General features: G+C 46.1%; 2 protein-coding genes across 2 annotated transcripts; both read left to right on the forward strand.

The window, feature by feature from the left end:
- The first annotated feature begins 21,527 nt into the window (after positions 1-21,527).
- Positions 21,528-23,034, forward strand: LOC140272848 (sodium channel protein type 4 subunit alpha B-like). Its single transcript, XM_072368334.1, has 3 exons — positions 21,528-21,706; positions 21,797-21,934; positions 22,423-23,034. The coding sequence occupies exons 1-3, from the start codon at positions 21,575-21,577 to the stop codon at positions 22,552-22,554; spliced, it is 402 nt and encodes a 133-aa protein (XP_072224435.1). The 5' UTR covers positions 21,528-21,574; the 3' UTR covers positions 22,555-23,034.
- A 6,528-nt stretch (positions 23,035-29,562) lies between these two features.
- LOC140272846 (sodium channel protein type 4 subunit alpha B-like) lies at positions 29,563-52,530 on the forward strand. Its single transcript, XM_072368333.1, has 27 exons — positions 29,563-29,934; positions 30,096-30,224; positions 30,455-30,546; positions 30,668-30,922; positions 31,009-31,072; positions 31,141-31,282; positions 32,036-32,236; positions 32,310-32,406; positions 37,925-38,163; positions 41,620-41,691; positions 41,777-41,878; positions 41,969-42,325; positions 42,944-43,142; positions 43,220-43,479; positions 43,657-43,753; positions 44,928-45,082; positions 46,917-47,090; positions 47,577-47,699; positions 47,802-48,086; positions 48,172-48,225; positions 48,338-48,475; positions 48,579-48,683; positions 48,775-49,045; positions 49,861-50,482; positions 50,565-50,709; positions 50,977-51,054; positions 51,289-52,530. Exons 1-27 carry the CDS (start codon positions 29,864-29,866, stop codon positions 51,634-51,636), a joined length of 4,875 nt encoding a protein of 1,624 aa, XP_072224434.1. The 5' UTR covers positions 29,563-29,863; the 3' UTR covers positions 51,637-52,530.
- The last annotated feature ends 19,024 nt before the right edge of the window (positions 52,531-71,554 follow it).

Genomic DNA, 71,554 nt, shown 5'->3' on the forward strand with positions numbered 1-71,554 from the left:
TATTAAATATAAACATAATTCACATTTATATCTTCTTATAACACAACATATACACAAATTTTTGTTTACATACTTACCATTACACTTACCTTTTTCTTCTGCGGAAGATGAGTGGCTCCGGCTGGACCACAGTACGCTACGGGAGGGGCTCCTCCCGTAGCTCATTTAGGGGGCGGGGACCGCGGTCCTATGGCGGGATGGACGGTGCCTATCCTGTCTCCGGCCGGAGACAGGCTCCCTTTCCACACCCTAACCATCTAACCCTAACCCTAACCCTAACCCCTACCCCTAAAGGACTCTGGACTAATGCCTAACCCTAAACCCCTAACCCTAACCCTGGACGATTTGGAACCCTAATGGCTCTTTTGCTCTCTTTTTTCTCTCTCTCACATACACCGATTGGCTATGGGACACACCCCGGGACCTGATCAATCTCGGCGGGGCCTTCCTTGGGTGAGGGTGTCTAGTGATAATGGCCGAAACGCCCTGTGATCCCAAGGTCCACTACTGACGATGTGTACCCCCAAAATCACAGTTCCCATTTCACTCACCTCTGTTACAGGTCCACATAATATCACTTTTAGATTTCACACATTCACTCTATCTCCTCTCCTCCTTTTCACTTCCCTCCTGTCTTGGAGGGAGTGGAGGTGGCAGAGTGTACAGCCTGGTAAGGCGGGGGAGTGGGATACAGTCCGGTCCGACACCCTCTCCCTGACTCTGTCTCCTCCGGTTCCTGTTTCACATGTGGATTGATGTGCATGTATGACATGGGCATTAATGCATATGTTCTTTCACCTTATTGGAGATGTCATGGTACTGGTCATTATAAGGCGACGAGGGCTGCGGATGACGTGCGACGGCCAGTGCCTTACCTTTGGCTCCCCATTTCAACTGGCTTGTCGTTGGATGAGTCAGGGGGGGTCATCGTGATAGAGTCTCTCACCTAACCCTAGCCAGGTACAGGACCGACTCGTACAACCCGAGCGACTATCCGTCTCGCCGAAGCAGCTATCCGTCCCGCTGGAGCGGCTACCCGAACCGGAGCGGACGCCGCTCTTACGCGTCCGCGACCAGGGGGAACAGACTCCCAGACGGGGTGACTTATCGACGAGAACCGCAGGATGATGGATACAGATATCCACATAGATATAACCAACGGGACACTCATTATGGAGATAGACCACGGGCGAACAGAAGAGATGGTCGAAGGCCAAACCAACGGTACGTAGACCACATTCATGGAGATGAGAACAGACCCCAATCACATCAAGTGCAAACAGATGATCCGGACTTTTTAATGAAAGTGAGAACTATTCACAGACTGATTAAAGCTGTGCACCACCTTAGAAATGTTTCACAAGATGAATGTCCTCCCTCCATTGAAAAAATGACTCGCAATTTGACCAGGGTTATCAAACCAGCACTTCCAAATGCCAAAACACAGACTTTTATCCAAGGAAATGCTAGAAATTGGGCCCATACAACCATGCTCATCCTTCAAGACCATTACAACACTAGCATTGAAAATGATGTTAAAAAACTATCCCAGTTCCACACACAGGAATGGCGTCCTCCATTCCTGATTGCTTCATCCTGGGCTAAAAGGAACCTTGGAAGCAGACTCAGGAGTGAGACATTAGACCAGGCACAGGCGGTGATCGTGGCCAAGTTGGCCGACCTGACACCACTAGCCGGAGTCGCTGAGCAAGAGGACTCCACCATTGAGCCGGAACCGCAACCTGAGAGATCTAGGCGAAGGACATACTCTAGTGAGGAGGACGCTTTCATTATTCCAGCTCCACCGACACCACCACCGCCCCCTCTCTCCAGGCCACCGGAACTTGACCTCCAGAGAAGGGTGACGGCTCAGATCCATGCCCCACCTGCAACGGACACCACGCCCAGGACCACAGCCGCCACGATGACGGATCCCATCGCTGGGGACTGGTCGGCCTTCCTGGATGGGAGTGAGGGGAGTGACAGCCCTCGTGGGGCCGCCCCTCCCGCCCAGCTACGGGAGGCACCGCCAGCTCCAGCAGCTCCAAGAGGTCAAAGAGAGAGGCGACCACCCATCGGCGAGCTTCAACCCCCTCCTGCCGAGGGGGATCTTCTCGGTTCTTCAGCAATGGAGCTGACGGACGATGAACCACAACCCTCTGAGACGGGGGAGCAAACAAAGACAACTGTTAAGGCAGGCTCTGCAATCTGTTACAGCCTGATTCCCTCCAACCTGCACAGATTGAAGTCCAGCGTCCAGACCCGCCTGCAGGTCAAAAGGCCAGAGAACCCCCCATCTTCACCTCCTGCACCAGAACCACAGGTATGTGCACCCACGAGGCACCCCAACACACCTAGGAAACTGCAGGATTGGAACCTCCACATCAGAGAGAAATGGGTCATCATGGGGGACTCCAACGTGGCCAGGATGCCGTTCTTCGCAGCACGTGACGTCCAGATAGACAGCTTTCCGGGGGCCAAATGGTTCCACGCAGAGGTCCTGCTGGGGAAAGCCACCTGTGACACCACACTTGAGAAACTCATTCTGTCGTTTGGTTTGAACAATAGGTCGCAGAAGGACAAGAAAATGCCCGTGTTCGAAATGAAAAGAGCATTAACGGCGGCTCGAGAACGATTTCCGGAGGCCGAGATCTACATCCCGGCCATCAACTTCTCCCAGGCTCTCCCTCAGAGGGAGCAGGCCACTCTCCAACACATGAACGAGGTGATCACAGGTTTGGAGGAACATATTCCATTGTTAACTGCTAATTTTGAGACTGAAGATGATAATGTTCACTGGTCCAAAAAAACAGCTATGACTATGTTGCAGCATTGGAACGATTATATTAACTGAGTCATAAAAAACTTCTATATGATTATTGTTTTGTGAAGGATATTTGGGATATATGGGCACATTCTGAACGGGATTTTGAAAGGTTTTTTAGAACTCTGAACAACTGTAATTCTTCCATCAGACACACTGGTCATTATAGCTTTCCTTAAATTGACAGACACACATGCCCCCCTGCTTTACAAATATTCAGTATTTACAGGATTTGCAGCCATCAACCTGATTTTAAGGCAGCCACAAGATGCCATTCTCAACATCGGCCACAAGGGGGTACTGTCACTCCATTATAAGACAGTGTTTTAAATCAATGTGGCAGACTAAACCTATAAAGGTGTCCCTTAGTTAACCTTTTTAACTATGTTTTCTCCATCCATCCTTTAAATGGTGAGAGTAATTGAGAACAATTTTCATATCCTGATTCAGAATACTCAGATGCTCACAGATCACACGGTTATTGCAGCTTTTAGAAGGAATAAGAATCTTCGGGACTATCTGGTAAAGGCAAAACTCACACCGCTCGTTAAACCTAGATCTAAAGGTCAGGGGCAATTTTTTCAGCACCTTAAGTGGTTGCGCAGCTCTTCCAATAATCATGTGTTTCTCTCACAATGTAAGGGCAATCCACGCTCGAAGAATTGTGTGTATTTAATAACTTGTAAAAAATGTGGAATGCAATATGTTGGTGAAACTGGGAATACCCTATTGGTCAGATTTACCCAGCACAGGTATAACATCCTCCAGAAGAAGAGAACAAACTCTCACTTGGTATCACATTTTTTAGCCCACAGTTGGGATTCAGTCACTGCTACGGTTATTGAGGCCAACCCCAGGTGGACCACTCCTCAAAGGAGGAGGGTGGAGAAGGTTTGGATAGCCAAATTTAGACACCACTCATCCGAGAGGACTCAATGAAAAAAGCTTCAGATAAGCCCAATTTTCATCCAGTGGTCGAATAATCTCGACTAGGTTTGTTCTCCTCCTTACCTTTCAACTTTCTTCTTTTCTCCCCCTTATTTCTTTTTTTTCTTTTTCTTTTTTCTCTCTTTCTGATTCCTCTAGCTCACTCCTTCTCCTTCTCTCACTCGCCTTTTCTCCCCCTCTTTCCTTCACCCATTCATTCTCTCTCTCGCCCTCCCCCCACCCTGTTCTCCACACATTCTTCTTCTCCCTCTTTTTTTCTCTCTCCCCCCGTCTTCCACACACTCATTCTCTCTCTCTCTCCCCCCGTTCTCCACCCTCTCTCTCTCTCCCCCCCCCCCACCCTGTTGTTTTCCCCCCACACACACTCTCTCTTTATTTCTCCCTCCCCATCCTGTTTTCCACACATTCCCTCTCTCCCCTTTCTCTCTCTCCCTCTCCCATTCTCTGAGGCCCTTACCAGGCATATTTCCTAACCCTAACCACTCTCAGCCCTTTAATAGAGCCCCCCTCTTCATTGCACGAGCTCTTTTATGCCCTAACCCAGACCCAATTTCTAACCCTAACCATTTGGAACCCTATATAAGTCCAATTTTCACAATACGGGCCCCCTATGCCCTTGCCCAGACCTATTGCCTAACCCTAACCATTTGCCCCCTAAAAAAGTCCCCTTTGGGCAGCAAGGGTTTGGTAGGTAATTGGGGGGAGGGAGGGGCCCAAAAACAGGAACAGTGATGGCCAGTGCCTCAAACTCTGTCGCCTATGGTGGCAGGGTTATAATTTCAATTTCCCCTAACCCTAAGGCAGGGGTGAGAGTGCACCTACCGTCTCCTCTTCGGGGGAGCGGTCCAACCTTGTGCCCCTACCCTAATCCTAACCCTAACCCCTGTGTTACAACACACTGGCACAAGACAAGGGAGATACAGACTATTTGAGCACACGAGGAGCCATGGGGAACAGGTGGAAACACTGTGGGAATCAGGGAAGACAATCAGACGCTTGACACAAGAGGAAGGGCAAGGTACCTGACATGAGAAGAGCAGTCAGTGTTTCAAAATAAAACAGGAAATGACGAGACAAGACATGAATCGAAACCTAAAACGTGACATAAACAATATATACAAAGAGCAAAAGGGTGGAATGCTCTCTCTGGGTCGGGACTGAGATCTTTCCCCAAGTGGAGGAGTTCAAGTATCTCGGGGTCTTGTTCACAGTGAGGGACGAATGGAGCATGAGATTGACGGCGGATCGGTGCAGCGTCCGCAGTATTGCGGGCTCTGCACCGACCCGTCGCTGTGAAGAAGGAGCTGAGCCAGAAGGCGAAGCTCTCTATTTACTCGTCAATCTATATTCCCACCCTCACCTATGGTCACAAGTTGTGGGTAACGATCGAAAGAACGAGATCGCGAATACAAGCGGCCGAAATGGGTTTCCTCCGCAGCGTGTCTGGGTCTCCCTTAGAGATAGGGTGAGAAGCTCGGTCATCCGGGAGGGGCTCGGCGTAGAACTGCTGCTCCTCCGCATTGAGAGGAGTCAGATGAGGTGGCATCTGGTTAGGATGCCTCCCGAACACGTCCCACTGGGAGGAGACCCGGGGAAGACCCAGGACACGTTGGAGAGACTATGTCTCTCGGCTAGCCTGGGAATGCCCGGGACGTCTGGGTTTCTTTGCTCAAGCTGCTGCCCCCGCGACCCGACCCCCGGAGAAGCGGCAGATAACAGATGGATGTATGGATGTACATATATAAAGGGATATTGGTATAATTAAGACAAACAGAGGTATTTATTTATTCATTATTATTGCATATATTATATATAGGTCTTTATGTGTGTGTGGTGGGGGCGGCCTGGGTTAAGGTAGGGGCTGGATGGAGTGTGCATTGACCCCGCCTCCGTCATGGATAGTGGGGTCCAAACATTTTGACGTTCTAACCCACAGCCTCTGCTGCTCATGAACAAAACTTTCTACTGCTTTAGAGCTTATGAACGACTCAAAATCATCAGCAGAGCTTGTTCCTGTTTTCCATCACAACCCGGTAGCCCTCCAACAACCCCTTGGTGTCTGCTTATATCCTCATTTGGACCTGTACAGCTGAGAGTCATCCCACTTCACCATCTGTTAATGTGAGTGAGTGGTGGCTCAGATAGCAAAATTTAACAGTAAAAGAAAATAAAGACTGTTCTGCATTCTGTACAGCAGTGGCAAAACAACTTGTCTGGATTCAGATTCAGTGTGAACCTGAAGCAGTTTTCACCTGTGAAATATCAGCAGATAATAGTGAGTCTTCTTTGGTTCCTTTGATCAATTAACTGAATCTAGCATACAGTAAAACTGCCTATACATTGACATTTGATGTCAGCAGAATTGTCCTGTAAACCTGTTCCTGTTCTCTTTAGTACCCTGGGTACTGTTTTTAAAGCTGCCCGGACACTCTTTTGTAAATGTATGGTATCTTGGTATAAAAGTGTTTTCTGTCCACTCGAGCCTAACTGTTTGATGCTTCCATCAGGTTGCTGGGATAGAGACTTTATTTTCTTCATTCTTCAGTTTTTGATAGGTCAATGCACTTTAAAGTTTCTATATTTGATTCGGAACAGAATCATTGAGATGGGGTGTTGCTGTATTTCCGTTATTTTTATGTTTGAATTTTACTACCTATGTTACATGTTCTTTCAAATAAAACATGTTTACCAATAAATCTGTTTATTTCAAAGATTTGATTAAATCTAATGTATTTCACATGTTTCATGAAGCTGTTTTATGGGAGCTGATGAACATGTGGCTTCACGTGTGCGCGCGTGTATGTGTGTGATGACACACTACCTGACCTCTCAGGTTTCAGACAGAGACGCGAAGCTAAGCAAGCTATAAGACAGCAGATCAACTGAGAACAGGCAGACAGGAAGTCAGGGTGCTGACACTCGGATGTTTACCGGAATTATTATGAAATAAACAACAGAAGCAGGTAAGACTTGTTTACCGTCTTGGATTTCAGATGGCACTGGGATGTGAAATGAAGCCCATATTTGTGAGGAGGGCTGTGCTGGGATTACACTCAGAGGTCACTCTTTGTTCCGCTGGAACTGTTTTATTTGATTCTGGTTTCTGAAGCAGCTTCAAAACAACGCAACCTTGTTTTCATTTGCAGAGGGTTCCTCTGAAAGACGCCGTGTTCACTCCCAAGTTTAATGTGTCAGATTCAGTTTCAGAGTCTGGGATTCGGGTTTAAACTCAAAACAGCTCCAACCTTTAAAGTGGCTTTTCTGTTTGTGCTTCATGTCAAATTTCAACCTTAGCGCTCTGCACCAGGGTGCACCTTTATGTATATGAGCACCTGTGTGTGTGCACACCTGCGTGCACCTGTGTGTGTGGCACTGTTTTATCTGGACAGAGAATTTCAGTTCTGATCAGAAAAACATCCAGTTCATGGCAGCTGAACTGGGTGCAGTGGAGGGAAACTGGACCCACAGAGTTTACAGGGTTTCTGGACCAAATCAGGAAATTACTTAACTGTGAACAACACAATGGCTGAAGTTGATTTGAAGAAATTGAATTGCTTTATATTTCAGCTTTTTTGTTTTTCTTCTTTAATCGTAAAAACAGTTGATGGGTTGTAGAAACAGAAACACTTTCTTTTAATTCCAGCCTGAAATGTTTTTGTCCTCCTTCAGCAGTTCATAACCTGACCGCAGTTTTCAGTCATGTATCACAGTGGTAACCACAGTGACAAGGTTGATGCTGATGATGCTTCGATTGTCTGAGTGATGGACTTAATAGAGGGTTATGGAAATTATCTGAGTCTTTGTGCAGCATATGGAAATTCAGCAGCAGTTTCAGTTACAGGGAGACGTTCCACTCAGGGTGCAGTAGCATTTCGTGGTCATGGCATTAATGTGCTACATTATCCATTGCTAAATGTGACTCATACTTTTTATAGTTTTAAAGAGGAGCTCCATGATGAGTTTCATGCTGTGTTTTATAAAACATAGTGCTTACTGAGGTTAGAGTTTAACATAAGCCAGCAGACAGTATTTATAGGCCAGCTGAGTGCGTTAAACTAGCTGATCAGGGATCAGATATTAACAACTGCTGCCACCAACAACTGCTACAGTTTAAATTAGCTCAGTGAGGCTGTGGCCAGGCTAACTGCTAACTGAACCGGGTCACACTGAAAGGTCAACAATCTGCCACAGGAAACAGCATTAAGCTGTTCACATTAGCACTCCCAACCTAAGTTCAGGATGGTATATTAGCTATAAGATGAGATGGCAGCTTTTCAATCAGAGGAGCTGTAATACAGAAGGATTATCTGGTTGCTGAAGCGATCTCTGCTGCTTCTCTGTTGACAGACGCCTCACAGAGAAGCAGCACATGGCTGAAACAAGTGTGCTACCGGCAGTAAACATACAGGTGTTCAATAAGCTAGGTTTAGGGTGAAAAAGCTTAATACTGATCATGATATCAAGATAAAGATATATTTTACTGTCCCCTTGGGGGAAAAAAAGACAGTAAACAGCATATACTGCACACACCCTATGTTTTTTTTTAAATAAACGAATCAATGAATAAAACCATTACACATTGTCCCACCACCAACATACAAAATTAGACAGTCCCATGATCTTAAATGGCACTATTTAAAAGCCTGAAAGAAGAATGCACAAATGAGTTCTTGAAGCATTTCAGTTTGGAGGGCGGGGTAAAGAAACTGTGTGTCCACATTACTCCTATCCACTTCCAAAAAAGTGCATCTTACCATTAGTATTTGTGCAATTAGTGGACACCTGGGACACACAGGTATGGTCTATGGTAATATAAGCACTATTATAAGGGTGCATATGTAGAATAGAATAGAAAAATACTTTATTCATCCCCCAGTGGAGAAATTCAAATTAGTCAAGTAGCTCAAAATGATTAAAATATTTATTGATGATTGTATATTAGAACAATAAAAAGTAGGACAACAATAATAAGAACAATAATTAATTTGATTAAATGTGTGAAGAACATGTCAGCAGTCAATGTTAAAAAAACTTATGGCTTATGGACAAAGGACCTCCTGCACCTTTCAGTCCTGCAGCTCAGAGAGATGAGCCTCTCACTGCAGCTGCTCCTCTGTCCTGCCAGGATGCTGTGGAGAGGATTATTTTTCTCCAAAACACAACATAATTTCCTCCTCATCCGTTGCTCCACCACAGCATTGAGAGGGTCCAGCTCCTTGCCGATCACAGAACTGGCCTTTTTCACCAATTTGTCCAGTTACCTACACTTTTTGTCTGTAGTGCAACTCCCCCAGCAGACAACAGCATAGAACAGAACACTCTCAGTGACAGTTTGATAAAACATGCTAATCATGTCACTGCAGACATTGAAGAACCTGAGCCGGCTCTGGCCCCTCCTATACACTGTTTCCACGTTGGCAGACCACTACAGTTTATTATCCAGCACTACCCCCAGGTATTTGCAGGTCCGAACAGTCCCACCAGCTCTTTGGTCTTGGTAGTGTTCAGGAGCAGACAGTTCTTCTTGGTCCAGACATTGAAGGACTCCACAAGGTTCTTCTACTCCTTCTCCTGTCTACAACAGCCGTATCATCAGATTTTGTTCTTTTGGTCACTACCCACACCTCGTGACCATAGGTGAGGGTAGGAACATAGATTATCTGGTAAATCGAGAGCTTCACCTTATGGCTCAGCTCCTTCTTTACCACGACGGGTCGGTGCAGAGACCGAATAGGTTTTCACATGTTGAGGGTGAAAAGAAAAGGAGCCAAAACAGTACCACAAATGAGTCAAGCATGTTGTCGTTCAGCCAAATTTAAGTTTCAGCTCAGTTCAAATTTAGCTCCATTTTCTATCTCTAGTGCCCAGAGTTTCTGTTTTCAGAAATAAAATTACAGCAGTTTTACATTTCTGGGTTTTTTGCTGTTTATGGAGTGGAGCTGAATGCACACAAATACAGACAGGGAGAAGTCTGATCAGTTGTTTTCATGGTTTGTGTACATGTTGTTTACTAATGGACCAGTTTCAATGTGTTTGGACTCAACTGTGTATCAGATTACATTAAAATACCATAGATATCATACATTTTTTTAAATAATGGTGAACGTCACATAGACACACTGCATAGTTCATTCAGTCATGAACGGCCAAGCAGAAAGATCTCTGTCACTAACAGATCTGACGCCATCGATAAATGTGTGCATTACACCCCGCAGAGAGCGGAGAAAGACGTAATGAACTGCTGGCTTCATTAACTCTAACTCTGAACTTGTTAAAGAAACATAAACCTCACCGACGCCATCGTCCCTTGCAGACGTCCACATGACTTTCAGAGGTTTTAAAGTTACAAGTTTCTTGGCATCTGAATCGCAATGTGATCCGTGTGTGTGTGTGTGTGTGTGTGTGTGTGTGTGTGTGTGTGTCTGTGTGTGTGTGTGTGTGTGTGTGTGTGTGTGTGTGTGATCCGTGTGTGTGTGTGTCTGTGTGTGTCTGTGTGTGTGTGTGTGTGTGTGTGTGTGTGTGTGTGTGTGGGTGTGTGTGTGTGATCCATGTGTCTGTGTCTGTGTGTCTGTGTGTGTGTGTGTGTGTGTCTCTGTGTGTGTGTGTCTCTGTGTGTGATCCATGTGTCTGTGTCTGTGTGTCTGTGTGTGTGTGTGTGTGTGTGTGGGTGGGTGTGTGTGATCCGTGTGTGTGTGTCTCTGTGTGTGTGTGTCTCTGTGTGTGTGTGTGTGTGTGTGTGTGTGTCTCTGTGTGTGTGTGTGTGTGTGTGTGTGTGTGTGTGTGTGTGTGTGTGTGTGATCCATGTGTCTGTGTCTGTGTGTCTGTGTGTGTGTGTGTGTCTGTGTGTGTGTGTGTGTGTGTGTGTGTGTCTGTGTGTCTGTGTGTGTGTGTGTGTGTGTCTGTGTGTCTGTGTGTGTGTGTGGTGTGTGTGTGTGTGTGTGTCTGTGTGTGTGTGTGTGTGTGTGTGTGTGTGTGTGTGTGTGTGTGTGTGTGTGTGTGTGTGTGTCTGTGTGTGTGTGTGTGTGTGTCTGTGTGTCTGTGTGTGTGTGTGGTGTGTGTGTGTGTGTGTGTCTGTGTGTGTGTGTGTGTGTCTGTGTGTGTGTGTGTGTGTGTCTGTGTGTGTGTGTGTGTGTGTGTGTGTGTGTGTGTGTGTGTGTGTGTGTGTGTGTGTGTGTGTGTGTGTGTGTGTGTGTCTGGCAGCGGCTCTGCTTTGCTGTTTGTTTCTGTCCACAGAGATTTCAGAGGGAAACTGGAGAAACTGAAGTCAACTGTCAGGGAGTTTGTGGCTCAGTACAACTCAATCAGACACACACACAGCAAAATTCAACACCATCAATCCTCCTGAGAACACAAACCAACACTCACACCTGTTATCAGTAAATATGAATGCAGGTTGTTCAGAATTAATCCAACTACTGGACTGTATCTAATATAACTATGAATTGAACTTGTTTACTTTGCCTGTGAAGTGTGTTGAGGTGACTTTTCCCTTGACCTGGCACCTTAAAAAAAAAGGAATTTATGTTAATTAGTCAATATGGGTTAAACGGAGTCAAGACGGGTTAAACCAGAAAAGTGTTATAAAATGTATATATAAACACATTTCATTAGTTTTATTACAGGAATCAACCAAAGGAGAAATGATCAGATTCTCTTCATGAATTTAAACCTGCATTTCAACATCTTCAGAGAGAACTGAGCAAGTAAACAGCTCAGAATGAGAAAGCTGATCATTTATTACTGTCTCACAGCAAATATGAAGCTAACTCTGCATCTGTCATCATTCTGTTGTTTCTCTGCAGCTGTAAAATCCAAACTAGTCTTTATTCTTGTCCCGGGTCTTTCTTGTACACTTTATCTCTATTTCCTCATTTCCTCTGGGAGCCTCTGGGATGTCTTTTGGCTTTTTCCTGCATCTGACACAGTTTAAGGCGAAAGACTTCCTCTCATTTATAATTGGGAATACCACAAAGTTAGTTTTTTGATTCCTCAAAGCTTGTTGCAAAAATCGGGAACCATAATCTCCTCTAACTCAGTATATTAGAATAATGCAATATGAAGCCTGAATAACATGGATTTAAAGAGGATGTTTTTCCTCAGTCTGTACCGTTATGAAGAAATTACAGTTAATTGGAAGTTGTTTTGGAGTTCTTTTCCTTTGTTTTCATAACACACACGACTGAGAACAACTCAAGTAATGGCACGAATGACATGGACACCAACAAAGAAGAAGATGTTAGTGAACAAAGGTGGAAGACAAGAGGACACCGTACTCTGCTCCCTGCCATTTGCATGTCCAACATATGCTCTCTTTGCAGTAAAATGGTTGAAATCAGCATTCATTTACAGACTTGCCCACACCAAGAACAGACTGGAACGCATCATGCGAACAGCCAGTCGTCTAAGGGGCCTCTAACAGGAGGCCGGTTGTGTTCTGCACGATGGCAGATCCAGGCGGAGGGCTAGAAGGATAATGGGAGACCCATCACCCCCAGCTCACTCCCTGTTTACAACCCTTCCATCAGGCCACAGGTTCAGGTCTATCAAACAACCAGAGACCTGAAAGGTTTTTTTCCCCAAGCCATCACCCTCCTAAACAAACCATCCGAATCACCCTCCACCATTCCCAAAGACAGCTGAAATAGTGGTTAGGGGGAGCACAAACCCACACCTCTGTATCCACGTAAATATCCACGTCTTGTCTACAACATTTATTCCTGCAATCTTGTATATATTTCTGATCGTGTCATTGTGGTCATCTCATTCTCTACATATCCCACCTCAATTGTATATATTGTTTGGAAAGGCAGTCTTTTCTTTTTTTACTTTCTCACTTTTATTTAACGTTCCGTGGCGCTATCACACCAGGTCCTGTGTACATTGTACATTTGGTGAATAAAGACGTGAGATTCTGATTTGCATAAAAGACGATGACCTTTTTACAGTTTGCATCCATGTTGACTAACAGGCATTCTTCATCTCTGCCTTTGTTAGTGCATAACTTATTTCTTGGTGTGTTACCTGTTTGTGATGACGATGACGGAAATGGTGTGAATCTGTTGGAAGGACTGTTTCATCCCATTTAAAGGTTTCCTGATCTTTGAATTCAGCTGAGAAACTTTACATCCACTCCAAAAACAAATCCATTTCAGATATGATGGTTCCATCCTGACTCAATAATACAAACATGCCACATTAATCTAATCAAGCTTCAGTGGCTATTTCCCTGAAAGGATGTGGCACCTGAACAGTGCCCCCTGTCTGTGGGAGGACTCTGCCAGCTGTAGTCTGTCATTCACTTCCTGCTCAAACTCACCAGCTGAGTCAGAGTGGAGAGCTGCTGCGAGACAGGAAATACCGAGCGTTTCTGAGTGTGTCCAACAACATGCTGCAGTCTACAGTTACACACACACATGTGTCCATGCACGGTGTGTGAGAGGCTGCATTAAAAGCAGAACGACTTTTCTCTATCAGTGTGACCCAACATCACACTCTGCTGGGACAACAACACAGATAACAGAGAGAGTGTGAGTGTGTGTGGGGTTTTATTTATCTTGACCTGTTTTGTTCTGACCGACTGATGAATCTACCACATTACACATGCCACCGTTAGGGTGGGATAACCCTATCGATCAGAAACCATCTGTTCGATCCGGATAGATACGGTTTAGGTCAGATCGGTTCATGTTTAACCTCCCCATTAGTCAGCAGGTATCTCAGGCCTCCTGGGGCAGCTCCCATGACGCACCTCTCCTCCCTCTGCTCTCTTTACTCTGCATGTACATATGACACTATTGTTGTCATTAACTTGTGTTTCTCTTTCTCAGCAGGTATCCCTGGTCTGGTGTTATGGTGCTTGTTGTCCCCCAGCAGAAACTCAGTAGGAGTTTAGTTTCCAGTCAACTGCTCTGATTGTTAAAGCTTTTGGGTAAAAACAGACTATTCTCAGGGTTAGACTGAGATAATGTAATAATCATTGTCCCTGATCAGCACACACAAACCTGACAGCTCTGGTCAGGGTGGTTTATGTCTTAAACTGAAACCAGATAGTTCAGGTAGACAAACATTTGGACCATTAAAAATAATGATGATTATGATTCATGTATGAACAGAATTTTATGACTTTTTGTCCTCTTTAACCAAAGTGGCGGGGCTTTAAAACAGGAGAATTTTGTCTGCCACCATCTTGTTTTGCAGAAAGAGACAAATGAGCATTGATGCAGATTGTCTGTGTGTGGCGCCAGTTATCAGAAAGACAAGAGGGTGAACGACATGTTAGTGACGCACACTCACACTCACACACACACACACACCATACACCTTCAGTTAAAGTGTAGAAGTGGAGGAACAGCAGCAGCTGAAAAACAGTAAGACTTTACTTCTGCCTTCCCTCTTGTTTCTAATCATTTTTATATTCGGAGATGATGTCTGTGACGTTCCTGCTTGTGTCAGATTTACAGGCGCAAATCAACCGTTGCCAAGTTTGGTCTTATGTTGGTAGAAGATGTCATTGATATTCCTGCACATGTCATATTTACAGCAACCAATCAACCGTAGTAAAGTTCAGTTTTCTGTTGGTAGATGATGCTTGTGACTTTCCTGTGTGTGAGTGGCTTGCAGATATGAATAGATTGTGTGTGGATCTACAGGTAGTTGAAAAACAAAGTTTTGCCAACATTTGAACTGTTGATAGTGAAATACGGCCCCTTTAATCTACCAAGGATGTTCAGAACGGTGTGTCTGCTGTTTATTTACATTGCACTGTGGGCAGATCACACAGCTGTAGTTGGCATATACGGCACTATGTCATCAGCAGACATGACACCGTCTACTGTGCTGTCTTTGTTGTGACTAGTGATTTCCACCACTGCAACCTGAGAAAATGGAGGGCAGGGACACTTGTAAGAATGCTGTTTATTGAGTACAGCTCAGTATTCAATACAGTTGTCCCATAGAAGCTGTGTAATAGGCTTATCTCCCTCAGACTGACATCATCCCTCTGCAGTTGGGTGCTGAACTTCCTCACAGAGGAAACTAGACATTGGACACAAGAATCGTCAGCACCGGCTTCCCTCAACGCTGTGTGCTGAGTCCACTGGTCTACACCCTGTTTATCTATGACTGTTTGGCCACTGTGTGGTGGAGGCAGAGGTGGCAGGTCTCGTCGGCTGGTGTCAGGAAGACAATCTTTCCTCGAACACAGACGAAACCAAGGAAATTATTATTGAGGCAAGGAATAAAAAGATGCAGCAGATCCCCAGTGACATTGGAGAGCCTGTGGTGGAAAAAGTGAAAACCTTTAAATTTCTCAGAACCCACATAAAAAAGGATCTCACCTGGTCTCCCAGCACTCAATAACTGAGCACACAAAAGACTTTCTGTACTTTCTGAGAAGGCTGAGGCAAGTGAGTATGTCAACCAAAATCCTCACCAATATCTACAGGGGTACAGAGAATGTCATCACCTGCTCCATCAGAGTGTAGCACGGAGACAGCACCATGCAAGAGAGGAAGGCAGTCCAGCGTGTGATTAATTCAATTCAATTCAGTTGTATTCATATAGCGCCAAATCACAACAAATGTTATCCTAAGGCACTTCCATAAAAAAGTCCAATTAAAGCCAATTAGAGTCCAATTCATTATAATCATAATTCAATCAAATCCAATTCATTAAATTAAAAGTTAGTCCAATTCATGAAGAGCCAATTCAAAAACTATTTCCTAGCTAAGGAAACCAACAGATTGCACCGAAACTTCTCTTCATTCAAATCTCCCATCATGAAAGTGCAGGAGGCGACTGTGGAGAGAAACAACTCCCTTTTAACAGGAAGAAACCTCCATCAGAACCGGGAAGGATGGTCATCCGCCTCAACCAGCTGGGGTTTGAGAGGACAGAAAAGAGGGGACAACAAACACCATTACAACATTTAAAGGATACCTGTTGAGACAAGGAAACAATAATATCAAATGTACATAATGTCATATGAGAAATTAAACGGGGTAAAAAAGAGAGCAAAGTGAGGAAATGTGTGACATAACAGGACCCCCAGCAATCTAGGCCTATAGCAGTTAAACTATGGGAGGTTTCAGAGTCACCTGAGCTATCCCTAACTTTATCAAAAAGCTTTACCAAGCTTTATCAAAAAGGATAGTTTTAAGCCTAATCTCAAAGTTACAGAGGGTGTCTCCTTCCTGAACCTGGCAGTTGTATCCCCAAGAGAGGGGCCTGATAACTGAAGGCTCTGCTTCCCATTCTGCTTTTAGAAACTCTGGGAACCAAAGTAAGTTGGTCAATAAGAGCTTTAAATGTGAGGAGAAGAATTTTAAATTCTATTCTGAATTTAACAGGGAGCCAATGAAAAGAAGATAAAACTAAAGAAATATGATCTCTGCTGTTAGATCTCATCAGAACTCTGGCTGCAGCATTTTGGATCAGCTGGAGGCTTTTCAGAGAATCTGTGGGACAGAACAATAATAAGGAATTACAGTAGTCCAATCTTGAAGTAAAAAATGCATGGAGCAGTTTCTCTGCATCACTCTGAGACAGGATGTTCCTGATTTTAACAATATCACAAAGGTGAAAAAAGGCAGTCCTAGAAACTTGTTTTATATATGCGTCAAATTATAAATTCTAGGTTCCTCACTGTAGTACTACAAGCCAAGGAAATGTCATCTAGAAAAACTATATAGCTGGACCATTTCTCCCTGAAGCGCTCAGGTCCAAAGATAATAATAACACATTTTATTTATGGTCACCTTGCAAACACAGTGCATTACTTAAAAATAAGTACAAAATAAAAAAACAAGAACAAGATCTACATAAAATCAAACAAACAGCAGAAGTGAGGATGGTATGGTCAGACAGCGAAAGCTAGGTGAAAGAAATGGGTTTTGAGCTGTGATTTAAAGGAGGAGAGAGAGGTAGTATCACGGATGGATTGTGGGAGAGAGTTCCAGAGACAGGAGGCAGCACGGCTAAAGGCTCGGGACCCCATTGAGGATAAGCAAAAAGCAGGTGTAGTGAGGAGGAAGATCAGAGAGTCCTGGAGGGAGTGTAGATGTGAAGGAGATCAGAAAGGTACAGAGGTGCAAGGTTATGAAGAGCCTTGAAGGTGTGAAGGAGAATCTTGTAATCTATACAGTATTTGATGGGTAGTCAGTGCAGCTCTTGAAGAACAGGAGTGATGTGATTTCTGGAGGGGGTTCTGGTGATGAATTCTGAAAGCTGAATTCTGGACCAGTTGGAGTTTATCGAGAAGCTTGAGTGGTAGACCAGAAAGGAGGGAATTGCAGAAGTCGAGACGGGAGGTGAGGAGGGCATTGACTGAGATGGCGATACTGTGGGGTGTGAGAGAGGTGCGGAAATGGTGGATGTTACTCAGGTGAAAATATACTGACCAAGTGAGGTTGTTGATGTGAGCTTCAACGGATATAGTACTGTCAAGGATGGCACCCAGGCTCTTAATTCTGGGGGAGGGAGGAACTGTAGAGTTGTCGATTGTTATTGAGAAGCTGGGGTACTTGGCCAGAGTGTGCTTGGAGCCACCAACGAGAACCTCAGTTTTATTGCTGTTGAGTCTGACAAAGTTGTAAGTTGACCAGGAATTAACTTCAGTAAGGCAATCAGAGAGGGATGAAGGTGGAATCAGCTGCCATAAGAAGGTCATTTGTGATTTTTACCAGGGCTGTTTCAGTGCTATGAAGGGGACGAAAACCAGACTGGAACTCTTCAAACAGATTATTATTAGAGAGGTGAGAAAGGACCTGGGCTGCAACTACTCTTTCAAGAGTCTTGGACTTAATTTTTTTTGCTAATTTAGAAGCAGAAAGTTCTGAGTTGTCCAGGTCTTTATATCTTTAAGATACGCTTGTAGTCTGACTAACCTATTGGCTTAATCTGGTTTCATAGGTAAGTACAGCTGGGTATCACCACCTTATCAATGGAAATTTATGCCATGCTGTCTAATGATGTTACCTAATGCAGTGTTTCCCAACCCTGGTACTCAAGGCACACAACCCTGCATGTTTTCCATGTTTCCCTGCTCCAGAGGATGAGCCATTCATTTGAATCAGGTGTGTTGGAGCAGAAACATGCAGGGCGGTGTGCCTTGAGGACCAGGGTTTGGGATACACTGACCTAATAGAATCATGTATAACGTGAAAAGAATCAGTCCAAGCACATAACTCTGTGGAACTCCATGACTTACTATGGTGTGTGAGGAATATTCCTCATTTACAAGAACAAACTGGAATCTATCAGATAAATATGACTTAAACCAGCCTAATGCAGTTCCTTTAATCCCAATAACATGTTCAAGTCTCTGTAACAGAATGCTGTGATCGATCGTATCAAATGCAGCTCTGAGATTCCAACAGGACAAGAAACAAGTCCGCTATCAGAGGCTAAGAGGAGATCATTGGTAACTTTCACCAGTGCTGTTTCTGTGCTATGATGCACTCTGAATCCTGACTGAAACTCTTCAAACAGATTATTTCTGTGGAAATGATCACAAAGTTGAACTGCAACTATTTTTTCAAGAACTTTAGACATAAAAGGGAGATTGGATATAGGTCGATAATTAGCCAACACTTCTGAATCAAGAGTAGGTTTTTTAAGTAAAGGTTTAATTACAGCAACCTTAAAAGTCTGACATACATATCATGTTCTAAATACACTTCTAAAGCTGTTGCACTTGATGATACATCAGTGATAATAGTGGGAAGGATTCCATTAATCTTCTCTCTGCTAGAAACAATTTTATTGATAAAGAAGCTCAAGAAATCATCACTGAGAGTTAAAGGAATACATGGCTCAGCAGAGCTCGGACTGTTTGTCAGCCTGGCAACAGCGCTGAAGAGAAACCTGGGATTGTTCTTATTCTCTTAAATTCTCGTCAATTAATTATCAATAATAAGCAGATTAAAACTGCACAGTACATCACTGGAGCAACCTTACCTTCTCTACGGGACATTTGTACCAGCAGGGTCATCAGGAGGGCCCACGACATTATACAAGACCATAACCTACTCTCCTCACACTGCTTCCCTCAGGGAGACCCTACAGGAGTTTAAAATCACTTATCACAAGACTGAAACACAAGCCATTCCACTCCTGAATAATGTTAAGTTAACCTCAACCTTCAGCTACGTACTCATCGGGCACTGTGTTTTTTATTTCGGAATTGTCATTACTCTTTCATTTTTTATATTTATACTTCATTTTAGGCTATTCATTTATCCCACTGCTGTCTTTGTATAGGTGAAGGAAATGAAGCAAAGCAAGAACTCAGTTTCATGGTCTTTACTGTATGTGACAATAAACTTCTTGAATGATAATGTAATTCAGGGTGTGATGCCATCAAGTACAGCTTCTGATTAACAGAAATAAAAAACTTCCTCTTGAACTTATTCTCTGAAAAGGTAATTTAGTGAACTCTCAGAATTTGTGCTGTAGGAAAGAGTCCCGACCTGAACCTTAACCCTCTGTTGTTGAGATGGAAGCGGTTTCTGTCTTTCTTCCCACGGCGGTCAGATGGTGGTCAAATGTTCAGATTGTGGTCAAATGGTGGTTAGACAGCAGTCAGATGGTGGTCAGATGTTGGTCAAATTTGGGGAAGACGTTGGTCAGATGGTGGTCAAATTGTCGTCAGATGGTGGTCAAATTGGGGTAAGATGGTGGTGATTCCTGTTTAGTTTAATACTAAGACATTCACACTGCTGACTAACCCACACACCGTCTTTATCATTACAGCCTTCACCACGCCGCCATCCCTTAAAACTGTGGTGGCAGAGAAAACAGCTGTGTGTGATGCTTTATTTAGCTGTGTAGCCTAATATTTGTGGGAACCAGCGCTGATGGCGAGCAGACGGACACACAGAGCTTCTGTATCTGATTTCAATCAATAAATCTATCAAACAATGCAATTTTGGACAGCAGCTTTTTCATTTTAGTTACTCCAGCTCCCGAGTGTCAATAATGACAAACTTTAAATTCCCTCAATAATTCAATTATATCAAAGCTGAAACCAACCTGAGTAAAATAAAGTCTGTAAGCCACCAGGTTTCAGTGATCATATGAAGAGTCCAAAGTTTTGGTTGCCTCACACAGAAAAGTTAAAGCAAGGTTTCAGATCATCACCACGATGAGTTATTTGGGTTTCATCTGAACTCTTCACCCCTCTGAAGTTCAGAAAAAATATGAATAATTCACATGATTTCAACAAAGTCAGCAAGAATTAAGATTAATTTGTTTTTTTAAGTATATCATCACAAAATCAGCTGCAACATCTTTAATTATCTGACAGAAATAGACGAAAGGAGACGAGTACAAAAGATGAAAGGAACTTAGAGGAGGAGGAGGTCAGCGGCTGATCAGAGGGAGGTGAGGAGGGGCTGAAAGGAAGCCATGTAGGAACTCATGGAGGAATGAAGAGTGTGTGAGTGTGTGTGTGTGTGTTGGAATGAGCTGGGTCATCGTACTCACTGTAATTTTACACCAGAGGGTCAAACTGATGACTACCAACAGCTGTTGCTGCCATGGCAACGAGAGTGTGGGGCAAAGCCTGGCAACGGCATCGAGATACGAAGGAGGGGTTTACAGAATTCGAATCCAGGGTGTGTACTAGCAGCCTGTCACAAAGACACATTTGTTCCCATTTCTTTAGTTGCTGTTCTTTAGTTTGACAGACAGAAAATAGGATTTCTGCAGCAACAAGGTGATTCCCAAAGAGCTGTTAGCTGAAAACTTGGCATATCTCAGCATGGTGTGCAGTGTGTCCTTAAAACATTTGAGGAAACTGGACAAGTGGAGGACAAAAGAAGAAGTGTCAGGCCTAAAAAACTATCTACAGCAGATGAACAGGATCTGAAAGTGATGTCCTTAAGAAAGAGGAAAAAATCCAGCTGTGACCTGACAGGACCTGAGAGATGCATCTGGACCTTCAGCTGATCCATCTACTGTTGGCCCTGACAGCAGTTTGCCTTTGAGGTCTGAATACTTAGAAACAAAAGGTCACAAAGAATGATAGTGATCTTTTGTAAAATGCAGCGACCGTCTCCTTCTCATTAATCACAGCTGTGATCAATTAAAGTTCCTGTTTTCTGTTCACATAGAAAATGTTCTGAACAAACAGCAGCTGAGGAATACATCTGAACAACTGTTAGTTAGAGGGGTTAGAGTCATGCTCCTTGAAAATCAGTTAACTCTAGAACTAAACTACAACACCCAGGTACCTACACTTTGCTTTTAATCCACTGTATTTAATTTATTTGACAGATTTAGTTTTTACTTACATAAAGACTGTTCTGATTGATGGATTGTGGAAGTTGTAGAGGACTCAAATGCAGAACAGGAGGGAGATGGGTGCTTACTGAGGATTTTCATAGCTGTAAACAGTCCTGCTGTGTTTGTCTGTACCTCTCTGGATCAGACCAAAATGTCAGACATCAAAGAAGAAACTGAGAAAAAGAAGAAAATCACAGAAACTGATTTTTACTCTAATCTAATGTTCTCAGTGTGACTGATGAACCTTTTTGCTTCCTGACGTGAGTGAATCATTGATTGAATAACTCAGTATCAGGTGGTCACAACTGATTGGCTGGATGTTCGATCTGATTCATTGTATGTAACTGCCATGTTTATGGTGTTGTGTGAATTTGTTTTTGTTGTCTTGTTTTGCAACTTTCAACAGTTTTCATCACCACACTGACTTTTCTGGTGGATCTCCTCCTTGTGTTCTGCAGAATACTGTGGAGGCAGTTGCTAGGCAACACAAAAGCTTGGAAGGTGCTGCACAATGTCAGGATGGCACCTCTGCTGCCCCCTGTTGGTGCAGAGGTATTTAGACACTTCACACCAGCCTCACTGGAGGAAATCCAACGACAGTATGAAGCTGAGAAGAAAGAGCAACAGAGGAGGAAGGAGAAGAATATTGAGGTAGAAAACATACTTTCCAACTATCAGAGGTCAATAACATGATCAGTAAACTAAATTATGATAATCTAATACCCTGGTTCTGAGTGATAGATAGCAGAGGAAGACCTTCAAAAACCAGCCAGTGATCTGGAGGCCGGGAAGTCCCTCCCCTTCATCTATGGAGACCCACCCCCTGAGTTTGTCAACACCCCACTGGAAGAATTGGATCCATTCTACCAATCACAGAAGGTCTGTAATCCCAACCCACTTAGAAGAAAGATTCAGAGTACAACATGAATATATACATATATATCAAATAAGGATCAACTGAAATGAATGTAGTTTTATTTATAAACACAGCAAATGTAATCTGAAGGCACTGAAAGAATACACATTCATGAGAGCACCAGCTTTCCATCTATGGATCCAGATGCAATAAGATGCAGAGGCATCCGATTCTTTAATTTCCTCGCTGGCCAGGTGTCTATGAGCAGCTGGAGGAACCCAAATGAGTTCCACAAGAATAAATGATACTGAGCTAAAAGATTTCAAATGATTTCTTTTGAGTTGTTTTGGTTGAAGGAAGTTTTTATAGTTTGTTTGTGTGTCTTCAGAAGTTCTTTTACTTTAGCTCATTATCAAAGTAAATTTGAAATCAGACCAAAAACAGAAAGGTCAAGAGTCACTTGTCTTTCTCACCCATCTCTCTCACCTATCTGTCACTCATCTACCTGCAGACCTTCATCGTGCTCAGTAAAGGAAACGTCATCTACAGGTTTAATGCCGACCCCGCCTGTTACTGGCTGAGTCCGTTCAGTCGTCTGAGGATCTTCGCCATCAGGATCCTGATCCATTCATATCCTTCATGATGTCACTCTGCACATGTCTGACACGATCATGATGTCACAGCACATCTGAGCCTTCAACTATTTCCTTGTCTTATAGAAGACTTACACCTATCATTGAAACACTTTTTGGACCAAACTGGCTCCAGCACTAGTGTGAAAGAGAGTTCTAACTTGGTTGTGTAAAGAACCAGCAAAGAATTGGTTTGATATTCCATCTGATACATTGACAATGTAATCAATTTAAAAAGATTATTAGAACATGTTGAACCTCTGCTTGTGTATTCAGAGGACCACAGCGCTGGAGACACAGTTAATAAACCATCTATAACTCCACCTGGTCTAAATTAAAATATGTCTATCTATGTAGTTGCAGAAGGTTCTTTAAATACGGCTCAAAACAGTGAACCTGAAAGCAGATTCATGCAGCCCATAGGGCAGCATTCACAAACGGGATTGTTGATATTCAATCATTAAACAAGAGGAAAACAAGAGGAACTCTGGGCTCAGGTTCTTCTTCTGCTGCTTTGACTCCAAGTTCTTAACCTGTGAAGAGTTTCTGGTCTGGAGCCACAACTGATTGTGAAGAACTGAAAATGCAAAATTTTAAGAATTTTTTGCATTACGTCAGACATCTTTACTTTCTTAAAAAAGCAAATGCTATTTCAAACAAAAACCTTTTTATCAATGCTTTATTATTACCTAAAAAATTCTCTCATCCATTCAGCCTGTAAGTCCATGTATGGTTTCTGCTTCTATTTTATTTGAAGATGCCATATTTCCCCCCAGGGCTGCTGTTTGGATAAATACTGCTATCCTCATAAATCTTCCTTTTCAGGATGCCCCACAGGTTCTCAGGAGGGTTGAGGTCAGGTAATGATAGTGGCCACACCATGAGTTTTTCTCCTTTTCTGCCCATAGCTGCCAAAGAGGTATTTTTTGCAGCATAGGATGGTGCGTTGTCTTGCTTAAAAAGGATATTAATGCTGAAGGAACGGTTCATTTTATAGCACAACAGGAAATGGTAAGTCAGAAACTCCACATATTTTACAGAGGTCACCTACCATCTCACTCTCTTTTACTCCAGCTCAAACATTAGTCTACCACCTCCATGCTAACATCACTGCCTCATTGGGACATGGTGGCCTACCACCAACCATCCAAAACTCCATCCACCTGGACCATCCAGTGTAGCACAGCATTCATTAGAGAATAAAACAGTTTGAAAATTAGTTTTCATGTATTTAGTAGTGCAGATGTTTCTCTTGTGAGGATTGGTTAGGGGTGGCCAATATAGAGCTAATAGAGCCAGAGGCACCAGCAGTTCCAAATACTAGCTTGCTGCTCATCAGTGGCTTTTTAACAGCTGCTCGCTTAATACGATGCATTTACCTGGCAACTGAAACTTTACCTAAATTTAACTGAACTAATCCCTTTGTTCTCTGGATCTCTTTTTTTTAACAGTACGGCGATCTCACTGAAGTTTTCGTGAAATGCCCAATGTTTTCAGTCCTGTCATAACACATTGCACAATTTACGACTTGCATGTGCAGAATGATCCTTCTGTAAAGTGGAACAAATTCTTTAAGTCGTTTCCCTTCAATGAGACTGACCTGGGAAACTAGTTATCAAACCTGTCTGAGATTGATTTCAGTGATCTCAACATAGGAGAAACAAAATAACCAAAAACTCCCTAAAAAAAAAACTAAACCCAAAAGTTTATTTACCTAAGATTCTACATGTCTAATAAATTGGAAAACAGTGTAGATCAGACTATGGCTCTGAAGTACAACTGAAACCAGTTTGGTGGAAAAATCCTGATTTTAACTGGAGCCAGATTTCCATTGAAAGTCAATCCCAAATCTAGAAGTGTTTCTTTGTGTTTCAACAGCATTTCGAGTCCAACTCACATCAGGACCAACTCTTTGTTTGTTTAGGGTCTAAGAACCTCTTACATCAGGATGTGGGCCAGGATTATGAAGATCAGCCAAACCAACTAAACCTTTTGGACCTCCATGCTTTAGATCCAGAATGAGTATAGCATTCAGTGTCTTTGATCGAAGACAGAACACTAAGAGCTGAAGTTAGACACGGATATGAAATCGAGGCAGCAAAAGAACACGCGCTTGGAGTTATTTTATTTTTCTTTAAGTTATCAGTAACTATGTTTTGTGAAGTCAATCTGGTGATATTCAGATATGCAGGAAAACAACAGAAACTGTCTGTTGCTCTGTGGTCGTCTGCAGAGATTAAGAATACACCAGATGTGAGAAAGTAAATCCACCCTCTTTAAGATTTTACTCACCATTGTCTCAGTTTCATCCTCCCTGTCTCCCCTCCAATCCCTCTGGCTCAGAAACTTTCCCCTCTCCCAATCTCTGCTCCACTCTACCTACCCGCCATTCCTCCCTATCAGCCCATCTACACTCACCTGCAGCTCATTTTCAAACAGCCCTTAATGTAAGCCTCTCCAGCACTCTCACACTTGTAGATTATTCTACTGCATCCATGCAAGACTTTCCAGCATTCATTGCCTGCCTGACCTCTTGCTGCCGACCCTGCCTGCGTCCGACTCGCCCTCCTCGCCTGCCCAGTGAACTTACTTGCCTTCTGTCCCTGACCACGTGCTTTGCCTCAGCGTCTCTGGCGTCTGTCTGTTCTCCTGTCTTCGAGTCCTTCACCTGGCCCCAGCTCCTCTGCTGCTTGCTCCTGATTGGCACCTCTGCACCATCAGCTGGCTCTTCTGGCTCTGGACACCTCACCTCGTCTCCTGTAAGGTCCTTCCCTTTACTCCGGGCTGCTAAAGAACTGTTCAAGTTCGAGGGCTCGCATTCCCCCACTCGGCCCTGTGGCCGAGTTCAACAAAATGAACTACTTCCACAAGAATTAAGAGGGTAAGTAGCAACCAGGTGCTGCTGGTCAATGCTCTGATTAATTGATCATTAGTAAGTGTGAGCATCTATATAAAAGCAGAAGTCTTGTCAGTTTGCTGGTCTGGAGCATTCAGGTGTGTGTTAACACAAAGCCAAGGAGGAAAGACATCAGCAATGATCTTAGAAAAACAATTGTTGCTGTCCATCAATCTGGGAAGGGTTATAAGGCTATTTCCAAACTATTTGGACCCTAACTCCAACCCAAATCTTTCAGACCTAATTCCCTGCACACCAATATCACTGGAGGACTTGTGAGACTGCAGACTACCAACCCTCCGCCCCCCTGTGAGGGTCTCCAGCCACCCCCAACCATCGCAGAGCCCGCAACCAGGGGTTTGAATCCACACAGGTGGGACGCACTAGCCTGACGCCTGACGAGCGGAAGCAATGGTGCCGGGGAACCTCTGCCTGCGTCGACCAGGTTCCTCTACCACGTCCAGTACCAGCCAACGCCCTGGACCGTCATCCCATGGGGACCGTCACTCATCAGACCACCATCATCCACATGCTCCTGTCCGGCAACCATCACGAGACCAAACAGTTCTATGTCTTGAAATCACCTCACCTCCCACTGATCCTTGGCTACCCCTGGCTCAATGACAATAACTCCCACATTGACTGGGCGACAGGGTCCATCCTGGGGTAGAGTTCCTCCTGTCATCAGGTCTGCCTCAGACAAGCTACTGCACCTCTACTGCCATCCAGCACCAGTTCGGCCCCCAACCTGTCCAAGGTGCCCACCAAATATCAAGACTTTCGGGAGGTGTTCAACAAGGTGAAGGCTACCTCCCTGCCCCCTCATCGGCCCTATGACTGTGCCATAGACCTCTTGGCTGTCACCATGCCTCCGAAGGGTCGTCTCTACTCCCTGTCTGCACCTGAAAGAGAGGCCACTGAAGCCTACATTAACGACGCCCTCGCTACCGGGATCATAGTCCCTCCTCGTCATCCACTAGGGCATCCCGAGGCCCTGAATTGACTACAGGGACCTAAATGACATCACTGTCAAGAATCGTTACCCCCTCATTGCTTTGGCCTTCAAACTACTTCAGGGGACTATGAATTTCATCAAGCTGGATCTCCGCAATGCCTGATCCGGATCCGGGAGGGGAATGAGTGGAAGACGGCCTTCAACACGCCCACTGGAAACTATGAGTACCTGGTCATGCCCTTCGGCCTCACCAGTGCCCCGGCCATTTTCCAGGCTCTCATCAATCACATTCTGAGAGACTGCTGTACAAGTACATGTTCATGTACTTGGATGACATCTCAATCTTCTCCTGGTCCAAGGAGGAACATGTTCATCATATTCATACTATGCTCCAGCACCTGCTAGAGAACTCTCTAATCGTGAAGGCCGAGAAATGCGAGTTCCATGCCACCTCCGTCTCCTTCCTGGGGTACATTGTCGATTAAAGATCGTATGGAGATGGATCCCGCCAAAGTCTCTGCCATCACTTTCTGGCCCATCCCCAATTCCCGGAAACAGCTGCAACGGTTCCTGGGGTTTGCCAACTTATACCAAAGGTTCATCTGGGGGTACAGCACCATGGCTACCCCACTCACCGCTCTCACCTCCTCCAAGGGACCCTTCCTTTGGTCCCAGGCAGCTGAGGAGGCATTCCAGCCTCTTAAGGCCCGGGTTACGTCAGCTCCCATCCTCCTGGTTCCCGACCCCAAAAGGCAGTTCGTAGTGGAGGTGAATGCCTCCCATGTGGGGGTTGGAGCCATCCTCTCCCAACGCTCAGCTGAGGACCAGAAACTGCACCCCTGTGCCTTCTTCTCCCTAACTCTGTCGCCAGCGGAGAGAGAAACTATGACATTGGGAGTCGAGAACTGTTGTCAGTGAATCTGGCATTGGAAGAGTGGCGCCACTGGTTGGAGGGGACTAAATCCCCCATCCTGGTTTGGACCAACCACAAGAACCTGGAGTATATCCATTCGGCCATGAGACTGAACTCCTGCCAAGCACAGTGGTCGTTATTCTTCACCAGGTTCAACATCTCTCTCCCATTCGCTGGACTCCCGCAATGTCAAACCAGACACCTTGTCTCGCCAGTTCATGGCAGGGAAACACAGCCCCTAACTCTGACACCATCCTCCCTGCCTTGTGGTCGCTCTCACCTGGGAGGTGGAGGAATGGATAAAGGCCGTGCTGGAGGATCAGCTGGGTCCTAGTTCCTTTAACCATGACCGCCTGTTTGTTCCTCAGGACTTAAGGTCTGACATCCTGCAATGGGCCCACGGCTCTCGGCTCACCTGTCACCCAGGTATTCAGTGCAGCAAAGAGGTCCTGCAGCGACAGTTCTGGTGGCCCACCTTGGAGGAGGACACTAGAGGTTTCGTCACCACCTGCCCGATCTGCAGTTAGCATAAGGCTCCTCGCCATGTTCCTGCCAGTTACCAACCTATGCTTGTGCCACATCAGTCCCGGTCCCATGCTGTATATCACTGGATTCACCACTATCCTGACGGTGGAAGCAAGATGGCTCACTTTGTGCCTCTACCCAAGCTCCCATGAGCCATAGAAGTTGCTGAACTAGTTCTGCAGCACATATTTTGCTCTTCATGGCCTCCCATCTGATGTGGTCTCGGATCGAGGTCCCTAGTTTACCTCTGTATTCTAGCGGGACTTCTGCTGCCTCATCAAGGCCACCAGAAGCCTGTCCTCTGGTTTCCATCCCCAGTCCAACGGCCAGTCGAAGAGGAGGAAACAAGAAATGGAGACGCGCTCCGCTGCATGGCGTCTAAGCATCCCTCTACTTGGTTCAAGTAGCTGCTGTGAGTAGAATATGCCTACTACACCCTAACCAGCTCTGCCACAGGAGTCTCCCCCATCCAGTGTGTCCATGGCTTCCAGACACCGCTTCCAGCTCTGGAGAAGAAAGCCTCCTGCCTGTCTAACGAGGCTTTCATCTGCCGTTTCTGCCAGACCTTGACCAATACTCGATGGCAGCCAACTACCATCATTCCCGGGCCCCCACTTATCTGGTAAGTCAGAAGGTGTGGCTCTCGACGCAGGACCTTCCATTAAAGGTCGAGTCTAAGACGTTGGTTCCCATGTTCATCAGGCCGTTTGACCTTGAGAATGTTGTCAACCCTGCAGCGGTTAGACTAAAGCTGTCCCTCGCTATGTGAATCCACCGAACCGAATCGAACCGAATCTGAAAGGTCAAGCCAGTTCAAGAGAGCCCATTGATGCCCACTTCTCAGCCACCAGCACCTCTCCGGATCATTGACAGGGGCCCTGCTTTCACGGTTCGCCACCTGCTGCACTCCCATGGCAGGGGTCTCCAGTACCTCGTCAACTAGGAGGGATATGGTCCTGAGGAGCTCATCCGGGAGTTCTATCGCTGGCACCCTGATCAGCCTTCCAGCATCCCCTCTGGCGTCTGTCTGTTCTCCTGTCTTCGACTCCTCCGTCTGGCCCCGGCTTCTCTGCTGCTTGCGCCTTGTCGGCACCTCTGCACCATCAGCTGGCTCTTCTGGCTCTGGACACCTCGCCTCGTCTCCCATAAGGTTCTTCCCTTTACTCCGGGCTGCTAAAGAACTGTACGTGCCCATGGGCTCAGGTAGCATGTTAAATGTTAAAGTTCATGACAGTACAATTAGAAAAAGACAAGTATGGCTTGTTCTAAAAAGAACATGGCAGCACAGCTTAGGTTTGCAAAGCTGTATCTGAACAAACCACAAGACTTCTGGAACAATATCCTTTGGACAGACCAGACCAAAGAAGATCATTTTTTTGGTCAGAATGTACAGCAGCATATTTGGAGAAAGCTAAACACGGCATATCAGCACAAACACCTCATACCAAACACCTCATCAACAGGACAATGATTCCAAATACAGAAGCAAATCTACAACAGAATGTCTGAAAAAGAAAGGAATCAAGGTGTTACAATAGTCCAATCAAAGTCCAGACATCAACCTGCTTGAAATGCTGTTCAGTTTTTGTTCAATAAATAATGAAACAGTTTAATAAGTTGTGTCATAAAATGTCTCATCTGAGGTTGAATTTACTGAATTTTAACACCTGCCGAGGAGAAGATGGTTTTTGATACATCTTGATAATAAAAAACCAGAGAAAAGAGAGGAGTTTGATTTTCTACATTTCAGATGCGATGTTGTGGCTCTGTGGTGGAAAACAAACCGACTTCTTTGGTCAGAAACTGGAACCAGAGCCAGAACCCAAAGCTGATAAAAAAAAGGAGCATGAAGATGTAACAAATACAGACATCACATGACACATTTAACCAATCAGCCAGAGGTCACTATAACTGCTTAAACACGACATCTTCTGATCAGAATTCCAGATGAACATCTACTCTGATTATTGATTAACAACCAACTGACTGATCTTGTTCCTTACAACTAAAACTTTATTCAGTTTGTTCATTATGGTCACAATTCTGACCAACTGTGTCTTCATGACCATGAGTGACCCTCCAGCATGGAGCAAGACGGTTGAGTAAGCATACACACACACACATGCAGCAGCGTATGGCTACAGCTCATCTGGAATTGACTGACATCACAACTTGAATCAACAAAACTAAGACCAAATATACCGAGGCCACTTTGAGACTTGTGCAGGGTAAATGTGTTCTGCTGTTTTCTGTCCAACTACAGATACGTGTTCACAGGCATCTACACGTTTGAAGCAACTGTCAAAGTTTTGTCAAGAGGATTCTGTGTCGGAGACTTCACCTTCCTCAGAGACCCGTGGAACTGGCTGGACTTCATGGTCATCAGCATGGCGTAATAATCTAACACTGACTCATCATATGGCAAAGACTTTATAAAAACAACTTCAATCTCAGAGAATTTCATGTTTTCATTTGTAAATAAATCTTTGGTTATATTAGATTTCATCTTGTTGTATTAAACTTCGGTGTACTCTAAAAGTTTAAGTCACTGTGGTTTCACTCCTTGATTAAATGATGATGATGAAGCTGATAAGGATGATGAAGAGTGTCTCTGTGTTTCAGATATTTGACGGAGTTTGTAGATCTGGGAAATGTTTCTGCACTGAGGACATTCAGAGTTCTGCGAGCCCTGAAAACCATCACGGTCATCCCTGGTAAGTGTGCGTGAGCGTGCATGCGTCTTCCCTTTCAGTCTGTTTACTCATGGTCTGTAGTTTTTGTTTCATTGATTTCCCTGATTGTTCGATCAGCCTTTAAGTGCAGCTCTCTCCGCAGGTCTAAAGACAATTGTCGGAGCTCTCATCCAATCAGTGAAGAAGCTGGCTGACGTCATGATTCTGACAGTGTTCTGCCTCAGTGTCTTCGCTCTGATTGGTCTGCAGCTTTTCATGGGAAACCTGAGGCAGAAATGTGTCCTGATGCCACCATCGTTACTAAGCAACCACACCTTCAATGCCAGTCTCCATGACAACAGCACCTATAACAACAATAGCTGGGACTTTAATTATGACGAATACATCAACAACCCAGGTAACAAATGTCAGATTGTTGTTTTAAATCATCTTCTCCAGATAAATCAGAAACATGACATGCACATATGGCTGTGTATCTGACAGAGAACTACTATCACCTGCCGGGTCAGTTGGACGCTCTGCTGTGCGGGAACAGCTCTGATGCCGGGTACGTGCACACAAACAGGACTTCAACAGTATTATGAATGACAACACTCACGGTGCTACTGTGTTCAGGGTCTGTCCGGATGGCTACATCTGTCTGAAAGCCGGGAGGAACCCGAACTACGGCTACACCAGCTACGACTCCTTTGGCTGGGCATTCCTGGCTCTGTTCAGACTCATGACCCAGGACTTCTGGGAGAACCTGTTCCAGCTGGTCAGTATTTTTCAAAACCTACTTCTATGATGCCATACCAGACCCAAACTGATTACACCTTGAGGCTTGATCAACCTCGAGAGAGCCGTCCTTGGGTGAGGGTGTCTTGTGTGTGCCCCCCCCCCCCCCCCCCCCCCCGAAGGAAAAGAACAGACAGAACAATCATTCTGCATTAAATCACTGATATCTAACTTGAAATACATCAAATTCACTGATTTGTAAAAAAAATTTTTTCTCCTTGATAAGAACCTTAAAAGGAAAACTTACCCAACAGTCTTTGCCAGCTCACAGAATCTCCTTTACTATAAGACGATACTGTACCTTGAAAAAAACACATGTAAGTTTCTCACATCTCTAAGCTCTCTTATGTTCTCTCATGAGAGTGAGGGTATGCGGTGAGGTAGAATGTCCAGCCTGCGGAGTTGATGGGGCTTTCCGATACTGGACTCTATTTTCTTCCAAGTCACTTGTGTTTACAAATATCATGGGTACTGTAAGCCTTGTTTCAAGACCCTACTGTAGTGGTTATTACAGGAAGGGGAGCTGAGGATGCATTTCCTTTGGCTCCCCATTTGAACTGGGGCGGGGGTGTCATCGACATAAGATTCAACACCTAACTCAGAGCAGACAGGGGGGTTACTAATGAAAGTAAAGGTTTTCATACCAAACAGCAACATAAAAACAATCAGATCAGGTTCTGCGGAAACAGTTCAAACTGACAGTAAAAGTGTGAACTTTGACCTTTCCATGCAGACACTGCGAGCTGCAGGGAAAACCTACATGATCTTCTTTGTGGTCGTCATCTTCCTTGGGTCCTTCTATCTAATAAACCTCATCCTGGCGGTGGTTGCCATGGCATACGCTGATCAGAATGAGGCGACCATCGCTGAGGCCAAACAGAAGGAGGAGGAGTACGCTCAGATCCTGGAGGCGCTGAAGAGGCGGGAGGAGGAGGTGCGAGGTCACATCTGAAGCTCCGTCTGAATACTTGACACTCTCAGCTGAACTGTGTTTTCTGTCATTACAGCAGGCGGCCAGCAGGGCTGTTCCAGGCGCCACACCACAGAAGAAGAATTTATCTACAGACACAAACAGCCACGAGCAAAAACACACAGTCATGGACGGTACTCACACACACACACAACCTGCTCTCAGGTGTTCGCAGCAGCTCTTGTTGTGGAGAAAAGACCAGAGCAGTCGGATTTTTCTGGGCAGCATCTTGGGCGAATTTATATTAAGACATACATACCACATGGCAGCATACAAGAAATTCCCAAAGACAGTAGAACGTTGTATTCTCTGATAATGTTCTGTGCGCACATGGGAAAAATCCAATCTCTATCTGTAGTCACTGACATATTCACAAACCTTATCTTACCAGTGAACACCCTTTAACCCTTTTTTTCTTCCTTCCTTGGGGATCCACATTCGGTCTATCTCTATCTTTAGAAACTTAACATATGGCGACCAGTTCTAGTACTTCTGATATCCCACATATTGGGTCTTCTGTGAGATTCTTGAGTTGGAATATTAAAGGCATGGGGAGTCCAATTAAGAGATCAAGGATATTTGCTCATTTGAAACGTCTTAAAGTTGACTTAGTGTTTCTGCAGGAAACTGACATGTGCACCAAAGATCAGGTCAGACTTAAATGTCCCTGGGTTTCTGAGGTGTTTCACTCTAATTTCAACTCTAAGGCCAGGGGGGTTGCTATTTCGATTGGTAAGTCTATTCAGTTTTCAGCTTCCAAGATGATATCAGACAAAAACAGATACTTAATTGTTACAGGTACACTATTCCATATTCCCATTTCATTAGTTAACATATATGCCCCAAATTTCAATGATCCACACTTTATGAATAAGCTATTTGAATGTCTTCCCTCATTGAACAACAGCCTCCTCCTAATTGGATGGAACATGAATTTTGTAATTGATCCTGACCTAGACCTCTCTAACCTGCAAACTCTGAGCCCTACTTTAATGTGGAGGTTACTTTCAGATTTTGTATCCAAAAATCTTTCACTCATTCTATTCCTCTTTATATGAGTCTGAATCTCCACCTGACACCACTGAAATGAATTCATTCCTAGATAGCCTCAACTTTCCTGTGATAAGCTCAGATGCTGCTAAAAAACTTGACTCACCATTAACGTTAGAAGAAATCACTCTCGCTGTGAGAAGTATGCAAAATAACAAAGCTCCAGTGGATTTTTTAAGAGATTTCAGAATAAACTGTCCCCTTTACTGCATGCTGCATATCTTCATCTGTAGGTCGCTTTGGATAAAAGCGTCTGCTAAATGCATTAACATAAACATGCTGTTTATAAGGAATCACTGGAACATGGCACTCTCCGTCCCACTTTAAGGCAAGCCTCCATAATTCTCCTCTTAAAAAAAGATAAGGATCCTAATCTCTGCTCATGCAGACAACTCTCATTAACAAATGTAGATGCTAAGATCCTTGCTAAAGCTTTGGCATATCGCCTGATATGAGCATGCTCACATGAGCAAACTGGATTTGTTAAGGTCAGTTATTCTTTAATGTCCGCACTCTCCTAAATATTATTTACTCTAAAACTACCACAATAACACCCGAAGCAGTAATCTTGGTCGATGCTGAAAAAGCATTCAACAGGGTTGAATGGGGTATTTATTTACTGTACTAAAGAAGTTTGGACTGGGGAATGGGTTCATTTCGTGGATACGTCTCCTTTATATATCTCCACAAGCAAGCATTTCCACTAATGGCATCCAGTCCAATTTTTTTACTCTAACCCGTGGCACCAGAGAGGCGTGTCCCTTATCTCCCCTATTGTTTGCACTAGCTATAGAGCCCCTGTCAATCTTTCCCACTTTTACTGGGATCTCACGATTGGGCACAGAAATTAAGTTGTCAGTTTATGCTGATGACTTATTGTTGTATGTCTCAGATCCTGTCCTTTCCATTCCCACAATTTTAGCTGCTTTCCAGAGATTTGGATAATTTTCTGGCTATAAAGTGAATATCTCTAAAAGTGAATGCTATCCTTTCAATGATTTAGCATCACAGCTCACACAGCTCCAATTCCCAACTGCATTATTGTAGTAAAGCATTTTCACTATTGTTTTCTTGATGTGAGAATGCTGTTAAGCACTATTGTTTTTCTTTATTATTCCTACATCTTAGTTCTATCGTACGTTTTTTGCCGTTCAACTACTCCCACATACTTTCACCGATTTAAACAATTTTGGTATCAAAGCGTTCAGCTCATTCTGGAGACTTTTGGTGCTTATAACTTTTATACTTTTTAAAAATGTATATTTTTATTCAAATTTTACCATCAATCAAATGAATGGGAAATGCTTTCAACTCTTCCTCCTCTTTCCAACCTAACTACTCCTGCATACTTTCAGCTAGAGACACCATTCACACTTTAAACGGGTCACAAGACATTCAACTATTACCAATTGGTTCAGCTTCTTCAAATATTGAGCCAATTTTGAAATATGACAGTTTCAAAAACAATATAGGAAAGGTTGTCCTCTTTCAGCCAATGTAACTACTAAAGAGCTCACATTTACAGAATTTCAGCTATGACCCATGAAGTGAGAGAAATCTCACTTCTTACTAACTCCAATGGAAAGTTTGGTATGACGAATCTAGCTGAAAAGAGACGGACTCAGTTGTGTTCAACTCACTGCCGTTTAAAAGATTTTCACTCCATTGAAATAAAAAATACATTACCGCCTTCCTCTAACCCTTCTGGTTCTTACGGTCTTCAAATTATTTTCCTCGCTCTTACAGTTTTCTCACAGGAGGTCATAGTATCCATTCAGCCATTTCTGCTGGTTCTACTGGGTGTCAGCTCGTTAAGCCGCAGCTGGTTACACACATTCCTATCACTGTGATGACATCAATCTTCCACTCCCCTGCTATATATTACACTTCAGCCATTTTAACTATTACTAACTTGACTATTGACCTTCTTGATAGAATTTTGTGCTAATTAAGAATCTAGTAAAATTCCACTTTTCTTTTGCTACTTTGGCATTACAGCCCATTGTCTCTTTTCTCCAGTTTTCTACCTTCATCCAGCTCCAGCTGCCTTCAGAAATACCTTTCAGGCCTTTTGAAACTACAGCAAATTAATTTCTGCTACATTTTCAAATTTGTATTCATTGTTTCTCTTCTTTCTTAATTTTTTCACTTTTTGCTTTGTATTTTTCTTCTCTTTTCTGTAGCTTTCTTCCTTCATCTAGATCCAGGTCTGAAGTTTTATGTCTTCATCAAGCTTCAGCTCCTTTCAAAAATATCTTTCAGGCACTTTGAGGGTTCAGCTAATAACTTTTTACAAAATTTTCACTAATTTCAGCTTTTTTAGCATGGTCATCTGTCCCCATTCAGCTTTTCAGCATTCTCACTGCGGTTTCGCAGGAACAGCTTTTTGTAGTTATTATTATTATTTTATTTATTCTGTGAAGCTTTAATACTTAATTATTACTCAATAGAATTATCAGTTAATTATTTACCATTATTATTATTATTATTATTACTATTATTATGATATTCATTGAATTGTGTAATGTTTTGTTTCTAATGACCACGTTCATGTGGTCCACAAATTAAGAAGTATAAGTATAAGTATAAGTGATTTCAAAAAGCTAACAAAAAATTAAAGCAAACTAAATTCAAAAGCTAATTGAAAATAATAAAATAATAAACAAATAAAGCACCATTAACATTTAAAAAAATAAAATAAAACACTAATTAAACCTAATGAAATAAAACAAATTAACCTTTAACATCTTACTAATCCCCAGTTCACAGCGTATAGGAGCAAAAAACACGTCCAGCTGCTTCTGTTTGTAACTCACAACTTTAGTGACAATACAATTTTCCTTACCCCCCAGTTGGTGACCGACCTCTGAATTTCCAAAACCTTGCAGAGCTTCTCACAACTCCAAATGGTCCCCCAATGGTCGCAACAGTTGACCTTTGCCAATGGCAATGGCAAATACTTATGTTATACAACTTATCAGTTCACATTTATTGTTCAGTTTTATCAATCATCACAACTAAACAAGTTAGATTTGTTTCACAAGGCTAAAACACAAAGACATTATTTATTTTAAACTGTCAAATGTGCAGCTTTTGACAAATTTAACATAAAACTACAACATGTAAAATAATTCCCACTGCTTCCCTTAGCTGTTTAGCTGGCCTGCAGGTATGCAAGTCCTTTAAGCATAAGTCAATGGGATTTACAATAGTATGAGTTAGCATAACGGCTAGTGGACTCATGCTAAGTTTTCAACTCACAGTGTGAATCAACAGACATGGACAAACTACTTTCAGTTAGAATTGACATTTTGAAACCTAACCCAAAACAATGTTACTGAACTGACTCCTCTGGAATATATTTTATTATTTGGACATTTTTTAAACATTCTATTATTTCCACCACATATTGAGGTGAATGTTATAGTTTTAGCGAAGTAAGTTTATTTTTCCTTTTTCTTTTTTTAAAGCAGTATTTCTACTGTGGGTTACACTTGACCAACATGATGGATACAATGAAGGATTAAATTAATGGGAAAATGATTCATAAGAGTTACTACCTATGTGGCAGATATGAAAGCTATGAATCCAAGCACTGACTTTCACAACCTGCAGTTATCACAGTATACAACTTTTCCTCTAAAATAGTACAGTGGAATTGATTAAAGTTGGCACAATGATTAAATCAATGGTATGGATGTCCTATGCTTAGCCGTGTGGCACTGATGCTAATGTTAATGTCCAGGGTGTTCTATTGTCACCACAGTCCTTAGAAATGCTCAGTCCTTGAAGAAAAGGCCTGGAAATTGCCCTGTGTCCAGTCGAGGTCCAGTCTTAGGTGTAGATCCCTTGTGCTCTCTAGAAGAAGGATTCTGGTTCTTCTGGTCCTGGCGGAGTTAGGATTCTCAGATACACTCATCTTGGCTGGTCAGCTGAGAAAGGGTCCATGCAGGCTTTGTCTGCTGCAAGAAACAAACAGAGAAGGATCGGAGCCAAATACAGGCCCTACTGATCCTGTAGACTATGTGAGCAAATTTAGCAGAGGTTAGCAGGCCTTTGTTGTCCCACCGCATGCAGAGATGGGTGAAGGGCTGAAGGAAAAGGAGCCGGCATACCTCTGTCTTCAGAGGCCTGGCAGGAAAGAGAGGGAAGTGCAAGCAGTGTCAGTGATTTTATTGAGGGAATCAGGGGGTGTGTGTCGGAGTAAAGTCCAGTTTCCTCCACAAATGAATTATTTCAGTTGGTAGTGTCTCCAACAAACTTCCTAAAACATTGTATTAGAACCAAAAATAAGGAAACAAACACTTTCCCACTGAAATGAACAAACCTGGCAGATTAGGGTAAAAGACAATAATGATTCTGTGTAGCAGTATTAGACAATTCTATCCAGGTCTCTCTCAACACAGTGTAGGTGCTTGTGTTTTAAGCCCACTGAGTTCAGATCAGCAGACATTTTGGGTTAAGGTTAAGAGTTTTCTGTACCTCTTAACAAACACTGTCAGTAACTACTTCTTGTCTTTGATGTTTGTGTGCCTGCTGCTTGTTGCTGCACACTGACGGTCTTACAGAAAATATTGTCTCATGAAGAAGTTTATGTTTCAGGCTTTGAGGACAACCAGAGACCATGTCCTCCATGTTGGTATACGTTTGCTGACATCTTCCTGAAGTGGAACTGTTGTGGCTGTTGGCGCAGGCTGAAACAACTGCTCTACACCATTGTAATGGACCCATTCGTCGACCTCACTATCACCATCTGCATTGTCCTCAACACTGTTTTTATGGCCATGGAGCATTATCCGATGACAGAGGAGTTTGAGGGCCTGCTGAGTGTTGGAAATCTGGTTAGTGACAAGGATCTGGTATAGAATCATTTTTAAGTCAGTCAAGATGTTCTAACACTTCTGTGTCCAAAAAACCAATCATGTTTTTCTTTATTTAAATTTCATCCAGTCAGTTTGGTGTCACAGTTTAATTTGTAGGCACAATGAAGATGTTTACGTAAAATGCGTCAGGGTTGCCATCATCCAAACTTTCCTCATTCCCAGGACATCAAACACTGAGTTCTATTGTGCCAGAGCACCAACACAGCAGTCTGCACCATTAAACACCATAAGCAAACGGGGCAAATGTCATTGTGAAGTGTTAACATATGAACAAGGGATAAAGTCCTGGTAAGAGACTGGAGGGGAGAAGGATTACAGTCACAGACAAAAAATGAAGAGCTCTCATAGCATCTGGCCGGTTTCTGAACCATCTGTAGGGGTTTCCCCATGCATGCTAGGAAACCTTCTAGAAGAGCATTGCAGTAGTGGAGCAAAGAGAAAAATGTTTTCATACTAGAAAAATGTTGTTATAGAGAGCTTAAACCTAAAATCACAAACAAGGAAAGTGTGTGTGTTTTTAACTTGACATGGAATATGTATTTAGATAGGAAACAACTTTTGATTAAGTGTAGTGAGATGAGCCATGATATTTGACCACATAGGCATGAATTGTGGAAGTGCTTCGAAAGAGCAAGAGAATGGAAAAAATACAGAGCTGAGTTAAATTTCTAACCGCATATATGGATATATATATATATATATAGATAGATAAACCACTAGCAACTGTAAAGTAATTAACGGTTATAATACTGCATCTCTAAACACCAAACACAACAAACTGAGGCAAGAGTAGATCTTACTTTGGTTCAAGGGTGTCCTGCACAGCAGACTGATTACCGCAGGTTGCTAGTAGCGGTATCCCAAGTCTTGCTGCCTGTCTTGGGGTTGGAGGTTAATTGTCTACTGGTCAGTTTCTGTAGGCCTTCAGCAAACCTCTCTTCTCCTCTGGGCGTCACCAAGGAGACGACCTTCTGCTGATGTCGCATCAAAAAGGGGCAAAAAAATGATAGGTTAATCCAAGTTTTTCAGTTGGAAGTTGGTTTGATTTATAAATCAGTCTATTCTTGTGAGATTACCCTCAGTTCAATTAGGAAATATAGTTCAATCTAACAAATTTTCACAAAAATCAAGCTGGCTCTTTGCAGAGGAAAAAATACTGGGTGCAGCAAAAATCACATTGTTCACGCTGTGACATTAAAATACAGCAGCGGAGGTTGATGTATGAAGGAAAATAAGAACATGGAGTCTGAGTAACAAAAGAAACACAAACAAGATTAATTTCTTTTTCATTCTTAACCAAAATCAGTTTCTTTCCTTCATCTCCAGGGTTTTGATTCATGCAGGCGCAGCGTGAGGCGGAGCTTAGGCTCCAGTTTCAGCCAATGATATCCCTGGAAACTTTATTACCTTTGTCTGTGCATGGGGACCCAAAGCAAAGTTTAATTATAGTGTTAAAATTTCAAATTAAAAATGTCTCTTCTAAAAAAACAGATCACAGAACCATGTTAGATTATTTGACTGTTAAGTTTGTATATCTGCCGTAAGTAACTATCCAGTGTGAAATGTAGTAAAACAAAAAATACTTTACATCCCAAAGATAAATAAAAAGTCAAAGTATTGATTACTGATTTCTTTATCCTGAAAATATTGAATATTGAAATACATATACAAATGAAGACTATAAAATATATGATCTTCTCTCCGATGTTAACACAAAAAAATGATGGAAAATTGATTGATAAATTAGCTGAAGCTACCATTCAGATATCTTATTAACTTATAGGCCTAAATACTGACAACAACCACAAGATGGCAAAATGGGTCCATGGGAAAATCACCTTTCATCATCTTTTTATAACTTCTCCATTAAGCTAGATTTATAGTCGTCCAGAACGTTGCCAGCGTCGACGTGACTTCTTCCATTGAGCATTTGAATTTCTGCGTCAAGGGAACACGTTGCTCTGCGATTCACCGCCATGCCGCTAGGTGGATGTGGCATGGAGGTTATATGTGTCTTCCGATCACAGTTAACGGCAGTAAACAATGGCAAACAAGATGGAGCAGCTGTATTTGCAGTTGGAGCTCATCAATATTGAACAACAAATGCTTGTATTGCAAATGTTGAGGTCCATTGTTTACTGATCCAAAACAACTTTAAAAATGGCGGTGTAGAAAGAAAAAAATAGAAGAAAGACCGGAAAAGGCAACTGCCGGAAATTACGTTCTGAGTGGACCAATCACAGACCTTACGACCCGCTTCGAGGCGACGTGTAGTTAGAATTTTTGGGAGGTGCACGTCAGGCTACGGCGGAGGGGCCAACGTCGACAACGTCGCTACTAAATACCGACGTCATCGACATCACGCTGAAACATAAACTATGACTTACACAGCGTGCAATCAATCTGATAAAATACATCAAAATGGATCTCTGGAGAAACCCAAAATTACCTTTACAAAGATGATATATAATTAGTCAACTTAGTTTAAAGGGGAACTCCGGTATTTTTAAACTCCGTGCTCTGTGACAGTCGGCTAACTTCACAGAGTTTGCTGCTGATAGTTTTGTGCAACATGGCAGGATATTTATCAGATATTAACAACGTGAACGACGACTTTGAGTAAGATGGACGTTCTTACCGGAGTGAATAAACTGTGCTGCAGGGGGGCGTGTGGATGAAGTGGTCCCAGTAGAGTGCCTGTGTGGAACTCCCTCCGTTAGCTCTCCTATAGCTGCAAGTAGCCACATAACAGCAGCTATGAGCTAACAGAGCTATAGCATACGTTCATTCATTCTTCTTAAAGTATTGGTGAAATAAAGACAGATAATGCCTTATTTAGAGGCTGCATCCTCTAAGCCCCGTTCACTCCGTTATATGGATCGTGAGTTATCTAAATAGCTTCTGAAGGACGCCGACTTTCTGGTCATAAGGTCTGGTCATAAGATCTGTGATTTGCATGTTTTCAAGGGGGAAAACTATTTGATTCATCCTAATCCCTTCTTGACTCGGCATGCTGGCTGATTCTTTTGTATAAACTGATAGCTGCTAATTAATTTTTTCATTTTCTCTATGTTAATTTCTTCACCAGATAGGTTTATGGCAGTGAGAAGCCTGAGGGGTAGAGCAAATCATCTCAGAGAAACAAGGGTTGATTCAAAGTGAAGCAATATTTTTTTTTTGGTTGTCAGCCTGGTAAAGTTTAAATATTTGTGAAACTTGTTGGTGTGAATTCCCAAATCCCACACAGGAATATTAAAAGGTCTCCCAGAGATAAAGTATCACTTATTTCACATTGAGTTCTCTACAGAAATGTTATGTTATCACCCTCATTAAATCCTCTTGAATTTAAACACCAGGTCAACATTCAGTTAGCTTCTTCTCAATTAATGTTATACTCTGATGTCTGGCCCCCAGGTCTTCACAGGAATCTTTACTGCTGAGATGGTCCTCAAACTTCTGGCTATGGACCCATATTACTACTTTCAGGTCAGACTTCCTGTCTGTTAGATAACAACTTGCAGAGGACAGCTGTTCTCGTGGTAACAAGGTGTTGTTGATGTCATGGTTACAGGTGGGCTGGAACATCTTTGACAGCATCATCGTTACCATGAGTCTGGTTGAGCTTGGACTGGCTGATGTTCAGGGGCTTTCTGTGCTGCGCTCCTTCCGATTGGTCAGTGCGACATCTTTATCATTGTGTGACCAAAAACTGTCACTATAAACAGTTACATCACATGGATCCTCCCGCTTCCTCTCTGTCTAGATGCGAGTGTTTAAGCTGGCAAAATCGTGGCCAACCCTAAACATGCTGATAAAGATCATTGGAAACTCAGTGGGCGCTCTGGGGAACCTGACTCTGGTTCTCGCCATCATCGTCTTCATCTTTGCTGTTGTTGGCATGCAGCTCTTTGGGAAGAACTACAAAGACTGCGTCTGTCGCATTTCAGAGGACTGCGAGCTTCCTCGATGGCACATGTACGACTTCTTCCACGCCTTCCTCATTATCTTCAGGATCCTGTGTGGCGAGTGGATTGAGACCATGTGGGACTGCATGGAGGTGTCGGGTCAGACCATGTGTCTGATTGTCTTCATGATGGTCATGGTTATTGGGAACCTGGTGGTGAGTCTCTGTGTTGGACAGTTACACTGGGGTCAAGTTTATATGAGGCTGACAAGGTCCTGGGTGTATTACATAAACATAAACATTACTTTCCCTGTTTCATGTCACAAATCTGTTCCTTGTTTCTGGTCCTGAATCTGCTCCTTGTTTTAGATCCTGAATCTGTTCTGGCCTTGTTTTGGGTCCTGAATCTGTTCTGGCCTTGTTTCAGGTCCTGAATCTGTTCTGGCCTTGTTTCAGGTCCTGAATCTGCTCCTTGTTTTAGATCCTGAATCTGTTCTGGCCTTGTTTCAGGTCCTGAATCTGTTCCTTGTTTCAGGTCCTGAATCTGCTCCTTGTTTTAGATCCTGAATCTGTTCTGGCCTTGTTTTGGGTCCTGAATCTGCTCCTTGTTTTAGATCCTGAATCTGTTCTGGCCTTGTTTTGGGTCCTGAATCTGCTCCTTGTTTTAGATCCTGAATCTGTTCTGGCCTTGTTTTGGGTCCTGAATCTGCTCCTTGTTTTAGATCCTGAATCTGTTCTGGCCTTGTTTCTGGTCCTGAATCTGCTCCTTGTTTTAGATCCTGAATCTGTTCTGGCCTTGCTTTGGGTCCTGAATCTGTTCTGGCCTTGTTTCAGGTCCTGAATCTGTTCCTTGCCTTGTTGCTGAGTTCCTTCAGTGGTGATAATCTTGCGGCTCCAGAAGATGAAGGAGAAAACAACCTGCAGATTGCCATAAACAGGATCAGCAGAGCTGTTGCCTGGACCAAGGCTTGGATCCTGGAGCATATCTGGACTCTGCTGGGAAAGAAGCCCATCATAAACCTGGACCACTCAGGTGGGGTCAGATTTAATCTGTTTGTTTATTTGTTGTTGTTTGTTACATACCTTTATGTTTGAAATCCGTAATTCCAGCAGTAAACCCTGAAGAAGACAACAAAAACATGGAGGTTTTAGCTCTGACCTTTGTGACCTCAGACCAGCCAGCATTGCAAGTGACAGCCCCTGGTGGTAACCATGGTAACCGGACCAGCAGCTACCATAACATCACCTTTTTGAAGGTTCCTATCGCTGAGGCTGAGTCTGACTTTGAGTTGCCTGAAAATGAGGAAGAGGAGGAGGAGGAGGAAGAGGAGGAGGAGGAGGAAGAGGAGGATGAAGAGCAGCTCTACAAAGTACAATCTTTTATATTTTCCAGCAACCTTCAGCTAAATCTAATTGTAGTGTTGGTGGTTTATCTATATTTGAACTGTCAGATATCAACATGAGCCTATATCAACTATTAACTATTAATATGATCGATATTAATATCAGGATCTGGCTTCAGAGTAAGATTTGCTGTGAATTTTTAGGGTGACGAGTCATCGGAGTGCAGCACCGTACAGAACCTTCCTGAAGTCCACGAAGAGGAAGATGAGGAAAGCACTTCTGAAGACTGCTGCACTGACAGTATGCACACACACTCACAACCTCACCTTGAACAGCTTAGACCTTTCCTGGGGCAGCCACAGAGCTGATCAGCTGTTGATCATTTCAGATATTTTAGGTTATCTGGAGCATTTTGTGTGTCCTGTAAACAGTTTATACTTTGTGAGTGATTATCTTTATTGATTCTTTTAGTGTTGTTATGTTACTGCTGCAACCATCCATCCATTTTCTATACCGTCAATCCGTTAATCGGGTCGCGGGGGGGCTGGAGCCTATCCCAGCAGTCATCAGGCGAAAGTACACCCTGGACAGGTCGCCAGTCCATCACAGGGCCACACATAGAGACAAACGAGACACTCACACTCACTCCTGAGGACAATTTAGAGTCACCAATTAACCTAACATGCATGTTTTTGGACGGTGGGAGGAAGCCGGAGAACCCGGAGAGAACCCATGCATACACAGGGAGAACATGCAGACTCCACAGGGGATCGAACCTGGAACCCGCTTGCTGTGAGGCGCTAACCACCACACCACCGTGCAGCCCCTTGTCCAGTTTCACGGTGTCACCCTTTCTGTTGTGGCTCAGACATATGAAGCGTTCAACATTCTACAAAACGTTCTACAACCAGAAAAATAATGAAACTATGCCACAGGGACACATTACGCACCTTTAACTAGGAGACATCTCTTTCTGTTAAAATAATTCTAACTCACTTTGTAACTGCTTGGAATTGTCCACCCCGAGACCAAAGGTTGGATAGGAATGGTTACATTCATTAGGTCTCTGGATGGGCCTCTGTGTTGTTCGATGGATGTTCAGGAATGATGGATCAAATAATTTTTTCCATTGATCATTGGCATAGGAAGATTTCTATTTGATTATGTTGGAAGTATCCTGTGGAGTTAGCTGAATTCCCTTTGAATGGTTTCAAGTAGTGATGCAGTCATTGGTCCAGTTTGTTAAAGTGGTGGTTTGGAGGTTTTATGTTACACTGCATGCTGGTTCTTAGTTGTATTATGTGGTTTGATCACCTCCTCCATGAATCTCAGCTCAGTCTGGTGACATTCAGGCCTCCATTTTAACCATCACCCATCCAGCTGCTGTCCTATTAGTGCCCCATACTGGTCTATAAACATTGTAACAGCATTAGCTGGTTCATATATTGCTCATTTTTGTGTGTTCATATTTCAGAGTGTTACAATCGCTGTCCATGTCTGGACATAGACACGTCCCAGGGAAGAGGGAAGGCCTGGTATAACTTAAGGAAAACTTGCTTTTCCATCGTGGAGCACAACTACTTCGAGACTTTCATCATCTTCATGATCCTGCTGAGCAGTGGAGCGTTGGTAAACACAGTCAAACAACATTACACATCATTAATTTCATTATGATGAGTTTGAGCTCTAAACTTGCTTAAATCTCCCTTTTTTAACATCTCAGTTTTATTTTGATTTGTTTCTTTAAAGCATGTCGTATAACTCACACTCCAAAAGTCTGATGTGGCTGCTGGTTGGTTACCTTTGATCGTGTGACTGAGCACTAACTGGTTCCAGAAATGTGAGTACTAATCTTTGAGACAGTATGCCTGACATGGCTAACTGTGGACTACAAAAAAGTCTGATAGTGTGACTACTAATATGGCCGCTTCCAGTGTGAGACTTATCATCTTTATTCAGTCTTGATAAACGGAGAACAGAATAACAGAATAAATAATTAAAGCTACATGCCATCTCTGTCATGGAAACACACCATTGCCATCTGTTTACAATCTGTATTTCCAAATTGTAAAAAATGGTTTTAGAAGTTTATTCAGAACAAAAACAACCAATAGGATGACTGTAGAGAATAGGAGGTGGTGTGATCCTGTCAAAATCTAAAAAGTCAATATAGTTTGAGATCTTTCTGTGATTTTTCAGGTGAAAACTAAACAGATTAATAAGGCAGAACAACGCCTGAGTGACCCTGACGTTCTTTTTAATATTTTAATATTCATATTTTAATATTCTGTTGTTGTAGACTCTCATGATCCAGGCCATGGTAACCCTCACTGATACAGCACAAGGAACTGGACATCTTGGTTCTTGAAGACATTTTACCTTTCATATCTGACTTACCAGTGGAGATTTTCAGGTGTATAAACTGTTGCTGGGACATGACACCAGAAAACACTGTATTAGTGTGTTAGTCTGACCAAAGTTTGACTCCGTGTAAACATGTTTTTCTGAAATCCAGTTTCTGAAACTGGACCAACACACCCAGATAATCCAGCTGGGTTTGAATCCCTCCTTCAGATGGTCCTAGGTGCTCTGTTCATGCTCCAAAGTTCCATCTCTCTGCATCTTTTAATAAAAGCAGTAAAGTGTAAGTGTATATTAATCCAGCTGAATTCCCAATAAAGCTGCTCTCATTCACATATTTTTCTGTTTCTTTTGTCAGATGGCTGTCAGAAATTTGGACAATGATGCACTGACTCAAAGAAGTCTGGTTAACCAAAAGATAAAACACCCAAACACGAGCTGAGCAGTGTTGTAGGTGCAGTTCAGAGCAGCTGATCCTGCCCAGGTCTTCATAGGAATATTTGTGCACGACGTTTTACACTTTTTAGGATATCAGAGAAAAGAGGAGAAGGAACCTTATGTCCATAGTCATGACAGTTGACCCTGGAGGTTCATTCTGTGGATCCAGTGTTAAAGTAAATGTAAAGCGGAAAGGATGGCCCTTCTCTGAAGTTCTTTATCTCCTTAAATGATAAATGATTTATCACAGCACAGTAACTGGAGTTTCTTTATTTTTATAGAAACCAAGGCATACATTGCCTTTTTCTAACCCTAACCCCTTTGTACATTCATCAAACTGCTGATATTCTGACAGCTGGTGACATAAGTTACTTAACTTATGTTTACAGATGATTTCATCTCACATGTGGTCAAGTGTTAATACCAGGTGTAATCGGTAAAATGCTGGATTGTGATCAGATCAGGTAGTATGCAGGTTACTTTTAGATGTTCCACCTTAGGCACTGACTCCAAGTTTGAAGCCTCTCAGATGAGACATGAAGTGTCTTTAAGTCCCAAGAAAAGAGGTCCAGTTTCCTTCTGTTGAAGCACTGAGGATGTTTGAAATGGCTCAAGAGTCAGAGAACACCTGTACAGGTGCTAACATCTATCCTCCTGTGAACAGGCATTTGAGGACATCTATATGGAGCAGCGTCGGGTCATTAAGACAATTCTTGAGTACGCAGATCAGGTGTTCACCTATGTGTTTGTGGTGGAGATGTTTCTGAAGTGGGTGGCCTACGGATTCAAGACCTACTTCACCAACGCTTGGTGCTGGCTCGACTTCCTCATCGTGGATGTAAGAACACGATTAATAAAAGTGATTAAAATAATTCTGCCCTTTATTACACATCTCTGCATTTACTGCTCCATAACCCTTCGTGTTGTCATTACACAGCCGCGGTCAATGACTCACCAAATGAGAAACTTAAATTACATGTTAATCATCTTCATGAATGTGATCAGCTCAAGAACCAGTTAGAAGGCTATGCTGTTTTAATGACTCTACTGGAATCAAATTAAAGGCTTCTTTTTCCTGGTGACCACCTTCAGGTTGACATGTGACTGCTCTGAGGTGTGATGGATCAGTGACTATTGACTGCTCCTGTTTAATCTAGAAATAACAGAAACCCTCAGAAGATTAACACATTTGCGGCTTCCAATCTGCTAAGAACTTTTTAGGATGACAGATGAGCATTGTCTTTGAGAAAATAGGAAGCAGAGAGATCCCAGTCGGCTGCAGGTGGTCACTTGCAGTGTAAACCAGGCGTGTTTTCTTTTCCAGGTGTCGCTAGTGTCGCTCACAGCAAATATCCTGGGATATTCTGAGTTGGCAGCAATCAAGTCTCTGAGGACTCTGAGAGCGCTGCGGCCCCTGAGGGCCCTATCCCGCTTTGAGGGCATGAGGGTAAGACAGGTGCTTTAAATTCTGAAAGGCAGGTGTGTCAGAGAGTTACCTGTCCACAGGTAGGTTTAGTCATTGTGTCTGGCTGCACCTATGGGTCTGCAGGTGGTGGTCAATGCACTGGTTGGAGCGATCCCCTCCATCTTCAACGTGCTTCTGGTGTGTCTGATCTTTTGGCTGATCTTCGGGATCATGGGTGTCAACCTGTTCGCAGGGAAGTTTTATTTCTGCTTCAACGAGACCTCAGAGGAGATGTTCCTCCCTGAAACAGTCAACAACAAGACAGAGTGCCTTTCTCTGGTTCAGGAAAACCACACGGAGGTTCGTTGGAAGAACGTAAAGGTCAACTACGACAATGTAGGGATGGGCTACCTGTCGCTGCTGCAAGTGGTCAGTCTGCACACCTTTGCAAGAACTAGTTTCAGGATCCGAACCCGACTACTGCTGATACCTGTTCTTATTTTGCTTGTTTCAGGCCACATTTAAAGGCTGGATGGACATCATGTACGCAGCGGTGGACTCCAGAGAGGTCAGTACTGCTTATACTGGTTCTGGTACTGGTGTTAATGGTACGAATGTCATACTCATTAAAACATTAGGACTCTGACTTGTCTCTGGTTACCATGGTTACTGCGTTGTAGGTTGAGTCCCAGCCGATGTACGAGGAGAACCTGTACATGTACCTATACTTTGTTTGCTTCATCATCTTCGGCTCATTCTTTACCCTCAACCTTTTCATTGGAGTCATCATCGACAACTTCAATCAGCAGAAAGCCAAGATATGTTTCTACTCATCGACAGCTGAGCTGTTCAAATTTCTGTACTTTCTGCCGTGATGATCATTCAGTTTCTGTTATTTAACATGCATGTCTTTGTGTTTACCTTGGAGGAACTGATATTTTTATGACAGAAGAGCAGAAGAAATATTACAATGCCATGAAGAAACTGGGCTCCAAAAAGCCTCAGAAACCTGTTCCCCGACCTGAGGTCAGTTTGACATGAAACATTTTTGTATAACTGGGTTTAAAGAAGCATCTGATGTAGTTTCCATCTGCTTCTTCTCTCTTGATCTGTCCAGAACAAGTTTCAGGGTCTGGTCTTTGATCTGGTCACCAAACAGTTTTTTGACATCTTCATCATGGTGTTAATCTGCCTCAACATGGTGACCATGATGGTGGAAACAGACGAGCAGAGTTCTGAGAAGGAAACAATCCTGTACTGGGTCAATCTTGTCTTCATCATCGTCTTCACCACAGAGTGCAATCTGAAGATCATCGCTCTCCGGCAGCACTATTTTGCTGTCGGTTGGAACATCTTTGACTTCGTCGTGGTCATACTATCCATCATAGGTAAGTGGGTCTTAACCCCTCAAGCCCCCCCCTCCCTGAATGAAATGTGGGCTAAAAGTCCCACATTAACATTAGATGTAGTTTCTACTCACTGCCACTAGATGGCAGACATTCATGTTTTTATCTGAATTATACCCTGAATTAAGGTGTCTTCATATTCAAATTATTCCAGTGGTTAATGAGGAAGTGAATGAAATAAAACTGTATCAGTGACGGCGATTAGTTAATGCAGTTAACAGGAAGTGTTTATATGGAAGATGTCCAGGGGAAATTTAGAGAAAATTAATAGAAATATTTAACAAAGAAGATGCTTTGGTTCAAATCTTTGATGTAGATTCAGAGGGTGTGAAATCTGGTCATTGAATGAACCCCTACACTTAGTGTTAAAGGTGTTCAGGGACAGGTTGAAGTTAATGAACCCCTACCCATCCATCCATTTTCTATACCGTCAATCCGTTAATCGGGTAGCGGGGGGGCTGGAGCCTATCCCAGCAGGCGAAGGCGGGGTACACCCTGGACAGGTCGCCAGTCCATCACAGGGCCACATAGAGACAAACAAGACAAACAACCACACTCACTCCTAAGGGCAATTTAGAGTCACCAGTTAACCTAACATGCATGTTTTTGGACGGTGGGAGGAAGCCGGAGAGAACCCACGCATACACGGGGAGAACATGCAGACTCCACACAGAAAGGCCCCAGGCGGGGGAGCCCCTACCCATAAAGCGTTAATGGTGTACTTTGGTTTAATCCAACAACAACTGTTCCACATCCTAACCTGTTAACCCAGAGGGTTCCTTACTTCTTTCCCTCAGGTCTTCTTCTTGCTGACATCATAGAAAAGTATTTTGTCTCACCCACCCTCTTCCGTGTAATTCGGCTTGCCCGCATCGGCAGGATTCTTCGTCTCATCCGTGGAGCAAAGGGAATCCGAACGCTGCTGTTTGCCTTAATGATGTCCCTTCCTGCCCTCTTCAACATTGGTCTCCTACTCTTCCTCATCATGTTCATATTCTCCATCTTCGGCATGTCTAATTTTGCTTATGTGAAGAAGGAAGCCATGATTGATGATATGTTTAACTTTGAGAACTTTGGGAACAGTATGATCTGTCTGTTCATGATCACGACGTCAGCTGGATGGGATGGACTGCTGAATCCTATCATGAACACAGCACCGGACTGTGACCCAGACATAGAAAACCCGGGGTCGGCGGTCAGAGGGAACTGTGGCAGCCCGGCGATGGGCATAGTCTTCTTCACGTCCTACATCATTATGTCCTTCCTGGTGGTGGTCAACATGTATATCGCCATCATCCTGGAAAACTTTAATGTGGCCACAGAGGAGAGCTCTGACCCGCTGTGTGAGGACGACTTTGAAATGTTTTATGAAACTTGGGAGAAATTTGACCATGATGCCTCCCAGTTCATTCAGTACAGGTGAGCCCCACCTGCTGCTTCACTCCCTATCAGCTAAGTTTCCGAAAACTAATCTGACTCCTGACTCTCATGTGTGTCACAGTGAGCTGTCAGACTTCTGCGACACTTTGCAGGATCCTCTGAGGATTCCCAAACCCAACACCGCCAAGCTGATACAAATGGATCTTCCTCTGGTTCCAGGAGACAAGATCCACTGTCTGGACATCCTGCTGGCACTCACTGCAGAGGTCACGGCATATTATGCCCATTATATCACATTATATCACATTACATCACATTATATCACATTATATCACATTATATCACATTATATTACATTACATCACATCACATTACATTATATCACATTATATCACATAACATCACATTATATCACATTATATTACATTACATTACATCACATGACATGACATGACATGACATGACATGACATCACATCACATTACATTACATTACATTACATTACATCATATCATATCATATCATATTTGCAGGTTTTGGGTGACTCAGGAGCGATGGATGCCCTGAAGGCCAGCATGGAGGAGAAGTTCATGGCTAACAACCCATCCAAGGTTTTATTCTGTTCTTGAAGTTTTTTATCTGGACCCAAATACCAATTTCAATTTGAAATGTAAACATACAGAATATTCCAGAAAGGTCTTTTTTCACTATGTCCATGCAGATGATGAACTGTTATTTCTTAACTTTGGATGTTCAGTAGAAATATTAATTGATTATTTTTCATTCTTATCTTACATAAGACATTAAATTATTTAACTGTTGTAAATGAGTGTTTTTACTTCCAGGTGTCGTATGAACCAATCAGCAGCACCCTGAAAAGGAAGCAGGAGGAGGTGGCAGCCACAGTGATCCAGAGAGCATTCAGGAAACACCTCCTGCAGCGGACAGTCAAATTGGCATCCTACAAGTACAGAGAGAAGACAGAGGGACAGCGAGACAAGCTATCACCGCCGGAGATGGAAGGACTTCTCTACAAACGAATCAGTCAGCTGTACGGAGACGACCAGATGGTTCCAGGGGTGGATCCTCAGGTCCAGGTGGAACTTCACAGTGAGTTTCTCCTCCAAGCAGCTCCTCCACTGGACAGCCACCACTTCCTGCAGGATGAGAGTCTGAGGGAGTCGGTTGTATGATGACAGACAGGAGGAGTTAGCTTTAGCTTCTCACAAAGAGATGTCTGCAGACTCTGAGCAGCGAAGACTTGCCAACGCAACACCTTTCAGTTCCCGAACTCAGCCCATTCTTCATGTTATATCACTGCGTGTTTGTGCTAAGGTTTTAACCTTCTAACAGAGGCTTTACAGACACTCAATAACCTAATTAACCTAATTACATAATGAGTCCAGATTCCTGTCAGTGCTGATTGTTATGTTAGCTGTAATGTCTTGGTCCTGCTCAGGTGATTTAGTCACACTTTTAAACCTGAACTTCATGCTGTGACCAGAAAAATCTTTTCGTACAATTCAAGATCAGGAGTCTGATAATGTTCCAGTGATTAAATCTGAATCTGCACAATGAATAATTCAGCTTTGCTCAGTAAGAACAACGTTTTCTAGTGTTTTCTGACCTGTTGGATGAGGTTTGTTTTCTGATTTTAAAACAGCAGCCAATCAGAGGAGCCTCGGTGGTGACCGATAGAGAAGGCATCCAATGAGAAAGCAGCGTCTGAACACACAAAGCAGATCTGGTTGAACTCTTTTAAGGAGATTGAAACATTGTTTACTTCAGAGGAGCTGACATCGCATTTATCCGGAGACTCCCTTCAACATCCACTCTGATTGGAGGATGTTGATGTGATGATGTGGTGAGCCCTTCAATGGGTTCCCACGGTGATGCAAGCACAGGTGTGAACAGGAAAGAGATCCAAAGTCATGTGACCTGCCACTGAGGTTTAACACCATAGAAGAAGCAACGACGTAACTGAGCGAAAAGTTCAAAATATGGGTGGATGTAATCTGCTGCCATATAGAGTTTATTCTCCTTTCTTTCTTTCTTTCTTTCTTTCTTTCTTTCTTTCTTTCTTTCTTTCTTTCTTTCTTTCTTTCTTTCTTTCTTTCTTTCTTTCTTTCTTTCTTTCTTTCTTTCTTTCTTTCTTTCTTTCTTTCTTTCTTTCTTTCTTTCTTTCTTTCTTTCTTTCTTTCTTTCTTTCTATCCTTCTTTCTTTCTTTCTTTCTTTCTTTCTTTCTATCCTTCTTTCTTTCTTTCTTTCTTTCTTTCTTTCTCTCTCTTCTTTCTTTCTTTCTTTCTATCCTTTCTTTCTTTCTCTCTTTCTATCCTTCTTTCTTTCTCTCTTTCTATCCTTCTTTCTTTCGCAGCATTTTTATGAGGTCTTGTACTCTAACTGCACTTTTCTCTTCAGTCAGATGACATCACTTCTTTTGTTTCTCACTTGCAGGTGAAGTTTGTCTTTAAAGAAATATTGCTTCATATATTGTGTCACGTGTCTTTAATCTGCTGATTGATCTGTTTTAAATGTTTAAAGGTGGTCAATGATTGTTGTGACCAGTGATGAAAGCTGAATTATTAAAATTTCAGAGAATTGCTCAACATGATCTCCTGTTTGCACCATAAGACAGACGTTTGACAGTAGCAGGACGAAGCAAAGCCTTCGTTTCTTTTTTTTCCCCTTGTCCTGTCCAGCATTATGGCAGCAGAATTGTAGTCTGAATACCTTTGATGCCAAACAGATTTGCTTTGCCAAGGGAAGTTTTATAAATGTAAAGCTCCCCTTGATGCCCATTTATTTATTTCTGTTTACAATATATAACATGTAATAGAACTGAACCGGACCGGGGGACAAGGAAAGAAGAAGAGGAAAGAAGAGGAAACAGAACAAAAATAGAAACAAAAACCAGACAACCAGCTGCTACACCTTTAAAAAACAAAACAGACAACAATCCATGGCCTCTGAGGGGAATCCAGCCTTAGCGCCACCAGGAGCACCTGAAAGCAGACAAGCAGAGAAAAAACAAACACACAAACAAACAAAAACAAGCACAAGAAGCGGCAATCGCATACAACACAGCTGTGGATAGATGACCTGAGACGACATGATAACACATCAACTGCTTAGCGAGCATGCTACTGGGCTAATGAATGTGTGTGTGTGTGTGTGTGAGAACATGCAACACCCATGGCACAGGACCTACATGGTAACCGTGGTTAGTTATGAGTGTATAAGTGTACAGGGCCACAATCCACAGCCCCCCCCCAGCAATCAGAAGCAGGCAGAGAGGGCCACAAGACCCAGGCCACCAGCAGCCCCCACGGAGCACAGAACCCAGGAAGCCCACCGCAGGGACAACCACGCATCCACCCAGAAGACCGCAGAGGAAGCCCCCGGACAGAGCCCCCATAAGCATAGGGCAGAGGCCCTCAGAGAGCCAGGGGCAACAGCCCACTGACCCCGCCAGGTCCCAGCCGCCCAGACATGGGCCGTGCACTGGACCCGGGCCCCGGGAGCCCGAGCGCCCCCAAACCCCCCGGCAGAGGCCCCACCCAATACCCAGGAGGGCCAAGCGCCCCAGACAGCCACACAGTGGGTCAGCGCCTGCCCCAGCACCCCTGGCCAAGTGCCCTGGGAGTCAAGACGTGCCCACAGGTGGGTGAAGCCGCGAGCAGCGGGGAGAGGCAATGCCGCCCCCCCATCGGGAGAAGCAGGCCAGGCCAGGCGACAGCAAGTCCCAGACCCAGGCCCAATCATTACCACACACACTTTCACGTCCCACACATCCACACGTCATCCCTTCGTTTCTACTTGAGCACAAAGACACATGTGAGATGAGCATGAGCTCCTTAACTCTACATTTCAGGAAATTAGAGGTGAATCTTTACTATCTTCATTATCAAATTTAATTAATCTGTAAATGATTCAAATGTGCAACAGTTCATATAGAAGGGTACTTCAGTCAGAAGATTGCTGGTTCAATCCCCAGTTTCCCCTGTTATTGAATTCCACGTTTCCCAATATGTTCATTATATTGTGAAGAATAGTCTGCTGAATTGAACAATTCTTTGTCAGTCCTGAAAAAAGGGAAGTTTTGCATCAATAATTAGTCATAATTAGTCAAAAAGTCACTGTGTGTGGTTATTGCTGCTGGTAGGAAGAACCTCCTGAATCTTTCTGTGTTACATCATAGTTGCATTTGCAGTCCAGTCCAGGTAAACTCCCAGGTACCTGTAGTCCTCCACCACCTCTTCACCCAGGATGGAGACAGTGTTTGGCTTGTTCCTGGTCCTCCTAAAATCCACTGACCAGATCAGTCTGATCCTCTTTTACCTTGAAGACTGATCATTTTTGTCCCTGACCACAAATCGATCACGTTGTTCTGCTGGAGCTTTCCTTCCAGGTTTGTTCTGTACACCTACTTGCTCTCTGTTATATTCTTCTACAGCTGTTCTTGAACACTTCTCAATAACTCACTGTCTCCCTCCTAGAAGGCTTTCTTTTTGATATTCAGCTCCTGGGTTTCATATTGGAGAAGCACCTTATTATCCTTTCAAGGATAATACTGTCCACACAGAAGTTGATTAAATCTGTCACACGCTATGTCATGGCATTGATCTTATCTACAGAGTGCATTCCAATCTGTGGATTCAAAGCATCCCGGAAGATCTTTTTCAGCTTCCTGAGATGATGTTTTCAAAGTTTGTACAGTGACGAGTTGCAGCTTAACAATGGGTGTATATTTGAAGATGAGGGGAACCAGATTGAAGTCCAATTTTCCCAGTAGAGGCAGGACAGAGGAGCTGTATGCATCTTTTACTTTAGCATAGAATAAATCCAATTTAATTTTCTCTGGTGCAGCAAAAGACAAACTGTTGAAACACACTCCTGAAGCTGTTATAGCTGCAAAGGGTGAGCCGACGTCATGTCAAACCCTATGGATTAAGAATGGGATGTCAAGTTCACATGTGTGCAAAGGCAGATGAGCGAATACTTTTGGGAATATAGTGTATTTCATTTTGTGAGGCAGATTTTGGATATTACATTTTTTATCTAGTTTATGTTTTCTGGTGAGTTCATCTGTCTTCCTCCATCATTTCACTGTATAGTTAGCTTAACCCACACTGCAATGAAAAGAGCTGCAGTACATAAGCTAGACAGAACTTCTAAAACAGACTATCTTGTAGGCCAGAAAGCTCAGCTTATTTAGAGTTTTACAGCATCTGAACAGAATTTAACAACATAACTGCAACTTTGTTACTCTGAGGCCAAAAGAAGTCAACAAATAATGACCATATTCTATTTTTGGGGGTTAGTGCCAAGTCTTCCACAGATCAAGATGCATCTTAGAACTGAGAAGCATCCCCACCAGCAATGTGTTGTAATTATATTTCCGATGAAGAAAATTGTACGAGTCGTATAGTGGTGCTATGCTGTGGTGGATGTGCCACTAAGGTCAGGTCCTTCACTGGTAGGTGGGGAGTGTGGTGGAGCAGCATGGATTAAAGACTTTTAACAAGAAGACAGTGGAGCAGAACCACCAGTCCGTTACCCAGTCATTGGGTTCATTAATTCAATTTCCAGTTGTGGGTTAGGGTTAACCCTAGTTTAGTCAAGTCAAATCAAGTCAGGTTTATTTTTAGCACATTTCATGTACAAAAGAAAAATTCAAATTGCTTTACATAAAATAAAAGCATTGCAGTGGAATGAGCATTAAAAATACATAAAATAATATAAAGAGACACAAATAAAAGAATTAAAATGATTAAAAACAGTCTGGATAAGTTAAAGATATCCTGCAGATTTCATGCAGAGACACATGAGAAAAGAAATGTTTTTAACCTGGATTTAAAAATGTCTCCATTTGGTGACAGTTTAATCTCTGGGTTAATCTAACCTAACCCTAACCCTAAACTTAACCCTATCTCTGGCAGTTTGTTCCACTTGTTTGCTGCATAGCAGCTAAATGCTGCTTCTCCAGGTTTAGTCTGGACTCTGGACTGGACCAGCTGACCTGAGTCCTTGGATCTCAGAGCTCTGCTGGGTTTATATTCTCTGAACATATCACAGATTCTGGGATTTATAAACCATCAGCAGGCTTTAAAATCTATTCTGTGACTGACTGGAAGCCAGAGTAAAGACTTTAAAACTGGTGTGATGTGTTCAGATCTCTGAGTCCTGGTTTAAACTCCAGCAGCAGCGTTCTGGATGAGCTGCAGATGCTTGATGCTCTTTTTGGGAAGTCCAGTTAAAGCACCATGACAGTAATCTGGTCTATTGGAGATGAATGTAAGTTTAGAGAAAAGGGTTAGGGGTTATGTCTTATGTCCCCCCTATGGCTTATCTTGGTAATTAACTGGGTTTGCATCACAATGAAGCTGGGAGTCTAACTCTGTTCCCAGATACTTGCATGTTCTCACAGTTTGGACTTCCTCACTATGTATGATGCTGAGTTTTGGTTTATCGACGTCTTTCCTAAAGTCAATGATTGGTTCTTTAGTTTTTATCATAGAAATCAGGCAAAACTAAGCCATGATCTGACTGAGGCTCAGAGAACAGACAGTAGAGAACTTTACTGAAGCTGCATTCTTGAGACGTCCTGCATGTCACAGATGGTGGAGATGAAGAGGGGTAAGGACCCAACATACCAATTTGGATGAGGCAGGAAGTTGAGGGAAAAATGTAACTTGCTTTATTTAAAGACTATAACAAAAACTGGTGACAAGCCAGATCACCAAAACCCTAAACTGGTAAAAATAAAAACCAAGGGACTGACAAGGAAACTTGACTGAGAATAAGAACATGAACTCAAATGGCTGAGAAAACATGAGGAGATACAACGAGGATCTTGAAAGGACTGTGTGAAACTAAGGGGAATATGTACTGAAGGAAACTAATAAGGCAGTGACTGCAGCTGTGATTGATAGACAAGGAAACAGGTGTGGGAATGGCTCTAAGAACCCAAGCAGGAGGGAACTGAGGAAACTAAGAATAATAACCAGAATCTATATACACCTGTGTGCACCTCGTCCACAAAGGAAGTGTTTCCATTTCCTGTCTGAGCTGTCAATGAAAGCTCAGCTGTGACCAGGTGAAGCTGCAGATGACACGTGAAGAAAGGATTCAAACTGCAGTAACGTGGTTCAGGAATTATTCAAAAGTTCCAACAATAAACCAAAGACAGGCACACAGAACACAAAAAAGAACATGCTGTTGTTGTCAGGAGCTTCTAATCTGTAAGGCGTCTTTCTAAATGCTGCTGTTGTTTCATCCTCCCTGCCTCCTCTCCACTCTCCCTGCCTCCTCTCCACTCTCCCTGCCTCCTCTCCACTCTCCCTGCCTCCTCTCCACTCTCCCTGCCTCCTCTCCACTCTACCTGCCTCCTCTCCACTCTCCCTGCCTCCTCTCCACTCTCCCTGCCTCCTCTCCACTCTCCCTGCCTCCTCTCCTATCTCCCTGCCTCCTCTCCACTCTCCCTGCCTCCTCTCCACTCTCCCTGCCTCCTCTCCACTCTCCCTGCCTCCTCTCCACTCTCCCTGCCTCCTCTCCACTCTCCCTGCCTCCTCTCCTATCTCCCTGCCTCCTCTCCACTCTCCCTGCCTCCTCTCCACTCTCCCTGCCTCCTCTCCACTCTCCCTGCCTCCTCTCCTATCTCCCTGCCTCCTCTCCACTCTACCTGCCTCCTCTCCTATCTCCCTGCCTCCTCTCCACTCTCCCTGCCTCCTCTCCACTCTACCTGCCTCCTCTCCTATCTACCTGCCTCCTCTCCACTCTCCCTGCCTCCTCTCCACTCTCCCTGCCTCCTCTCCTATCTACCTGCCTCCTCTCCACTCTCCCTGCCTCCTCTCCACTCTCCCTGCCTCCTCTCCTATCTACCTGCCTCCTCTCCACTCTCCCTGCCTCCTCTCCACTCTACCTGCCTCCTCTCCACTCTCCCTGCCTCCTCTCCACTCTCCCTGCCTCCTCTCCTATCTACCTGCCTCCTCTCCACTCTCCCTGCCTCCTCTCCACTCTCCCTGCCTCCTCTCCACTCTACCTGCCTCCTCTCCACTCTCCCTGCCTCCTCTCCACTCTCCCTGCCTCCTCTCCTATCTCCCTGCCTCCTCTCCACTCTCCCTGCCTCCTCTCCTATCTCCCTGCCTCCTCTCCACTCTCCCTGCCTCCTCTCCACTCTCCCTGCCTCCTCTCCTATCTCCCTGCCTCCTCTCCTATCTCCCTGCCTCCTCTCCTATCTCCCTGCCTCCTCTCCACTCTCCCTGCCTCCTCTCCTATCTCCCTGCCTCCTCTCCTATCTCCCTGCCTCCTCTCCACTCTCCCTGCCTCCTCTCCACTCTCCCTGCCTCCTCTCCTATCTCCCTGCCTCCTCTCCTATCTCCCTGCCTCCTCTCCTATCTCCCTGCCTCCTCTCCACTCTACCTGCCTCCTCTCCACTCTCCCTGCCTCCTCTCCACTCTCCCTGCCTCCTCTCCTATCTCCCTGCCTCCTCTCCACTCTCCCTGCCTCCTCTCCTATCTCCCTGCCTCCTCTCCACTCTCCCTGCCTCCTCTCCACTCTCCCTGCCTCCTCTCCACTCTCCCTGCCTCCTCTCCACTCTCCCTGCCTCCTCTCCACTCTCCCTGCCTCCTCTCCACTCTCCCTGCCTCCTCTCCTATCTCCCTGCCTCCTCTCCACTCTCCCTGCCTCCTCTCCTATCTCCCTGCCTCCTCTCCACTCTCCCTGCCTCCTCTCCACTCTCCCTGCCTCCTCTCCTATCTCCCTGCCTCCTCTCCACTCTCCCTGCCTCCTCTCCACTCTCCCTGCCTCCTCTCCACTCTCCCTGCCTCCTCTCCTATCTCCCTGCCTCCTCTCCACACTCCCTGCCTCCTCTCCACTCTACCTGCCTCCCCTCCTATCTCCCTGCCTCCTCTCCACTCTCCCTGCCTCCTCTCCACTCTCCCTGCCTCCTCTCCACTCTACCTGCCTCCTCTCCACTCTCCCTGCCTCCTCTCCACTCTCCCTGCCTCCTCTCCTATCTCCCTGCCTCCTCTCCTATCTCCCTGCCTCCTCTCCACTCTCCCTGCCTCCTCTCCTATCTCCCTGCCTCCTCTCCACTCTCCCTGCCTCCTCTCCTATCTCCCTGCCTCCTCTCCACTCTCCCTGCCTCCTCTCCTATCTCCCTGCCTCCTCTCCACTCTCCCTGCCTCCTCTCCACTCTCCCTGCCTCCTCTCCACTCTCCCTGCCTCCTCTCCTATCTCCCTGCCTCCTCTCCACTCTACCTGCCTCCTCTCCACTCTACCTGCCTCCTCTCCACTCTACCTGCCTCCTCTCCACTCTCCCTGCCTCCTCTCCACTCTCCCTGCCTCCTCTCCTATCTCCCTGCCTCCTCTCCACTCTCCCTGCCTCCTCTCCTATCTCCCTGCCTCCTCTCCACTCTCCCTGCCTCCTCTCCACTCTCCCTGCCTCCTCTCCTATCTCCCTGCCTCCTCTCCTATCTACCTGCCTCCTCTCCACTCTCCCTGCCTCCTCTCCTATCTCCCTGCCTCCTCTCCACACTCCCTGCCTCCTCTCCACTCTACCTGCCTCCCCTCCTATCTCCCTGCCTCCTCTCCTATCTCCCTGCCTCCTCTCCACTCTCCCTGCCTCCTCTCCACTCTCCCTGCCTCCTCTCCACTCTCCCTGCCTCCTCTCCACTCTCCCTGCCTCCTCTCCACTCTCCCTGCCTCCTCTCCACTCTCCCTGCCTCCTCTCCTATCTCCCTGCCTCCTCTCCACTCTCCCTGCCTCCTCTCCTATCTCCCTGCCTCCTCTCCACTCTCCCTGCCTCCTCTCCTATCTCCCTGCCTCCTCTCCACTCTCCCTGCCTCCTCTCCACTCTCCCTGCCTCCTCTCCACTCTCCCTGCCTCCTCTCCACTCTCCCTGCCTCCTCTCCTATCTCCCTGCCTCCTCTCCACTCTCCCTGCCTCCTCTCCACTCTCCCTGCCTCCTCTCCACTCTACCTGCCTCCTCTCCTATCTCCCTGCCTCCTCTCCACACTCCCTGCCTCCTCTCCACTCTCCCTGCCTCCTCTCCACTCTCCCTGCCTCCTCTCCACTCTACCTGCCTCCTCTCCACTCTCCCTGCCTCCTCTCCACTCTCCCTGCCTCCTCTCCTATCTCCCTGCCTCCTCTCCACTCTCCCTGCCTCCTCTCCTATCTACCTGCCTCCTCTCCACACTCCCTGCCTCCTCTCCACTCTCCCTGCCTCCTCTCCTATCTCCCTGCCTCCTCTCCACTCTCCCTGCCTCCTCTCCACTCTCCCTGCCTCCTCTCCACTCTACCTGCCTCCTCTCCACTCTACCTGCCTCCTCTCCTATCTCCCTGCCTCCTCTCCTATCTCCCTGCCTCCTCTCCACTCTACCTGCCTCCTCTCCTATCTCCCTGCCTCCTCTCCTATCTCCCTGCCTCCTCTCCTATCTCCCTGCCTCCTCTCCTATCTCCCTGCCTCCTCTCCTATCTCCCTGCCTCCTCTCCACTCTCCCTGCCTCCTCTCCACTCTCCCTGCCTCCTCTCCTATCTCCCTGCCTCCTCTCCTATCTCCCTGCCTCCTCTCCTATCTCCCTGCCTCCTCTCCACTCTACCTGCCTCCTCTCCACTCTCCCTGCCTCCTCTCCACTCTCCCTGCCTCCTCTCCTATCTCCCTGCCTCCTCTCCACTCTCCCTGCCTCCTCTCCTATCTCCCTGCCTCCTCTCCACTCTCCCTGCCTCCTCTCCACTCTCCCTGCCTCCTCTCCACTCTCCCTGCCTCCTCTCCACTCTCCCTGCCTCCTCTCCACTCTCCCTGCCTCCTCTCCACTCTCCCTGCCTCCTCTCCTATCTCCCTGCCTCCTCTCCACTCTCCCTGCCTCCTCTCCTATCTCCCTGCCTCCTCTCCACTCTCCCTGCCTCCTCTCCACTCTCCCTGCCTCCTCTCCTATCTCCCTGCCTCCTCTCCACTCTCCCTGCCTCCTCTCCACTCTCCCTGCCTCCTCTCCACTCTACCTGCCTCCTCTCCACTCTACCTGCCTCCTCTCCTATCTCCCTGCCTCCTCTCCACTCTCCCTGCCTCCTCTCCACTCTCCCTGCCTCCTCTCCACTCTCCCTGCCTCCTCTCCACTCTACCTGCCTCCCCTCCTATCTCCCTGCCTCCTCTCCACTCTCCCTGCCTCCTCTCCACTCTCCCTGCCTCCTCTCCACTCTCCCTGCCTCCTCTCCTATCTCCCTGCCTCCTCTCCACTCTCCCTGCCTCCTCTCCACTCTACCTGCCTCCTCTCCACTCTACCTGCCTCCTCTCCACTCTCCCTGCCTCCTCTCCACTCTACCTGCCTCCTCTCCACACTCCCTGCCTCCTCTCCACTCTCCCTGCCTCCTCTCCTATCTCCCTGCCTCCTCTCCACTCTCCCTGCCTCCTCTCCACTCTCCCTGCCTCCTCTCCACTCTCCCTGCCTCCTCTCCACTCTACCTGCCTCCTCTCCACTCTACCTGCCTCCTCTCCTATCTCCCTGCCTCCTCTCCTATCTCCCTGCCTCCTCTCCACTCTCCCTGCCTCCTCTCCTATCTCCCTGCCTCCTCTCCACTCTCCCTGCCTCCTCTCCACTCTACCTGCCTCCTCTCCACTCTCCCTGCCTCCTCTCCACTCTCCCTGCCTCCTCTCCTATCTCCCTGCCTCCTCTCCACTCTCCCTGCCTCCTCTCCACTCTCCCTGCCTCCTCTCCACTCTCCCTGCCTCCTCTCCTATCTCCCTGCCTCCTCTCCACTCTCCCTGCCTCCTCTCCACTCTCCCTGCCTCCTCTCCACTCTCCCTGCCTCCTCTCCTATCTCCCTGCCTCCTCTCCACTCTACCTGCCTCCTCTCCACTCTCCCTGCCTCCTCTCCTATCTCCCTGCCTCCTCTCCACTCTCCCTGCCTCCTCTCCACTCTCCCTGCCTCCTCTCCACTCTCCCTGCCTCCTCTCCACTCTACCTGCCTCCCCTCCTATCTCCCTGCCTCCTCTCCACTCTCCCTGCCTCCTCTCCACTCTCCCTGCCTCCTCTCCACTCTCCCTGCCTCCTCTCCTATCTCCCTGCCTCCTCTCCACTCTCCCTGCCTCCTCTCCACTCTCCCTGCCTCCTCTCCTATCTCCCTGCCTCCTCTCCACTCTCCCTGCCTCCTCTCCTATCTCCCTGCCTCCTCTCCACTCTCCCTGCCTCCTCTCCACTCTCCCTGCCTCCTCTCCACTCTCCCTGCCTCCTCTCCACTCTCCCTGCCTCCTCTCCACTCTCCCTGCCTCCTCTCCTATCTCCCTGCCTCCTCTCCACTCTCCCTGCCTCCTCTCCACTCTCCCTGCCTCCTCTCCACTCTCCCTGCCTCCTCTCCTATCTCCCTGCCTCCTCTCCTATATCCCTGCCTCCTCTCCACTCTCCCTGCCTCCTCTCCACTCTCCCTGCCTCCCCTCCTATCTCCCTGCCTCCTCTCCTATATCCCTGCCTCCTCTCCACTCTCCCTGCCTCCTCTCCACTCTCCCTGCCTCCTCTCCTATCTCCCTGCCTCCTCTCCACTCTCCCTGCCTCCTCTCCACTCTCCCTGCCTCCTCTCCACTCTCCCTGCCTCCTCTCCACTCTCCCTGCCTCCTCTCCTATCTCCCTGCCTCCTCTCCACTCTCCCTGCCTCCTCTCCACTCTCCCTGCCTCCTCTCCACTCTCCCTGCCTCCTCTCCACTCTACCTGCCTCCCCTCCTATCTCCCTGCCTCCTCTCCTATATCCCTGCCTCCTCTCCACTCTCCCTGCCTCCTCTCCACTCTCCCTGCCTCCTCTCCACTCTCCCTGCCTCCTCTCCACTCTCCCTGCCTCCTCTCCTATCTCCCTGCCTCCTCTCCACTCTCCCTGCCTCCTCTCCACTCTCCCTGCCTCCTCTCCTATCTCCCTGCCTCCTCTCCTATATCCCTGCCTCCTCTCCACTCTCCCTGCCTCCTCTCCACTCTCCCTGCCTCCCCTCCTATCTCCCTGCCTCCTCTCCTATATCCCTGCCTCCTCTCCACTCTCCCTGCCTCCTCTCCACTCTCCCTGCCTCCTCTCCTATCTCCCTGCCTCCTCTCCACTCTCCCTGCCTCCTCTCCACTCTCCCTGCCTCCTCTCCTATCTCCCTGCCTCCTCTCCACTCTCCCTGCCTCCTCTCCTATCTCCCTGCCTCCTCTCCTATATCCCTGCCTCCTCTCCACTCTCCCTGCCTCCTCTCCACTCTCCCTGCCTCCCCTCCTATCTCCCTGCCTCCTCTCCTATATCCCTGCCTCCTCTCCACTCTCCCTGCCTCCTCTCCACTCTCCCTGCCTCCTCTCCACTCTCCCTGCCTCCTCTCCACTCTCCCTGCCTCCTCTCCACTCTACCTGCCTCCTCTCCACTCTCCCTGCCTCCTCTCCTATCTCCCTGCCTCCTCTCCTATATCCCTGCCTCCTCTCCACTCTCCCTGCCTCCTCTCCACTCTCCCTGCCTCCCCTCCTATCTCCCTGCCTCCTCTCCTATATCCCTGCCTCCTCTCCACTCTCCCTGCCTCCTCTCCACTCTCCCTGCCTCCTCTCCACTCTCCCTGCCTCCTCTCCACTCTCCCTGCCTCCCCTCCTATCTCCCTGCCTCCTCTCCTATATCCCTGCCTCCTCTCCACTCTCCCTGCCTCCTCTCCACTCTCCCTGCCTCCTCTCCTATCTCCCTGCCTCCTCTCCACTCTCCCTGCCTCCTCTCCACTCTCCCTGCCTCCTCTCCTATCTCCCTGCCTCCTCTCCACTCTCCCTGCCTCCTCTCCTATCTCCCTGCCTCCTCTCCACTCTCCCTGCCTCCTCTCCACTCTCCCTGCCTCCTCTCCACTCTCCCTGCCTCCTCTCCTATCTCCCTGCCTCCTCTCCACTCTCCCTGCCTCCTCTCCTATCTCCCTGCCTCCTCTCCACTCTCCCTGCCTCCTCTCCTATCTCCCTGCCTCCTCTCCTATCTCCCTGCCTCCTCTCCTATCTCCCTGCCTCCTCTCCACTCTCCCTGCCTCCTCTCCACTCTCCCTGCCTCCTCTCCTATCTCCCTGCCTCCTCTCCACTCTCCCTGCCTCCTCTCCACTCTCCCTGCCTCCTCTCCTATCTCCCTGCCTCCTCTCCACTCTCCCTGCCTCCTCTCCTATCTCCCTGCCTCCTCTCCACTCTCCCTGCCTCCTCTCCACTCTCCCTGCCTCCTCTCCACTCTCCCTGCCTCCTCTCCTATCTCCCTGCCTCCTCTCCTATATCCCTGCCTCCTCTCCACTCTCCCTGCCTCCTCTCCACTCTCCCTGCCTCCCCTCCTATATCCCTGCCTCCTCTCCACTCTCCCTGCCTCCTCTCCTATATCCCTGCCTCCTCTCCACTCTCCCTGCCTCCTCTCCACTCTCCCTGCCTCCTCTCCTATCTCCCTGCCTCCTCTCCTATCTCCCTGCCTCCTCTCCACTCTCCCTGCCTCCTCTCCACTCTCCCTGCCTCCTCTCCACTCTCCCTGCCTCCTCTCCACTCTCCCTGCCTCCTCTCCTATCTCCCTGCCTCCTCTCCACTCTCCCTGCCTCCTCTCCACTCTCCCTGCCTCCTCTCCACTCTCCCTGCCTCCTCTCCACTCTACCTGCCTCCCCTCCTATCTCCCTGCCTCCTCTCCACTCTCCCTGCCTCCTCTCCTATCTCCCTGCCTCCTCTCCACTCTCCCTGCCTCCTCTCCACTCTCCCTGCCTCCTCTCCACTCTCCCTGCCTCCTCTCCTATCTCCCTGCCTCCTCTCCTATATCCCTGCCTCCTCTCCACTCTCCCTGCCTCCTCTCCACTCTCCCTGCCTCCCCTCCTATCTCCCTGCCTCCTCTCCTATATCCCTGCCTCCTCTCCACTCTCCCTGCCTCCTCTCCACTCTCCCTGCCTCCTCTCCTATCTCCCTGCCTCCTCTCCACTCTCCCTGCCTCCTCTCCACTCTCCCTGCCTCCTCTCCTATCTCCCTGCCTCCTCTCCACTCTCCCTGCCTCCTCTCCTATCTCCCTGCCTCCTCTCCACTCTCCCTGCCTCCTCTCCACTCTCCCTGCCTCCTCTCCACTCTACCTGCCTCCTCTCCACTCTCCCTGCCTCCTCTCCTATCTCCCTGCCTCCTCTCCACTCTCCCTGCCTCCTCTCCTATCTCCCTGCCTCCTCTCCACTCTCCCTGCCTCCTCTCCACTCTCCCTGCCTCCTCTCCACTCTCCCTGCCTCCTCTCCTATCTCCCTGCCTCCTCTCCACTCTCCCTGCCTCCTCTCCTATCTCCCTGCCTCCTCTCCACTCTCCCTGCCTCCTCTCCACTCTCCCTGCCTCCTCTCCACTCTCCCTGCCTCCTCTCCACTCTCCCTGCCTCCTCTCCTATCTCCCTGCCTCCTCTCCACTCTCCCTGCCTCCTCTCCTATCTCCCTGCCTCCTCTCCACTCTACCTGCCTCCTCTCCACTCTACCTGCCTCCTCTCCACTCTCCCTGCCTCCTCTCCTATCTCCCTGCCTCCTCTCCTATATCCCTGCCTCCTCTCCACTCTCCCTGCCTCCTCTCCACTCTCCCTGCCTCCCCTCCTATATCCCTGCCTCCTCTCCACTCTCCCTGCCTCCTCTCCTATATCCCTGCCTCCTCTCCACTCTCCCTGCCTCCTCTCCACTCTCCCTGCCTCCTCTCCTATCTCCCTGCCTCCTCTCCTATCTCCCTGCCTCCTCTCCACTCTCCCTGCCTCCTCTCCACTCTCCCTGCCTCCTCTCCACTCTCCCTGCCTCCTCTCCACTCTCCCTGCCTCCTCTCCTATCTCCCTGCCTCCTCTCCACTCTCCCTGCCTCCTCTCCACTCTCCCTGCCTCCTCTCCACTCTCCCTGCCTCCTCTCCACTCTACCTGCCTCCCCTCCTATCTCCCTGCCTCCTCTCCACTCTCCCTGCCTCCTCTCCTATCTCCCTGCCTCCTCTCCACTCTCCCTGCCTCCTCTCCACTCTCCCTGCCTCCTCTCCACTCTCCCTGCCTCCTCTCCTATCTCCCTGCCTCCTCTCCTATATCCCTGCCTCCTCTCCACTCTCCCTGCCTCCTCTCCACTCTCCCTGCCTCCCCTCCTATCTCCCTGCCTCCTCTCCTATATCCCTGCCTCCTCTCCACTCTCCCTGCCTCCTCTCCACTCTCCCTGCCTCCTCTCCTATCTCCCTGCCTCCTCTCCACTCTCCCTGCCTCCTCTCCACTCTCCCTGCCTCCTCTCCTATCTCCCTGCCTCCTCTCCACTCTCCCTGCCTCCTCTCCTATCTCCCTGCCTCCTCTCCACTCTCCCTGCCTCCTCTCCACTCTCCCTGCCTCCTCTCCACTCTACCTGCCTCCTCTCCACTCTCCCTGCCTCCTCTCCTATCTCCCTGCCTCCTCTCCACTCTCCCTGCCTCCTCTCCTATCTCCCTGCCTCCTCTCCACTCTCCCTGCCTCCTCTCCACTCTCCCTGCCTCCTCTCCACTCTCCCTGCCTCCTCTCCTATCTCCCTGCCTCCTCTCCACTCTCCCTGCCTCCTCTCCTATCTCCCTGCCTCCTCTCCACTCTACCTGCCTCCCCTCCTATCTCCCTGCCTCCTCTCCACTCTCCCTGCCTCCTCTCCTATCTCCCTGCCTCCTCTCCACTCTCCCTGCCTCCTCTCCACTCTCCCTGCCTCCTCTCCACTCTCCCTGCCTCCTCTCCTATCTCCCTGCCTCCTCTCCTATATCCCTGCCTCCTCTCCACTCTCCCTGCCTCCTCTCCACTCTCCCTGCCTCCCCTCCTATCTCCCTGCCTCCTCTCCTATATCCCTGCCTCCTCTCCACTCTCCCTGCCTCCTCTCCACTCTCCCTGCCTCCTCTCCTATCTCCCTGCCTCCTCTCCACTCTCCCTGCCTCCTCTCCACTCTCCCTGCCTCCTCTCCTATCTCCCTGCCTCCTCTCCACTCTCCCTGCCTCCTCTCCTATCTCCCTGCCTCCTCTCCACTCTCCCTGCCTCCTCTCCACTCTCCCTGCCTCCTCTCCACTCTCCCTGCCTCCTCTCCTATCTCCCTGCCTCCTCTCCACTCTCCCTGCCTCCTCTCCTATCTCCCTGCCTCCTCTCCACTCTACCTGCCTCCTCTCCTATCTCCCTGCCTCCTCTCCTATCTCCCTGCCTCCTCTCCTATCTCCCTGCCTCCTCTCCACTCTCCCTGCCTCCTCTCCTATCTCCCTGCCTCCTCTCCACTCTCCCTGCCTCCTCTCCTATCTCCCTGCCTCCTCTCCACTCTCCCTGCCTCCTCTCCTATCTCCCTGCCTCCTCTCCACTCTCCCTGCCTCCTCTCCTATCTCCCTGCCTCCTCTCCTATCTCCCTGCCTCCTCTCCACTCTCCCTGCCTCCTCTCCTATCTCCCTGCCTCCTCTCCACTCTCCCTGCCTCCTCTCCTATCTCCCTGCCTCCTCTCCACTCTCCCTGCCTCCTCTCCTATCTCCCTGCCTCCTCTCCACTCTCCCTGCCTCCTCTCCACTCTCCCTGCCTCCTCTCCACTCTACCTGCCTCCTCTCCTATCTCCCTGCCTCCTCTCCTATCTCCCTGCCTCCTCTCCTATCTCCCTGCCTCCTCTCCACTCTCCCTGCCTCCTCTCCTATCTCCCTGCCTCCTCTCCACTCTCCCTGCCTCCTCTCCTATCTCCCTGCCTCCTCTCCACTCTCCCTGCCTCCTCTCCTATCTCCCTGCCTCCTCTCCACTCTCCCTGCCTCCTCTCCTATCTCCCTGCCTCCTCTCCTATCTCCCTGCCTCCTCTCCTATCTCCCTGCCTCCTCTCCACTCTCCCTGCCTCCTCTCCACTCTCCCTGCCTCCTCTCCACTCTCCCTGCCTCCTCTACCTGCCTCCTCTCCTATCTCCCTGCCTCCTCTCCACTCTCCCTGCCTCCTCTCCACTCTACCTGCCTTACCTGCCTGATCTGTTTCCTGACTTTGACTCCTCTGCTGCTCATTCCTCGTCGGCACCTCTGTACCATCGGCTGGTTCTTCATCTATAAGTTGTCATCTATAAAAAATACAAATAATCTTTTACAAAAGGTTCATTTTCTAACTATTTTTGTCACAATATTGGTAGAGAAAAGTTTATAGAGGACCTAATGGCAGAGAACAGCAGGCCGAATGCAAACAGATGGTGACTGAAGTCTTTATTTAGAAAAAAAAGCAGAAATGGAACAGGAAAACATTAACTAAAGTAGAAAAAAGACTAAACAAAACAACCAGTCAGGAAAGGAAGTGAGCTATAGGGAAGAACAATGATGAGAGTAACGGTGAGGATCTGACAAAGAGTGAGGATAGTAAAGTATATATACTGAAGGGAACTAATGAGGAAGTGACTGCAGCTGAGATGGTTGATTAGAGACAGATGGGAAAAACCAGAACTGGGGGTAAGGACCAGAACTAGGAATCAAAAACCGAAAGACTGTTTATAATGACTGAGATTACTTCATATATTCATATTTGTTTTGACATTTTTGGGTAACAAAGTCAGCTGAAAGGCCTCAGACATGAACAGGTGGTCAAAGGGCAGAAACCAGCCTCACCTGCACAGGTAAGTTGCTCAGCGTCATCAAGGAGACAAGACGATGGCCCAAACTGTGTCATAGTGTGAATATTTAGGCTGAGATAAAGGCCACACACACATCATAAATATGACCAACAAGTTTTACACAAATAGTCTGTTAATAATCAACAGAGGCAAGCTGATCTCATGGCAACAAACATGTTTTATAACAGCAGGTCAATGCAACTCCAAAGCCCTCCATCAATCCCAGCTGCACAAACATCTGCTGACACGTTAAGACTGGTCAGATGCTGGGTCAGTGCCCCCCCTTGGCTGAGCTCCTATTGGCTGAGCTCCATCCACAGCTCAGCACCTAACCCTATAATCTATTGTAAACCACTGTAATCTACTATAATCTGACACAATCTGTTGTAATTCGGTTTGATTCAATTCAGTTTATTTATAAAGCGCCAAATTACAACAAATGTCATCTCAAGGCACTTAAATAATATAGTCCAATTCAGGCCAATTGGAATTCAATTCATTGTAATCATAATCCAATGAAATCCAATTAATTCATTTCAAAATAATCCAATTAATTCATATGGAGCCAATTCAAAAATAATATCCTAGGAAACCAACAGATTGGACCGAAACTTGTCTTCAGTCCAATCTCCCGTCCTGAGCCTGAGGGACTGTGGAAAGGAACGACTCCCTTTAACAGGAAGAAACCTCTGGCAGAACCAGAACCAGGAAGAAACCTCTGGCAGAACCAGGAGGAAACCTCTGGCAGAACCAGAACCAGGAAGAACCCTCTGGCAGAACCAGAACCAGGAAGAAACCTCTGGAAGAACCAGGAAGAAACCTCTGGCAGAACCAGAACCAGGAAGAAACCTCCGGCAGAACCAGAACCAGGAAGAAACCTCTGGCAGAACCAGAACCAGGAAGAAACCTCCGGCAGAACCAGAACCAGGAAGAAACCTCTGGCAGAACCAGAACCAGGAAGAAACCTCTGGCAGAACCAGAACCAGGAAGAAACCTCCGGCAGAACCAGAACCAGGAAGGGTCCATCCACCTCGACCAGCTGGGGTTTGAGAAGACAGAAAAGAGGGAAAAGAGGGGGGAAAAACACCACAACACCATTCAAAGGATACCTGCTGGAACAGGGAAACACAAGTTAATAACCACAATAATGTCACATGGACATAAAATCATTTGAGAAATTAAACAGGGGGAAAAAGAGAGCAAAGAGAGGAAAGGTGTGACAGATGAGGTCCCCCAGCAGGCTGGGCCTATAGCAGCAGAACTATGGGATGTTTCAGGCTCACCTGAGCCATCCCTAACTATAAGCTTTATCAGAAAGGAAAGTTTTAATCTTAAAGGTGGAAAGGGTGTCTGCTTCCCGGACATTTTCTGTTCTGTTCCTCCGTTCGTTTTTTGGAGAGTTTTTGATTTGTAATGTTTCATAGTTCCTCCCCTAGTGGAGTGTTTTGTGTTTTCGTGTAAGATTCCGTTAAAGGAGTGCTTTAAGATTATAGGTTTAGTTTCATAGTGCCTCTGTTTTTTGAGAGCGTCCTTTGTTTAAATCCGCCTCATCAGGAGAGCGTGAGTTTACGTTTGTTATTGTTCATAGCTTTTCTGTTTTCCTCCTGGCGTGGAGAGAACTTTTGTTAGTTAACTTTGAGCTGCACTCATCCTCAGCCATAGTTACTGAGGAGAGCACTTTTCACAGCCTGTTCTTTTGCTCTGTGAGGCGATCCTCATCCTGCCTGCCTCGCCTCGCTGTGTTTACAAAATAAACTGTCCTGAGTCCGAGGTCCCTGACACTATGTAAGCTACAGTTAGCTTATCATTCCACCACCAGAAACATGAGGTTACATCTTGAAAGTGTGCACCCAAATGAGCGTGGCATAATATAGGAAACTACCACTATTCAGCAGTCTAGCTGATTGAAAGCCCTCAGATGCGTCATTGACATAATGCGCAAATACAGATATTCAAACTATTCGAATATATGTGGTATTTTTTTAGAGGGAATATTTTAACTTAATTTTTGAGCAATTTTGAGAGCCCTAAATTATGGCAACCTTAAAAGTCTGAGGTACATATCCTGTCAACAAAGACCGATTGATCACATCCAATATGGAAGTATTGATTAAGGGGAAAACCTCCTTGAACAGTCTGGTTGGGATTGGGTCTAACATACAAGTTGATGGTTTAGAAGAGACTATTGCTGTTGTTAGCTCAGAGATATCAACTGGGCAGAAGCTGTCTAAATACAAATCAGGTTCTAAAGACACTTCTAAAGCTCCTCTACTTGATGATACATCAGTGATAATAATGGGAAGGATTCCACTAATCTTCTCTCTGATAGAAACAATTTTATTGATAAAGAATCTCATGAAATCATCACTGCTGAGAGTTAAAGGAACACATGGCTCAACAGAGCTCGGACTCTTTGTCAGCCTGGCAACAGCGCTGAAAAGAAACCTGGGATTATTCTGGCTACAGCGCTGAAGAGAACCGGGATTATTCTTATTCTCTTCTATTTAGCCTGTGGGGTGCAGGGTTGGGATTGGTGAGGGGGCCTGGCAGAGGGACTGTGGTGTCGGGTTGT

Source organism: Leuresthes tenuis, unplaced genomic scaffold (assembly GCF_036924035.1).
Source record: "Leuresthes tenuis unplaced genomic scaffold, fLeuTen1.0.hap1 SCAF_17, whole genome shotgun sequence".
NCBI classification, from domain to species: domain Eukaryota; kingdom Metazoa; phylum Chordata; class Actinopteri; order Atheriniformes; family Atherinopsidae; genus Leuresthes; species Leuresthes tenuis.

Bases quoted from the DNA above. Each gene is read 5' to 3' on its own strand.
- LOC140272848 (XM_072368334.1), top strand. From the start codon at position 21,575: ATGGCACCTCTGCTGCCCCCTGTTGGTGCAGAGGTATTTAGACACTTC. The intron at 21,707-21,796 runs GTAGAAAACATA...TCTGAGTGATAG, and splicing joins GGAAGGAGAAGAATATTGAG to ATAGCAGAGGAAGACCTTCA. The intron at 21,935-22,422 runs GTCTGTAATCCC...ATCTACCTGCAG, and splicing joins CATTCTACCAATCACAGAAG to ACCTTCATCGTGCTCAGTAA.
- LOC140272846 (XM_072368333.1), top strand. From the start codon at position 29,864: ATGGTCACAATTCTGACCAACTGTGTCTTCATGACCATGAGTGACCCT. The intron at 45,083-46,916 runs GTAAACACAGTC...TCCTGTGAACAG, and splicing joins TGCTGAGCAGTGGAGCGTTG to GCATTTGAGGACATCTATAT. The intron at 47,700-47,801 runs GTAAGACAGGTG...ATGGGTCTGCAG, and splicing joins CCCGCTTTGAGGGCATGAGG to GTGGTGGTCAATGCACTGGT.